Raw genomic sequence first — 59,714 nt, forward strand, 5'->3', positions numbered from 1 at the left:
ATTATTAATTTAAATTATAAATTTATAATTTAAAAATACTATTATAAATATCGACAGAACAATATTACATGATGTTAATTTCACTTCTTGTTAATCAAATCCACAAATAAAATTATCTTTATAATATTTATTAAATTTTATAAGTAAAAGTATAAATATCTTATAGAAATATTAACCTAATTGTTTTGAGTTTGGACTATCTTTAATTTTAAATATTAATATTCTATTATATTTTTTAATTAATTTTTATTGGCCCATAGACCGGCCTTACTGATATTTCTCAAGCCCCACAAATCAGCAGACTTATTCAAACCGGGCTAAAAATCTCTTTGTTAAAATGGGCTCCAAAAATTTTAGAACAACTCTATTAAATCTCGGGTTAGGTAGGTCGGCCTAACGGGCCTAGCCCATATTGACGATTCTAGCGCTGACACCAAATTTGGTATAAAATTTGATGTATGGGTTGGAGATGCCCTAAGGAATTTGATTGACATCGAGAAAGGTACTTTCACCATTAGCGTATGGATGAGTTCAAGTTGAGTTCAAATCATAACTCTTCCCAAACAATGTCTTGTATGAATCAAGGCACAAACTTAGGGGATTGAAGCAGATAGATAGTATACATAACTATGTCAAGAAATTCACCATATTATGCTTCAAATTCCCAACTTTGCCAGCAATAATTTATTGTTTCACTTCATGGATGGGTTACAATGATGGAAAGTCGTGGATATAGACCAAGCCATAATAAAGATTGAGTCTTTAATAGACTTCATGTATGAAAATCACGACAAAGGCAAATGCATATGTCAAACGGTAGCAATGTCAAAGGCAAGGAGACCATCAAACAGGCAAAGGGACCTACCAACAATACTCCAAGACCCAAGATGAGATGATAATAAGTCCGACAACAAGAAATTAAATGATTGTCATGACTATGTCGAATATAAGGCACGTGTCAAGAAACAAATGGGGCCACATATGTTGAGGGTTGCACGACTTCAAAAAAATTCCTTATTTGAAGAACCTCAATGAAATGGTTCATGAAAGAAAGGAACTGACGCATTGAGAGTTTGGAAATCTAATTGAATATTTTAAATAAGGCAACATGATGGTGTTACATTGGACTTCCCAAATTGTTTCGGTATGTTTGTTTCCTTATACCATATAAGGAAGAGTGCATGGATAGGTTTTTGTAAAACCTAAACACATGTTTGCGTAAGCCTGTCATCACACATCAATGACAAAGACAATAACCAGGTTGACAGTATGTCTAGATAGGTGGATACTTTTGATAAGTTTTTCAGAATGTCTAGGAACTTAAGAAAGAAGGCTCATACTTCAAGAATATTTTGGTGGTTCTTTAAGTTGTGAAAAAAATATGTCTAGCAAGTGGCTTCCTTCGGTAATGTTTATAAGGTAGCTATCACAATAGTGGACTACTTGTAATAATCGTTGGAGGTGTTATCTTGACAAGTGCATCGATAAAATGTATGTTACCTTTGGGAAATTCTTGGGCACATCCAAAGATATTATCGAGGATTTCAATAAGGACACATTGGCACACCAGCACAACAAGGATTTGTAACAGTGATATTTAACTTTAAAATTTGACACTGTTATCTTTATAGTAAGTCATTTGAAATTTAAATAAACCATAAAGCATCTAGTTACATCATTACGAAATAACTAAATCTGATAAAACACAAATGACATAAATTGATAAAAGGTTATGATTTCACTATCTTATATCACTCGAGAAAATTGGTAGTTGAGCTAACTTGGGAGTATAAAAAAGACTGATATAATGACTAAATAGGCTCGGGAGTTAGTGATCCAAGGATTTCAACTTGAGGGAGCAAATGGTAGATAGGTACTTACTTACACGATCGAAGATCATCATTAGCAAAATAAGTTAAGGATAAACAATATGATGACATATACTTGGGAAAACTTAAAGGTGTTCAAAATGGTGAAATAACTTTATTCACTCAAGTTATGATAGTATGTAAAGAATGAATGGTTGATTATCCATTTCCAATGTAGAAGAGTTCTTATCATGGGAGCAACACACTATTACCACGATAAGAAAGTACTCTATTGGTGGAAGAATACGAAAAAGAATGTGGCAAAGTTTATTGTTAAGTGCTTAAATTTCCAAGAAGTTAGAGCTTAGCACCAAAAATCGTGAGGACTTGCACATAACACAAAAATGGAAGTTAGAATGCATCAACATTGTCTTTGTATGTGGATCCTACACATATACAAAAGCATAACTTTGTTTAGGTAGTTGTGGATAGGCTCAATAAGTTAGCATATTTTCCACCAATCAAGACGATATATATCGCAATTCAATCAAATATACATAAAATGATTGTCTAATTACATGGGGTGCTAGTATCTGTCATCTCTATCTAGGAGACTTATTTACTTCTAACTTATGGAAGGTATATCAAAAGGCACTTGAGATAAAAGTCAACTTGAGTACAACATTTATCTGTAAAATTAAATTGATGCTCAATTCGAAAGACCTATTCAAATTCTTGAGGACATGTTGAGGACACGTGTCTAAAAGTTAGGAGGTAATTAGTATAATCATTTGTCACTATTTGACCTTTCTCATAAATAACTACCGTCCAAGAGTCAAGATGGACCCATTCAAACTCCTATACATAAAAAGGAGTATATTATCAATATATGGTTTGAGGCGGACAAAATGGAGCTCTTGGGTCCATACTTGGTTCAAGAAGACATAGAGAAAGTAAAATAATCAAAGAGAGCTCAAGAATGCCCAAAGTCATTGAAAGTCTTATTCCAACAACAGAATGTGAGGATTTGATTTTATGATAAATGATCAGGTTTTCCTAGAAGTATCTTCCATGAAATGCATGATGAGATTTAGGAAGAACAGAAACTTAATTCAAGGTTCATATGATCATATGGAATCGCAAACTGAATGAATATGACGGCCTACCATCTCACTTTGTTACCAGAGTTATCTTTTGTACGTAAGGTATCTCATGTTTTGATATTGCATAAATGTGTGCGTAATTCAACCCATGTCATTCCTACCCAGTCCATTCAAGTAGACGAAAATCTAAATTGTAAAAATGGTCTTGTTTAATTTATGTTATGGATTACCAAGTAATAAATCTAAAGTCCAAAGAATTCCCCTAGTGAAGATGTTATTATTTATAAAAATACCACCCAATCGAGGAAGCAACATGCAATGGGGATTGTAGGGGCGGAGCTACAGCCGACGAATGGTGGTAAGTTGAACACCATTCACCGATTGTAGCTCCGCCACTACAATGTCCTATGCATGTTGCTTCGTCATTGGGTGGCAGGCAAATGGTGGTCAGTTGAACACCATTCGTCAAAAAATTAGATCGTGTTATATAAAAATATTTTTTATATATTGATATATGAATAAATGAACACTCTTAATCAAAATAAAGGTTTGTGGTCGAACGGTAAGTGTGCTCATTTAAGAGCCTAAGGTTCCTCGTTTGATTCATGCTTGTTGCATTTTAGAAAAAAAATTAAAGAGAAAGAAAAAAGTAAAGATACAAAAATAGTTGTCGAGTATCTTTATATTTCTAGCCTTAACATGAATTACACTTCATTCGATGAATTTATTAACCTAAAAAATACATTTTTTTTGTTTCTTTACTTTTTCGATCTATATAAGTATATTGTTAGATTAACATCATCCTATGAATAATTATTTCTAAATTATTCTTTTAGAAAATGTAAAATATTTAAAAATCTCATTTTAAGAAAAGGCAAATATGGTGGAAACGTTTCAACAATGCTCTTGACATAATAAAAAAAAATCACTTAATGTAAATTATGAAAAGAGTCCCAACAATTCACTTAATATGAATTAGAGAAAGTGTATTTAACTAATAGCTAAAATATTTTTCTTGACTATTCTCTGTTAATTTTGATTTATATCATTGATAATTTTAGAATTTAAAAGTTTTTATATGATTTACTTGGATAGTATATAATTTAATTTTCAATTTGGATACATCCATTCATCAATAAAAATAATAATTTTGTGCACCCACTTCACTAAAAAAAATCACTCTTTGAAAGTTTTAACACCCATGACGAAATTCTTGGATCCCTCAGGGAGAATAAGGTGGACATGAGATCCAAATATCCATATCTCTTTTAATTATTTATTTATTTTTGAAAATAGTAAGATTGTATTCTTCAACATTAAGGGTATGCTAGCCAGCACCCAAAAAGCTAATTGTAAGCTTCTTAATTGGTAAGATTATATATATATCTTCAGCATTAAATGTATGCTAGCTATCACTCAAAAAGTCATATGTGTGTGTGTGTGTATATATATATATATATATATATATATATATATATATATATATATATATATATCAGGTTAATTAAAGAAGAAGGAAAATGATTCTAGAAACAAAAACGATTGTATTGCAAGTAATTTTATTTCTTTCTATTCAATCCTAATCAACTCAAAATCTCTTTTAAACAATCTCAAATTTTAGATATGAAATCATCTCAATATTTTGAGTCTTTGATATATACTCTGCTTGAAACGATTCATATTGATAATACATCAAATTTTTAAATCAAACCTTAAAACTTTAGCAATTGATTGATCATGGAAGAAGAAGGAAGAGAGACTGAAAGAAAGAAAGAAAAAAGAAAGGAGAGGTAAAAGGAAGGACTGAAGGAAGAATAAGTCACTAATGGCTAAAGTAGAATGAACAAGAAGAAAGAAGTGATATGTTTGAATGGCCAATTCGAATAATTTTGATAAAGTTAACCCATTTTTCTTGTAAATAAGATGACCGAGTGATCATTTTACAGAACTATCCCTACACTTGACTGTTAATTTGAATGGACTTTTTTTAAGGACTTACAAGCTAAAAACTATGAATTGGAAAAACCCAACTTTTATTGTTGTTTTGATACTTTTTACCCTAAAAAAGTACTTGAAATATCTTTTTTGTATTATTCAAACACTTCTAAAACTTAAAAAAAAAAAAAAGCCAAAAACTATTTAAAATAAATCAATCCAAACACAACTAATAGGGGTTATTTGGTTGACTTAAAAGTTGATCAAAGCTACTTTTAAATCAATTTTTGACTTCTAGAAATGTTTGTCAAGGTTAAAAATAACTTAAAGTAAATTTAAAATGACTTAAAATTTATATTTATTTATATCTATCTATTTATTTATCTATCTATTTATCTATCTATCTATCTATCTATCTTCTATGCTACCTTAAAATCATGAACTCTCAAATTGGAATGTTGAATTACTATAATACCCCCAATTAAAATACTCAATTTATTTTTATTATATATTTAAATTAATTATGTTATATTAAAAGTATATACCTTTTCACATTATATGGTTGAGACTTTTCCGATGAGTTGTGACTTTCTTGACAGGCTGCGAGTTTTTCGATGAGTTGTGACTTTTTCAAACTATTATATTTTTTCAAAGGATTTTGATTTTGTCAAATGGTTGTGCCTTTTTTTATAAATTATGACTTTTTTGATAGTAATACCTTTTAATTACTTACATATTTTATTTATTTTTACAAAAGAACTAATTTCCTATGAATAGTCACAACAATTTGAACCTTCATGTTTCTTTGGTCATAAATCATTGTCATTCACTTCTTATAACTTCTCGAGGATCTCTTCTGTAACAATTTGAGATCATTTAAACTTTTCATAAATGATTTATCACCAGCCCATTGATATGCTTCATCGAAGTTCTTATCATTGAAATTTTGGTATAAATTTTCTCTTAAAGAAGAAAAGAAGAGAATAGAGAAATGTCCAAATAGCTAGGAACTTTGCTTCACACAAATAACTTCTATATATAGTGCACATAGATTTTTATTTTTTCTTATTTTATTTTTAATTAATTAATTTTGTGTTTTAATTTGAGAGACAATTTAATAATTAGCGTTCACATAATAAGCGAACAGTGTTGAATACACACATTATAGATTGTTTTTCTAATAAAATTCATAGATCAAGTTATGAGAGAGACAATAATAATAAACAAATACCAAAAAGGCACATAATTGGGATAAGATATTTCTTATTCTTTTTTTTCACTTTTTATTCTTATATCCTCAAATGAAGTAGTTTCTTCCTGATTTTGCTAAAATGAAAAAGGCACATTATATGAGTTTCTTCGTAATTATTAGCTTTGATGTTAAGTCCACTATTTCAAATATATTTTCACGTTAACTTATAATATGATAATATATTCATGATAATAATTATTTTTAATAAATATGTAAGTAAAAATGAACGGAGAAGACTAAGTGTGGTGTCAAGAGATATCAATCAAATGGAGCACTAGAGCGAATATAGTATGAAAATTTTCGCCCTCCTTCTTAATTGGCTATGAACTGTTATATATATTATTATTTTTAATATTTATATGGAGTATGAAAAAAAAACTCAAGTATGAATTTTCTGTTACTTTGTGTTTATTTAATATGAGAAAATGTTAATCACAAGATACACTTCTGTGATAGCTATATAAAAATATATAAGAAAATAGTGATTGATAATAAGATGATCTTAAATCAAATTAAATATTTTATACAAAAAAAGCTTTAAATTTTATTCATCTATTAGTTTTTTTAATTTAAAAATCATAACATGTTATATCACGATACAACTTCAATATGATACTAGATACTTTCATTAGATGTCAACTATATGATATGCATGCAACAGAAAAAAAGAAGATACTACAATTCCACAAAGCTAAGGTAGAAACATAAAGAAATGGTTTTTTTAAATCATAGGTGATGCTCATATATTAACACTAAAGCTAAATATTTGGCATACACTTAAACCTCTTTTTAACCATCATTTGTTATAAAAATATTTCATTGTAACAGTCTAATTTTCTTTAGAACTCATTTTTGATGCTTTATTTTTTGTCTTTATAACATTCTTTCTACTAATACATTCACTATAGAAGTATTTTGACACCCAATTTTGGTCCTCCCCAACATAGATTAATCATCGAGCTACTTAAATTACCAATTATTCGAAATAATTGACTTTATCAAATTCAAAATATTTTTAAGTTAGTTTTAAATAGTTTTGTCACTTTTTTATAACTTTTAGATAATATACATGTTGACACTCAATTTTGTCCCTTCCCAATATAGATGAATTATCGAGCTTCTTAAATTAACAACGATTTGAAATAATTGACTTTATGAAATTCAAAGTATTTCAAAGTTAGTTTTAATTAGTTTTGTCACTTTTTTACAACTTTTAGATAATATACATGTTTTATATAATTATTTATATAATTAATATGTTTTATAAATACTTGAAAATTATATCAAAAATATTTTATTTCTTTTAGGCTACGTATTTTAGTAGTTTAGTTAGTTTAAATCATATTTATGATTTTAAATTAATTAGTTAGTATTTAAGTTAATTATTTTTGCAATCGACTCGATTATTTTATTTTGTTAAATTTAAGAAGTTTATAATTAACCTTGTTCAAATTCCTCTTATTTAGATCTTAATTGATTTTGCTAATTAAATTCAATTGGGTCATTGTTCACAATTCACTTGGACCTATTCCAAATTCTCCAGCCCACAATTTTAGCTTCTATTTGATTCCATCAGACCCTTTTATTCCATTTCAAGCCAAAATCAACCAACCCAATCTCACGTGCAGTCCACCGGTTAATCCATAATCTAACCCATTTTTCATTCCTAATTCCCAGAAACCATTCCAAACAATACATAGATACAATACACCACCATACCCGACCCATCAGTACATGTAGTACTGCTCCAGCAGGCGTAGTAGTTGTGCATTTTGTCTTTCGCTGCCAGATGGAGCAATCTCAGCGTCTTATTCGTCCTTTGCTCAGAAATTGGATGGATCTCCTTCGAATTCCATTAGGAACTACTACTATAGACAACTTTCAACCTTATCTCTTAGGAGCTTTTGAATTTCGAATTCATTCCATTCTTCCTTTTCGAGTACCCTCTCCCTAAATTGAACCCTAGATTTCCCATCTATATATACCTTTCTTCATTTTCTATGCTAGGGGTTGGAAAAGGAAAAACGGAAAAGAGAAAGTTACAGTAAAATAGTTATAGTATATACACGAAATACATTAGGAAAAGAGAAAGAAAAGTTAGTTTACGACCGAGTCTCATTCCTCTAGCTTGGTCACCATCGTTGGTCCAAGTTAGTTCGAGTTTTGTTGCTGTTTAGGTTGCTCTCTTGCTGTCCATATCGTGTCTGTGTGGTAGAATCCGACTATCTACTCGTCTCGTCCCCGTTTGCTGCCTGGAAAATGGTAATGTTTCCTCCATAGTAACTTCTTCATCTCTCATGTTTTGAATGGATGTTTGCAAGATTATAAGATCTTTGTTTTTGTTTGGATGATGTTGGTCGGGATCGAGTTTTGATGACTTCACTTGTTATTTATCTATTCTTAAAGGATATCTCGATCTAGTTTCAACATATGGTTATCGGTCTGAGTTTGTCATCTGCTTGTTTCCATGTTCAAGTTTGCTAGTTCGTTATGATTTGTCTTGAATAGTTTGTGAGTGTCATGAACATGTTCCTTTTGAATTTAATATAGTCGAATTCTGTCTGAACTTTGATTATGAGGTAAGTTCTTATTCTAATTTGTTTAGCTTGTATTCAATATCTAGTTTTTGTTTGGCTCATGTCGTCTTAATTTCATACCCAGTTCTCTTTTTGAGTTTAGTTGTTTAGATTTTTGAATGGTTTAATGTATGCGGGATAGTAGTCGATTGATCTAGTAATTGATAACGAGGGTTTTTGAATTAACTCGATTTTGGTCTAAAGTTTCAAACCTGCAATTTGGTTGAAGCTTTATCGTGTAAAGTTAGTGTGATAGCTAGTTATGATATGAGGGCTCATATACTTAATTAAGTTGTGGTTATTTGAGTGTTATCTTTAACGAATGCTTCAGTTCGTTAAATCATATCTAGATCAGTGAGTCTCATATCATTTTGAGGTATATGCTTCTTGAATGACTTATATATATTTTTTTGGTTTGTTCTAGAAATTTGTGTTTTAATCGAATTTCATTCCTTTAGTTATTAAGTAAGACTTCTTCGACGTGTTTCTTCTTAGTTTTCATTAACTTAATTAATTATATAGCCTAATTATGTGAAGTTTCTGTTTATTCATTTATGATGGTGTCACTGACTATTTAAAATGTGATTAGTTCTCCATATTAAATTTGCTTAGTTCAATACTTGTTGCTTTGTCTTGTCTAAGACTCTGCCTTTTTATCGTTAGTCTTTCTTTTGCTTGCCATTGTTAGTGTCATTACTGGGAGTACTAATCCTTATCTTTTTATTTTATTGCATGTGGAAATCCACCCGAGTTCACAATGAAATCCTATTTCCCTTCCTCGCATTTTGAGAGAGTCACAAATGTTCAAATTCTACCTTTATCAAGTCAGCCAACCATGGATCGAAGATTAGATCCCTGAAACTTAACGTACATGTGTCCATAGGTGATACATGATTGTATACACTAGTATACATCTAGTGTATACGAGAAAGGGTATTGGGCCTAGAGGCCCCTAAATTTAGTTTTGTAATTTGTTGTTGGGCCTAAGCCCATTTTACTTGAATTTTTATCTTGTTAGTTAAGAACATGAACAAGTGGTTGAAGTGGGATAAGAAGCCCGAATCATGACTAGGCTTGACAACTGCTCAGGTGGACAGAAAATCAAACGTGGGCCCAAAACACACACACACTCTCTCTTTATTCTTATTGTTTTGTATTTACGCAATTGTTTATTTTCTAGTCAATTTTAAAATTTTCCTAATTCAATTTCCCCAAAAGATAGTCATTTAGAGATTTTCTTAAAGACTAAATGAAATAAGTCCTTATTTTTCTACTTAAACTACTTTGAAATAATTTTCTTTAAATGATCCCTTATATTATCCCCATTTCCTCTAAAAAATATCTTAATTTTTTTTATTTTCTCAACTTAATTAATCATACTTATCTATAAAAAAATGATTAGCCAAATAGTTAACTATTGGATGACCGCATGTTAGCGGATATTCTAGGTGCTTTAAAAACCTTTCTAGAACATTAATATGAACCTCAAACCCCTTTTTTTATAGTTTCACTAGATTTGTGTTTTAATCTTTTTGAAAAAAAAAATAGTTTTCTTGATCTTCTTAAAACTCTCTAAAATCTATAAAATTTATATTATAATTTTTTTAAATAAAACAAAGTACACTTTTTTTTTTTTTGTAAATTTATATCTCTATGATAGCCTTACTCAAATAATAATTGAGTAATAATATTTTGTAAAAGATATATTGCGTATAAAGATAAAATATTAAAATATTTATGATAATCTTTATTAGTGTCATGTATATACTAAATCTTAAGTATGAATATTTAAGTCCATCATTTATGGTCATAAAGGCATCTCCAATCCAAACATAAAATTTTTCATCGGTGTAATCAACTCCAGTCCATTACACCAAATTTTACACCAAAAAATAATCTATTTCTCTCTCTTCATTATTATATTATTATTTCTTTTTTTATTTATATTTTCTTATTTCATAACAAATTCTTTCTAAAACATTTACCATACATGATTCATATTATTTTCTTTTATAATTATTTAATATAAAATTATTTTGTGCCATAATTTTTTAAATAATATAAATTGTTAGCAAATCTTATACATTAGGCATAATAATGGATTATAAATAAAAATTAAATCATTAATGATATTTAATTAAATAAACATACATAAATGAAAAAAATTACTTTAAATCATATATAAATATTCAACTTTATAAATAAATATTCACTACTGTGCTCCCATAAATGTTCTATTAATACATTACATAGTTCAAAATGAGCATTTTGTCCTTTACTTTTAATATCGAGCTGAAATTATTGAAATTGATAATTTTCGTCTATTGTCATTCTACGGTCGGAATTGGACCTTCCGACGCATCTTGAATTGGTGCATTAAAAATCAAAGCTCATCCTCAATTGAATTATTTTTTTAAATATTTATATGTTTACATTTTTTATTTTTGTGAAGGTTAATTGTAATTTATAGTAGAATTAACATACATTTATTTTTAAAAAAAAGTCATATATAGAAAAATTAATTTATAAAAAAGCTAAATTTTATATAAAAAATTAATATTATAAAAATATTAAATAAAAACTAATTAAACATACAAGAGATTTAATTAAAACATTTAATTTATATAATGTTTAATTAAAAATTTGTATAATGAAATAATATTGTAATATTTAAAAAGTTATTTGATGTGATGAATAGTGTCACACCAAATTTGGTGTAAACCTATTCACATACCAAACTTGGTGTGAAAATTGGTTTAGATTGGAGTCCAAAACATTAAATTCTATACCAAATATCGGGTTTGGTGTAAAATTTGGTGTTGCGTTGGAGATGGTCTAACCTCAAGAGGAAAGACTATTGGTGACCTTTTTATATTTATATATTTTTCTATTTTGTTGTGTAAATTTGTTTACAACATTGAGGAAAGTAAAAAATAATGCTACTAAAGAAACATCACTTTTCCATATTTAAGTTTTGATTGTTTTTGAATATTTCAACGAAATCTGGTCATTTTGGTCTCTAAAATCAAGTAACTCTATAACAATCTGTATGTATTATTTGAAAACACTTGCTCAATGTTATTTCAATTATAATTATTTACTAAAAAAATTTTAATTTAGTAATATTTCTGTTTTACAACATCGTATTTCGTATAGTATATGATATGATGTTGCACGTGCTGTGAAACTAGTAAGTTAAAGAATCAAAAGTAGATATTCCTTACTTTTTAATTTTTAAACTTATAATTTATTTAAATTTGACTTTTTATTTTGACTAAAAAAATTACTTTTTTAAAAAATCAATCCAAACGGACATTTATTTTCATAAATTTTAAAAAATCAATCCAAAGTAGATATGCCACATTTATTTTCATAAATTTTTTTCTTCTCTTTACCAAAAAAACACAATGAAATGAATGTTCTCGGACACAACCCGGTTAAACTGACCCGACTGACTTGTTTTCTTCAAAACCCAAGAAAAGCCCTCGTAGCGAAGAAGCAGGAAAACACGAAGAAGAAAGAGTTAAATCACTCTCCGAAATCGAATCATGTACGGTGGTGGTGAGTATCTGTTACTCAGTCTCTCTTTCAGTGTCAAAGTTTAGGGCTTTCACGTTGAATTCAGCGTTTTTTTTGTTTGTTTATGTACAGATGAAGTGTCAGCAATTGTGATAGATTTGGGTAGCCATACTTGCAAAGCTGGTTACGCTGGGGAAGATGCTCCCAAAGCCGTTTTCCCATCTGTAAGTTAAACCCTTTTTAGCCTTGTTAGCTTGCAAATTTACTAACATTTTCATGTTCCAAACCTAACCTTTTTGGAGTAACTGTTTTAAGCGTCTAACTTCCCAAGCACCAGCATTTTAATAGCTAATTCGAGTCGAGTGACCTCGAAAGAAAGTGTAAGTAGCTTGTTATAACTGCAGTGATAATGTGAAAAACGAAATATGACTGGATGTTATTACCATGAAACCACAATTGTTAAAGATTGTTCTGCAAGGTCTTGTAGCTCTAACATCCAAGAAAGCTAAAGGAGCAGTCGAATGAGTACAGAAATATACTTGCTCTTCCGTACTTATAAAACAGAGAAGGGAAAAAGAATTACTTCTCTTACCTATCTCAGAACCAGAAAATTTAAATGATGCTCCCATATATTTGTGCAACCATTTCAATGTTTCACTTTCAGAAAATAGATAAAAATATAGTTGGTGTATTTATTATATTGCTTGTACCTGGTGCTGTAGAATGTTGGTTCAACGAGGGAAGTCCTTGATTGCACTGGAGGATGTGGTCTGCGGTTAATGAAGTTAGAATGGACCATGGGAGACCAGGGTTCAAATCCCAGTAGAGGCAAAAAAGGTGGATGATACCATCAAACCTTGGTGATAGAATAATCACGTATATGTGTTGGTGGAAGGTATTAAGTAACCGTTAGATTAATTTTGAAGATGGTAAGGACACCACCATTACCCCCGAAAAAAAAGAAGAAAGAAGATAGAAGTCCCCAATTTCCTACTTAGTCTTGAACAATAAAATTTATAGCTGATGCAGTGAAAAGTTTCCCTGGAATTATGTAGATAAGATAGCTGCCGAGTTTATCATAAAAGAAGAAGAAGAAGAAAGATAGCTGCTGAGATAATTAGCAAGATCTCTCTGGTTATTCTCCTTCTTAGATTAATTCAATATCTAGTATCTTTTGTCTTCTCAGGATTAGTTCAAATCTTTTTCTCATTATGGTTGACACGTGAAATCTTAAAATATCATTAGCAAGTCAGCCGCTTACAAACAAACCTGCCATGATTGTGAATTTCTATATCACTATGCTATTCCTTCATGTATACTTATATTTTGCTTCTTTTTAACTAGTCACATACATGTATGTTTTTGTGTAAGTTGTCTTTGATTTTATGATTTTTTAAAAGGCTGTTGGATCGGTTGATGAAATGGAAGTTGATAATCCTGATAATCCAGAGGATAATTCTGGATCTGCTCCTGACCTTAAATCAAAGGGTAAGCGGAAATTGTATGTTGGATCTCAAGCCTTGGGATTTCGCCGTGATCACATGGAGGTCAGTTTTACAAATTTATCTAGTACCATCTCGAGATGCCATTTCCTTATCTTTGTTATCTCAGATGTTGGATTGTCATGTCAGGTGATATCACCCATCAGGGATGGGATGGTTGTGGACTGGGATATTGTAGAAAACATATGGGACCATGCTTTTAGGTAATTGGTCCTTTTCTTTTGTTCATATGTTGAAACAATTCCCTTCTTCCATTAATTTTTTGTTGCGTCAATGGGAAGTATGTTACTCTTCATATTTTTCAGCTCAGGTAAGTGGGGATATGCTTTGCTCTGCCTATGTTGCATAGTCGTTCTATACGTGTCTTGTCCTCCTCTTTTAGTGTGGAAGTACCTTAGAAACCCTCACTGTGGATCTTAACATCCTAAGGTGGTGATATGTTTCTGGTCTTGTCCTGGCAGTCTGGCAGACATGCTCGCTGATTGCCGTGTCCTGTGAAACATATTTTAGAATATTGTGCGAGGCAGACAAAATCTCAATGATTTTCTTTTTAATCTCATTTGTTTTAGTTGAGATTGGTGAGTTGTTCTATTTCACAATTTCCCCGATAGCTGAAAGGTGGTTTTAAGCAATTCACAGAATCAAAGACATGGTAGAGTTTGTTGCAGGGTTGTGTTGATCAAGTATTTCTAATGCCCCCCAGACCACCATTAGCCAATACTGGGCATTCTTCGTTTTGGTTTTACTACATTGATTACTGCAGTGCCCTCTTGCGTAAAATGTTGTTCGAACCCTTCGATTACTGCTGTGGGTTGGTGATTCGAACATGACACTGCTACAGGTGTGAGGTTCGTTCTGTATCTCATCAACATTCGGTGGATAATTTGACCAAGTAAAGGTGAACAGAGAACCGAAGAAGACAGAGATGAAGCACAAAGGAGAAGAGGAAGAAGACAAGAAGGAACAGTAATTTGATTAGTGTCACCATGTGTGTGTGTAAATTTTATTCTTCTTCGAAGTAGGACAAAAAGATCCGAAATTTTAGGCATTTAAACCACCATTCAACTAAAACAGGGGACTGACACACTAGGATTATCTTCTGGGAAGCCACCACTGATCTCCAAGGTGGCAATGCCTTAGGGTAATATTTGCCTATTATTTGGTGGGCTTGGTTTTAAGAGAAGTGCCCGGGCAAAAATATTGTGTTTTAATTGGACCACAAAGATAGTTCATTATAGATTTAGTGACAAGATCTATAAGAACAAGATTAATTGAGAATTCTCAAAAAAAAATAAATAAACTGAGCAAGAATAATTGACTAACTTGGAGATGGGTAGAGGGGCAGGCTATTATTCATTGAGTTTTGAACTGTGTTTCTGCTGGTCCTTGGGTATTTCTCAGTTATAAAATAAATAAATTGTGTTAAATTTGGATCATTTGACACAACAAAATATTTAACATAACTTATTAATTAACCAAAAATGGCTTTTAGCGAAAATTTATCTTAAGAGTGAGTTATTTTTCTATGTTAGAATTATTGATTGTTTTATATATTATGCTTTAATATAGATCCATATAGGTGATATCTACTTGTTGGGAATAAGCTTGAGTCTTGTTGAAACCTACACTCTAGAACCTCTTTTACCTGTGTCAGACACTTGCATATGTACCCTTTGCATCTAGATTGCCATGCAGTCTTTGCGTGATTGCTCTTATATTAATGTAAATAATGTCACATTAGTGATTCATCCTAAAAAGGAAAGACAATTATGTAGATACTGCTTGCAATCTATTTTTGAAGATCAGACTACAATTTTTTTCCCGGAGAATTGTAACAAGTTGTTATATAAAGGTAGACCACACAAGCTGTGAAGTCACCCAAAACAGTGTGAATTATAGTTAAGAGTTCCTAGATCTAAGCCTCCCTACATGTAATCTAGAACATTAAAAATTGACTGCGATTCCTCTATGTATTCTTTTTTACACTAAATTGTGAAAGTCTAAACGGTTGATCTTCAACTTCTGGATAGTGCTTCGTTTGTGTTCAAAACATCTCTGATTCCTTTTATTCACCAAATGCATGATGGGACAATCCTCCATTTCTCTTTTTGACTTCTTTGATCACTTGAATTCCTGCTTTATGTGAAGAAATGTGGTATTACTGATTCATTTGAAGATTAAGAGAAAAAAGTCTTCCTTATATGCTTTTCTTGTGTTACTTTTTTGTTCTTTTGTCCCGTCATTTGGTTAAGTTGATGCTTGCCTATTGAAGATTGGGAGAAAAAAGAACCTTTTTCTTCTGCTACTTACATTCCTTTACAGGGAATGCTTACTGATCGATCCAAAGGAGCATCCAATGTTACTTGCAGAGCCTTGTTCAAACACTCAGCAGCAGAGGGAAAAGTGAGCAATGCGATCTGTATTTTAGCAGTCTTATTACTTCACATTAAATCATGTCATTTATCTTTTGGGCATTGTGTAATAATAATGTACATGATTTCAAGCTTTATTATTCCTGAATGTGTTGCCTTTTTCTGCCTATTTTTGCGTTTTATGTTAATTTATTGGAGAACACACTTTTATTAGGAGGACGAGAAAAATATAAGATGAAAGCACATCCTCAAGTTAAGTTAACATATTTATCAATCCTGTAGGCCCACATGTCTTTTCTATTTCAAAGGGGAAAGGTATGAGAATTCTAACAGCTTCCTTTTATTTAAAAGTCATTAACAAACCAACAAGGTTGGTGGTGAAGATGTAAGTACTCCTTCATCCTTAACCAAGAGGTCTCGGGTTTGGGTCTCCTTTGTTAGGGAGCGCTCCCCCCCACCCCCACCCCCACCCCCACCCCCAAACCCAAACCCAATGTGGGACTTCCCGGAGTGAATCCGGATTTAGTCGGGCTCCAATGTGGGTATCGGAGAGGTGGAGACAGGGTGGGAAGCCATAAAAAGAAGAAGTCATTAACATCAGAAGTTTGTTAGTTTGATGTGAATACAATATATATCCAATTAAACGAAGTATAAGGTGATGGGTACTTTTATAATTGATGAATGCTAAAAGTGCAGCTATTTGTGATGAATAAGGACCTAGAGCACCGATACAGTGATGTAGCAATATGGAGTAGGGTGAAAGAGAAGGGGGGAATATGAGAAAAGAGAGGAGAGAAGAGCAGTGAGAGTAGAATAAAACAGAAATAGAGTGAGAGAAGAATCCACAAAAGTGAGATTTTAGAAGCAGTTCATCTGTAAATCTCTTTTGACTAGAGCGATTCTTGTGCCATGCTTGAGTAATTTGGACCTATCAAAATACTTCTCTAAGCTATCTTCCCTATTAAAGAACAAATCTAGGTCAAGTTCCCATCAAATTTATGTCTGTCCACCTTGACTTTTTTTATAAGGTCATTGTGGTCCTCACAGGTGGTGGATTTCTCTCAAACATAAGATCACTTATTAGGGCCTTGCCTGGAATTCCTATTCGTGGTGGTCTGCTAAGTTAGGACTGTCAACTACTGACTGGTGTACTGATCAACTGTTTGTTTGCCAAGAATGGATCCAAAGTGTCAATATAAAAGCCTTATCTTGTTTAATTTGTAATACCTTCTAGAATCAGTCGAGTCCAAGGAATTACTTTCCTTAACAAGAACTGTCTACTGTGAAAGAAATTGTCCATCATGAACCCAAAAAAGAGGAAAGGCAGCCTGGTGTTTGCATTATTATGTCATCTGTATGCAAAATGGAAATTACAGTGGACTGATGATCATCTATTTAACAGGGCTGCAGAGATAATGTTTGAAAAATACCAAGTTCCAGCATTGTTTTTGGCCAAAAATGCTGTAAGTGCCTTAACCCACTTCTAATCTTTAATTTGTAGCGTCTTAAACATAACCTTCTTTGTGCTATTTAGTAGTGGAACTTCCACTTTTGATTCAAGAACAAAGAAAAAATAATAAAGAAAGCTGTAGCTTCATAACATTACAAGATCATTCCACTCTAGTTGTTAATTTTCTCATGGTACTGTTAATGCTAGGTTCTCACATCTTTCGCATCAGGACGTGCAACTTCTTTGGTTGTTGACAGGTAGGATGTTATGTTCTACTTACTGGCTACCCTTTTGAATTACTTATTTGACTATTCTTGTCAATAATAGAGTTCTTTTACTGAGATATCTAGTCTCTTAGCCGTAAGATCATTTATAATATTTGCATTATCTCTTTGTACCTTCTCCTTGAAGTGGGATATGAAAAAATTGTAGACTTCATGACTTCTGGTGCATGATGGCATCTTAATTTTAGTATCTTTTCACCTTGAATAGTTAAATTTCCATACATTTACATCTGTAGCAGTCTAAATTTTATTCATAACTGTATGATGATCGATGAGCGAATGGTGAAAATGAGAGAATCTCAAGTAGGCTAGCATCTTATTCGTTAAGAATTATGTTTGAGAATATGGAGATATGATGTCTATCTTTGCAATCAGTATTAAGAATATGTGATAATGTGAATTATAGAAATGCTATAATGCTCTAGTTTAGATTAGGTGGATACTATTCTGTATTGTTGCTCTAGTTTATATTAGGTGGATACTATTCTGTATTGTTATTCTCTTTCAATCTCCACTATTGCTTAGTATACCTGTAATACCCTTCCATTTCAATCATCTTTTTAATAATTCTAGTATGCGATGTCTTCTGTTTCTTGAGCAAGTACCAGTTTTGTATATTTAAGCAAAAAAACTCAATAGGTTGTGCTGAAACCATATTTTCAATGGGGAAAAAAGAACAGAAATCTAGGATATTAATGATTGAAGCAGTGTCTTCTATGTAGTTCTGTTTACACCAAAACCAAAAAAAGTTTATCGCAGGTCTACTTGGTCCTCTGTACTGAGTTGCAACTATCTTCAAAACATCTGGAATTCCTCTTTCCAAATTGTCCATCATATACAAGTTGGGATAATCCTCGATCTCTCTCTCTCTCTCTCTCTGAAGTTCCTTTCTTTTGCCTCTTCCCAGCCAAACAAGACTCCAATTATTTTTCTTGGCATTGTCCGGGCAGTGTTTTGGGAAGCGAGAAGCGGAAAAAAGCGACGAGGGCTTGCTTCACAGAAGCGAGAAGCGTGAAGCGAAGCGCGTGCGCTTTTTTAAAAAAAAGCGACATTTAGTATAAAAATAAAAAAAATATTAAATAACTAAATAGAGGTAATATAGTCTTAGATTGAATGAAATTACATAGGCAAAAATACTCATAAGTCATAACATGTAAAGCAAAAAATCAAAAACATAATTTAATCACAAAGATTCAAACTCCTATTCTTCAACAAGGCTGCTAAACTAATCACAAAATTAAAAAAAAAGAAGCAAAAGAATTGAAAAAAAAATAGAGGAGGCAACAGTCAGTAATTAGAAACAGAGCAGGCAACAGAGATTAAGAAAAAGAAGAGAAGAAGAAGAAAAAACTAGAGTAGTGGAAACTCAGAGAGACGAAGAGATGAAGCACAGGCGAAGATTGTATATTTCAGGAGAAAAGAAACTCATAGAGATGAACTAATAAACATTAGCTAAAAAAGAGATGAACAAAAAGTTACCTGCAGTTGCGGTCGAGGTTGAAGAGAGAGGCAGCCTCAGTCGAGATCGTCAGGAGAGAGAAGTATTGTGAAAGAAGAGTCGCGAGGAGAGAAAGAAGGGAAAGAGTCGTCAAAGAAGAGTCGTGAGGAGAGAGGAGGTTATATTTCAGATTATTTTTTTTAAAAAAACCAATTTTTTTAAAAAAAACCCTATTTGTCGCTTTTTTTTTATTTATAAAAAGCGCGCTTTATTGCGCTTTTGCCTTAGGTTCGCTTCTCGCTTCTTCATCTGAAGCGAGAGCTTTTTCAGATCGCCTCGCCTCAAGATTAAAAAACGCACAAGGGTCGCCTTGCTTTGAAGCGCGCTTCAAGCGCGCTTTTCTGCGCTTTTCATAACATTGTGTCCGGGCAATGCTCTGAGACTTGTGGAAATCTTCCATAGCATGTTTGCTGCTTGTCCTGCATTTTAGGGATACATGCTGACTGGCTCAGCCTCTTTGGAGAAATCTCTCTCCTACTAAGGTTGTCTTTAGTCGTAACTGCTTTCTTAGCTAATAACAAGGTAAAATATGCTACCTTAAAAGGTATACCACCCTAAAGAGTCTTGTTGCCACCATAATGTGTTTCCATTTGTACTCATCTAACTGCTTGTAAAGTTCTACTAATGTAGCCACTTCCCGATCATTTGGATTCCTTCTGAACTATTTATTCCATGTATATTCCATCCTTGAGGAGACCGTGCTTCTTTTACTGTCTGCTATTGTTTTAGTCATGAATGCCAGGAAAATGTTCTTTGAGGCAAGTATTACCTAACCACTTAATCCCAAAAAGACGTTTTGCACCCATTTTATATCCTGATAATAGAGTGATCCCTCACTAGTGGCCTAAATGTTCTTATAGATCTCCGCAAGCTCTATCCATAAGATGAGTGCACTTTCTTTGAGATCCACCTGTTATCTTCACCATATTCACTTTGATAATACTTCCTAATAAACTTGGGGTTCATGGGAACATCCCCATAGCCATTTAGTTTTGAGTCCCTTGCTGTATAACTTTAGTTTCCTAGTGCCTAAAAAGCCCTGCCTCCTCCAAAGTAGAACATTGCTCCACTTGACTCTGTAAAAACTAAAAAATCTTTTTATCCTTATTACCTTGTCATATAATAAGGCTATTCTTCCTTAATTACAATGATTACATTGATTTTGTTGTACAAGAACAAGGGTGACATTCACAATTGCAACAAATATAGGGGTATTAAGCTGCTAAGCCACATTATGAAGGTTTGAGAAGGGGTGGTGGAGATAAGGGTGAGGAGGGATGCGATTCTTTTCTAGAATAAGTTTGATTTAATGTTGGGACTCCTAGCTACATAAGCCATTCATCTTGTAAGAAGACTAGTAGAGTAGAATAGAGAGAGGAAGGTTCTATTGAGATGCTTGGAGGCTAGGGGTGAACTTGTGATGTACTCTAGGACAATCAAGGACATGTATGATGGAGCTAAGATTCTTGTAAAGACAATAGGAAGAGACTCAGAGCACTTACCTATTTTGATAGGGTTGCACCACAAATCAACCCTTAACTCATTTTTATTTGTGTTGATCTTGGATGAATCGATGTGGAAAATCCAAAGTGAAGTTCCATGTGGCAAATCCAAAGTGAAGTGCCATGGTGTATGTTATTTGGGGATGCCGTAGTTTTGATTAATGACTCTTGTCAATAGTAAGCTAGAGGTTTGGAGACAGATTTAGGAGTCTAAAGGGTTCAGACTGAGCAGGCTCAAGACATAATACTTGGAGTGCAAGTTTAGTGTCATAACATATAAGTCTGGCGTGGAAGTGAGGCTTGACATATAAATCATCCAAAAGAGAGGAAGTTTCAAGTATCTTGGGTCTGTTATTGAAGGAAATGGGGAGATTGACGAGGATGTCACTCACCGTATTGGTGCAGGGTTAGTAAAATGGAGGCTTGAGTCAGAGTTTTGTGTGATATGAAGGTACCACAAAACTTAAAAGGCAAGTTCTACAGAGTGGTGGTTAGACCTATTATGTTGCATGGGGCATAGTGTTGGCTAGTAGTGATCTTTAAGTTCAAAAGATAGAAGTTGTACAAATGAGGATCTTGCGATGGATGCGTGGGCATACTAGGAGAGATTAGATTAGAAATGAGGATATATGAGACAAGCTGGGAGCGACTTTGGTGAGGACAAGAAGCAGGAAGTGAAATTGAGATAATTCGGGCATGTTAAGAGGAGATGCATGGATGTCCAAGTGCGGAGGTGTGAGAGGTTGGCTATGAATTGTTTCAGGAGAGGTAGGGATAGATTGAAGTAGTGGGGAGAGGTGATAGACATGACACTTTTTTGGCTTATCAAGGACTAGAGGTAGGGGGTTGTGGAGGGCACATATTAGGGTAGGAGGTTATTAGGTGTGCATTGTCTTGCTATTTGTCCATATCAGTGTTGCGAAAGGCGCTCTCCATAGCGCCTTTGGCGAATGGCGAGGCGAGGCTGTGTCGCCATTATCCACTGAGGCGAGGCGACCTCAAATAGGCGACTCGAGGCGACCCAATGGCGACGTAAATGGCGTCGCCATTTTGATTTTTTTTAAAAAACTTTTAACTTAATAATATCAGGTTTTTTTTTTCTATTTTCAAACTTTCATCAGACTTCTGTGTATTCCTCTTCTTCTCTTCCTCGTGTCACTGCTGCTTCTTCTATTCCTCAGTCGCTGCTCTCTTCTTCTCTTCCTCAGTCGCTGCTCTCTTCTTTGTCTCTTTCCCTCGAGTTGCTGCTCCATTCGTCTCTTTCTCTTTCACTCTTCACTGCTCCCTGCCTTCACTATTCTTTTTTTTCCTTTATTTTTTTCACTCTCTGTTTTGTCCCGGATTACTGTAGAATGTTTTCTGCTTTCACTGTGTTGTGACTGTTGTCAATTATTTTTTTGAAAAAAATTAATTATACTATAGTAATTATTATAGTATTTGTAATATATGTAATTGCTATTGAAATTTTGAATATTATATGTGCAAAAATGTTTTTAATCTTTGGTATTAATTGGCGCCTCGATTCAAAAAGGCAAGCGCCTCGCCGCTCACCTCGCCGCGTGGCAAGGCAGGCCCTTGTCGCCTTTTGTCGCCTCTCGCCGTCCAAAACACTGGTCCATATTAGTAGTCGTAGTATTGCTTTTGTAGTTTCTTGTCTTCCAATTTTTGTTACTACATGTTTTTTATACTTCAATTATCGTATTATTTTGTTGTAGCTATAGTTCAGAATGCTTTGGTATGCTTTCACTCCTTTGTTTATTCTTTTTCTGGACTGCTTTGAATTGTTTTTTCTTGAGCCGTAGGTCTATCGTAAACAACCTGTGTACCTACCACATTACCTGTCTACCTCTGTGGTAGGCGTAAGGTCTGCATACACCATACCCTTTCCAAAACCATACTAGGTGGGACTAGACTGAGTATGTTACTGTTATCAATTGTTCACTCGAACCAAGATAATAACATTTTGGAGATCCATACATTGGTGCATGGTAGAAACTTCAATTATATTCGTATGCTTGGGCTGACATAGGTAAATGATGCCTTGGAAAAGTATGAGGATTAGAAAGACTTGTACCCGTGGGGATCTGGAAGTGCTTGGAGAGGCTGGTGTAGAATGATCTGGTACCTTTGTTCCAACTTATAATATCTAGATATATTCAAAGGTATAGCTATCTTGACATTAAAATCATAATTCATACATACTCTAGAAAGAATGATAGAGCACAGACACAGGAATCATCCATTCAATCAACTACGCATCATATGTGCAATCATGGACACAAAATTAAAGCGCATGTTATCAAATAACATTTAAGGGTATGACCTAGGGTCAATGAAGTGGGTACAAACCTTCAAAACCAGGGTTCAAATTCCAGCAGAGACAAAAACAATATGTGATTTCTTCCCATCTACCTTAAACTTGGTGGGCAAAGTCATCTGGTTGGAGATAGCAGATACCCGATGAAATACTCTAGAAGAAAAACGGTATTTGGTTTAGAATACAGTGTTGTACACTTTTATTACCCAATGAAATAGTCTAGAGGAAAAAAGTTATCTGGTATACAGTGTTCTACACTTCTATTAAATTGGTTAAAGAATGTTTTGCATTTTTCTATGGCTTTGGATCCAGGCAAATTTGCATCTTTTTCTATTTAGGAAACGGAATGCATTGTTTTTCTTGCATTTTTTATTTGTTGTTTATTGAGCATTACTAAAGAGATGTCTGAACTAATTGGTTCAGTGGTGGAGGATTGACTACTGTTGCTCCGGTTCATGATGGATACGTTCTTCAAAAGGTATCTCTCAACAAAGAACAACTGCTTAAATGTGTTATTGCCCCTTTTTTTTACTTTTGCTTTTCTGACTGTAAGAACTTGACTGGTCAAAAGAGATCAACATAAGAGCGGGGGTTTTACCCTGTGCGCACTCAAAGGATAGCAGCTGCAGGTTTCCCTTGTCATAAAAATTAAATAAAAAAGATATCAACGGATGATCATTTTTACCTATTTTGTTGAGCTATTGTAAGATAGCTACTTCCAGTTTGCAGTATTATGACCTCTTTCAGTTTCTTCCTTTTACAAATTAAATATTTTATTTCCTAGCATTAGCAGACTTCCACTTAACACTGTAGAGATCTCCCATTAATGTTTGTATATCTGACATGCTTCGGTAAACTGTTTAATTGCTCTGACGCAAATTACTTTGTTTCCGAATCTGCTAATCGTTCTCCCTCACTGTCAAAACTTAAAAAAAAAAGAGAAGAAAAAATAGGAAGGAAAGAAGCAAATGCCTATGATATCTTTTGTACTTCCCCATGGTATGCACTGAGGGCCTCAAGTTATAGCTCGCGAGAATTTCTTTGAGAGAACTGACATTTTCCCCTCGAATAGAAGCTTTAAGTAGCTATTCATTCATAGAATTTTCCTACTTTTCCCTATATTGTAATCTAGAGTGAAGAAGAAATCAAGTCCAGGACATGCATTCTAAGGTGGAAAATCGACTTTTTATGAGGATTGATCAAATCTATTTTAGGTGTTGAAGGGGGTAGGTCTCTCTAGATGAAAATTTAAGATGTAATTTTTTGTCTATGGGAGGTAGAAGGAGAAAAAGGGTTTCATGTTCAGGTTCATTAGCCCTTCTCTTTGCTTGGGAGGCAGGGTCTAAGCTGCTCATGAACTTGTAAAATCTGTTTTATTTCGGGAAGTAAGGGAAAAGTGAAGTGGTTATGGATGTTAAGTCTTCACCAGATGTTCTGTGCATTGTTTCCAACTTCTCGAAGTTCTGTTTTGGTTGTAGTCTCTGGTGCAACAATACTACTCCATGTTTTAGAGCTAGAGGCTGTATTTTACTTTCTTAGTTCTTTCCTTACATTGTAAAGTTCTCTTTTGATGTACTTTTTCCCCAGCATTTTCTTAATGCTGGTTGTGTAACGTCAATAATCTTACTTTATTACTCATAATAAAAAGTTCTGTTTTGGTTTCATTGAATAGGTATGTTATAATACTTTAATTTGATAACAGGCGGTTTGTACATCTCCTATTGGGGGTGGAATTCTTACCGATTGCTTGATAAAAAGTTTGGAACAGAAAGGCATTACGGTTAGATATTTATCGTCAGTTATCATTAAGACTTATTTGAATACAATGATCTGTTTTTTCTTGAAACAAATTTTTTTCTTTCCTTTTTCCTGTTTATTTCTAGATAAAACCTAGGTATTCATTCAAGCGGAAGGAGATCCGTCCAGGAGAATTTCAGGTAGAACATCCTTGCTTCAGTGCTATAACCAGTCTAATTGTTTAATCCTTCACATAAATTGTACGTTTGTAACTTTCAAGTATTCAGGCTTATGTATCTTCGTAACTTTTCTTTTTCAATACAAGAAAAAAAGAGAACCAGATTACAACAATATAGCCAGTGAGAACCTGATTGTGACTTAAAATGAATTTGTGCTCAACTTTTGTCTTACATCAAAGATGTTGTACTTGGGTGTCATAGCTTTCTCCTGCATCAAGTTTTTCTTGCTCAAAACTTTCATGCTTTGTTTCTGAAGAGTTCATTCTGTTTGCATTAAATACTGGTTCTTCTTTAGCCAGTCGCATCAAATGGAGGCATCATAGAAAGCCTAATTTTGTCATTGGCAAATAGGCATCTGATTTGCATGGTCTGCTAGCACTGTAGTGCTTAATGCCTTTTAATTTGTAATATATTGATAGATTTGTTGCTAATATTCATGATTTGTTTCACAGACAGTGGACCTTGATTTCCCTGATACAACCGAGAGTTACAAGCTATATTGTCAGGTTAATTATTCTTAGCATTCCTTTCTTCAGTTGTTTCTCTCAGCTGCTCAGTATTTTTCTATTTCGCAGAGAGCGATTGCAAGTGACATAAAAGAATGCGTCTCCCGAGCCCCAGATACTCCATATGATGGTTTCTTTCTCCTCTCAGCTATTATATTCTTATACTCATCTTGATTTCATTGATTCTGTTAATCATGTAAGTTCCTTTGAAGATACAAATGTATCCAAATGTGAGTGGGCAGTTCACTAAATAGTTTACTTCCATTCTGAATCAAATGCCTTCATGCCCTTTTAGGGTCAAATTTGGAAATAGTTACATTGTCCTTGCGGAATGTAATTGAGATATTCAAAAGCTACATGTCATTTACGATGACATTCTATTAGTCAAAGAAAATCTGTTGACTCGCAAAAAGAATTTTTTTTTACTAATGAACGAAGGTAGCGTCTGATCCTCATCTAGCATAGGTATTAAATACTATGTTGTTTCCTCTTCCTCATCCAACTCTGCCGCAACAGTTTTTATTTTATTTTATTCATCCTCCCCCCCCCCCCCCCCCCCCCCAAATGTAGGAGAAATTTACAGGCAATGAAATGTTGATCTAAGTGTAGTGAAAAGCGATGATTCCTGAAGATATTGCTAACACTCTATAATGTGTTGTCGACTGAAATGAAAGACTTATCTCTTCTGTAATCCCTGGATCAGCTATTAATCCCTTATCTAAAAGGAAATAGAAAAAGAAAGATTGAAAAAAGTAACTTCCTCATCGAATAAGATGTCACTCATATCTTTTGTCCAGTCTTTAAGACCTTTTGAGTATATATTCTTGCTCATGAGGACAATTAAGATTGCTTCAAGTCCTAATGACACTTAATTTGTTTTTTTTGAATTTATTCTATATGAAGTATGTTTGTTTTGAAGTTTGAAAATATTATGCTGCTTCTCTGTTTCGTGCAGACAGTTCATATTCGAACATTCCAACGACATCTTATGAGCTACCTGATGGGCAGTAAGTGTTGTACTCTTGCTCTGTTTCTATTGGTGAATGAGTGATTCAGTTTCCTTGAAATATTTGGTTGAAGATCTAAATGCAAAAACTGAGAACAGTTTCACTTAGTACTTCGTAAATTACTCTTTTTTGGTATAAACTCGAAGCCTTGTGATAGTAATTTTTCTGTCCAAGATTATTCGGCTTCATCTGTTCAGACTTCAGAGTTACTGCTGTGTTCTTATTTTGATTAACCTATGCCTTGTCAAAAACATACAGACCACCTTCCTTAATTGGCAAAGTCCATCATTTGAATACTAACTGAAGATTGAATTACTTTACAAGTTTATATATTTTTCGACGCGACAATACCTTCTCATATTACTTAAATATCTAACAACCTCATATATAGGAACTCATTACTGTTCTCTTACCCATTGCATTAGGTCAATGAGATTTGTTTGGGTGGGGTGGGTGGGGGTGGGGGCGTAGGGTGGCATTCCTTACTAGGGTTAACATTTTGTTGCTTTATGACACAGGATAATAGAAGTCGGAGCAGATAGATTCAAGATTCCTGATATTATATTCAATCCATCATTGGTTCAGGTTGGTGTTGCTTTAGTCTTCCACATTCAGGTTTCTTGTTCAGCTTGCTTATCTTATGTGAGTAGGATGGATGTGTACTGTTTTTTGCACACACTTTCATCTTGTTTTTTCCAGGATTCTGTATTTTTAGGTTTATCCTAAGATGTTGTATCTGTAGTGCTTCTTGCTTTGCTCCCTTCTGTTGTTGTATTTGTTGCTTTTTATTTATTGATCCTTCGGAAGTAGGGTGTACTTGTAGCTGAAGCACTGATTGGTATGATCTGTAAACTGGGTTTTTTCCATTGCATTGAATGAGAACTATATTTTAAGGACTATTTTGATAGTAAATGAGGTTTATGGACTTTGCTGTGCTGATTTGCATACCTTTAGTATTGTTCGCACAATTTGGTTTGACATTACCTTTTTACGGTGGCATCTCATTTCCTTGTATCTCAAATGTTCACTGAAAGGTTTATAATATTTGGATCACACAATAGTGGGATGTTTCTAGGGTGACACTTCCATGACCCCTCTACCTTGAGATTCAGATTATTTTTTCCATTGCCAAAGATAGAGATATCCATCTGTAATGACTTCTGATAAAATATTTCTTGTGTTTTTTTTTTCTGTATATTGTCATATGATTTCAAATGCAGTAGTGTTCTGTCTGCCTAAAAATACCTGGTATTTGGAGAATCTGTCCTCTGCCATGTTAAGCGAGCTCCTTCAGATCCTTCATATATATAGTCTTACTTGGTATTTTTCTTGACTGATGTCACAGACTATTCCCGGTATGGAAAGTTTTGCTGAAACTGCCGCTTCCCTTCGTGGTCTTCCACAAATGGTTGGTCCTTTCTCTCTCAAATTTGGCCGTATAGATAATATATCGGTTAAGGACATGAGTCCTTCAAATGTTCTTCTTTCACCTTCTCTTTGTTTTTTCAACTAATAATTATACTTGAAACTTTTCAGGTTATAGATAGCATAAACAAGTGTGATGTGGATATTCGAAGAGAACTTTTTAGCAGTATATTGGTAAAGCCATCAGCATTTCTTGCAATCTATTTAAAGATGAGGCATCGGTTCCTTTTCTTTTGTGTGCCTCCTTTCTTTCCTATCGTTGTTTACATTGAAATACTTGTCAAGTCACCCGACAAAGTATTCATTTAAATCCCCATTATCACATTGTATGCACTGAAACTGAGAGGATGCTTCCTTCAGGAGAAGAGGATGGAAACTGCATGACTAAGTAACTTTAATTTTAAAACTGGAGTGATGCTCCTTATGACATAATAAATAAAAATTACTATTTGTGTTGAAAAACAATATGAAAAACTCAATAGGAGATTAAAACCAATATCCAAATTTATCACTGGATTAATTATCTTCAGTCATTTTTACCCACTGCGAGCATATGAATTTCCCCAAACTTATTTTATTTCGTCTATTTGAGTATGAATCTTTTGATGAGATGCTAGTTTGACTTCACTGCCCACTACAGCTTGCTGGGGGAACAGCATCGATGCAACAACTCAAAGAACGTCTGGAGAAGGACTTGCTAGAGGTGCCGTTTCCCTTTTGACTCTTAACTATGCCCTCTCCTTCATTCATGCATGTAATCGTGTTCAAGGATAGCATTCTCATCTTATCTCCTTAGCTTGAATAGCCTAATTCTGTATCTTGTTTACGCTTCTTTCAGGAGTCTCCTCAGGCAGCGAGAGTCAAAGTCCTGGCTAGTGGAAATGCTACAGAAAGGAGATTCAGGTTAAACTATTACTCTGTAGTCCTCTTTACTGTTTCACAGTTTCTCTTCATAGTAGTAGTTCCTTTTGATATTGAGTGTATAAAGTAAACTTAGATGCTTTCAACTGTATAAAGTGTGTTTTTCTACTTAATTTTCTCATCTGGATGTAACAACTTTCACGGACTGTGTTGGACTTCTCCCCATATTTGTCACTTCTAAGTTTAAGCTGACAACATTTTGTGAGAGTACAATTTCAAGTATCTTGTTTTTTGGTCTCCCTTGTCCTGACCCCGTCTAATTGCAGTGTTGAGAAAGCAGTAAACGTACTTCCATTTATTTTAATGCTATTACTACATACAATCTTGAAATGGTAATTTGAAGAAGATTTACAACAGTGTTCCATAATGGGGAGCTTTCTTCACACGAGTGAACTAACAAGTTATTGTGCAGTGTTTGGATAGGGGGCAGCATTCTGGCATCTCTTGGCTCCTTTCAACAAATGTGGTTTTCAAAGTCCGAGTAAGTTTTACTTCTGTCGCTTAGTCTTGAATACAATACTACACTTGGCAAGCAAGCGTTTTGTTTCCTTTGAAGTAGCACTGTGAATCTGTTATAACTATAGTTCTCTTAGTGATTACACCTTTTGGTTTTTGCCAATGACAGGTACGAAGAGCATGGGGCATCTTACGTTCAAAGAAAATGCCCTTAAGAAAGACGATTTTGCTGTTATATTCTACGGGTAGCGCTCTATTTATGGGACTAGCGTCAAACAATGACTGTTATCCCAAACTTACCAGCTTAGTTCATGTCTTGTATTATTAGGAATCTGTATCAGTGGATTGTTATTATTCTGCAATGCACTATGTACATCCATATCGAACTAGAATTGATGCGACTTGCTATTTTAGCTTTTTAGCGAAAATGCTAGATTAAACACCCTTGACCCTGTCATTGTAAGTAATATGTGCTAATTGATTGATAAGTACCTCTTTTGACAATTAAGTGGACAAAACTCTCTTTGTTTTTTGATGATGGATTAATCACGTAGCAATGTGTTTGTTGTGGTTGGGATGAATTTTTTTCTTTGATGTTTTCATATTGGGTTTGGTCAATATTTTGAGAAACAATATTTTCAAGAAAATAAATTCCTTGAAAATAAAAATAATTGAGTTCTATGGCTATTTATAAAAAATTCCTCTTTTTATCAGAAGAGTTGTGCTTAAGACAAGAGACATGTTTGGATTAATTTCTATGTTACAATTTTAGATTGTTTAGATCGTGTACCTCTATAAACGCAATATTAGTTGTACTACCAAAGACTTAAATTTGAGCTTAATTTAATTAAAAGCCCAAATTCATATTAAAAAGGAACAAAATCTTCTATGTATATTTTTTATTATTTAGAATTCATTACATCTATATATTTTTTCCAGATATCAACAGAAAGAGATATTAGAAAAAGTTATTATTACCACAGCTGGTAGTATTAGAGAAGTTATCATTACCACAGCTGGTAGAGTTATCTTCCCTTAATAAGAGTTCTCGAGTTTGTATCTTAATTATAGATTTTTTTTTGGTAGGGAGCATTTCCTCCTAAATGGAGCTCTATACTAAGGGTGTCCATGACGGGGTTGGTTTAAATTTTTAAAATATTAAACCAAATAATTTGTGTCAAAATTGATCTAAACTAATAATTTTTGGTTTTTTCCCCAGTTTTTTCAACCTCAGATTTTTTGGGTTTGGTTTGGGTTTTCAAATACCAAATCTATTTTGTCAATTTTTTAAATATTTAAATCAAACAAAACTAATAAATTTTGAATTTTGGGGGTTCTTGGATTATTCTGATAAAATATAATACAAACATATAATTTACTTGTGCATCAAATATTTATTTAATCCAACTTTACTACAATTGTTTAAGGCGTTTCTTAAGAAAATAACATAAAATATGAGATGAATGATAACACTAACACGTTCAATAAAAAATAATAACGAAATGTATAAAATAAATATTGCAAATTGATAAGTCATAGTGAAAATAATCATATTTTAAGAGTATTAAATCATGCGAAATCAAGTCTAATAAGTATTTAATTACATGATTAAACATTGAAGAAAAATTAAAATTATGTTATGTATTTTAGATGTCTAAACAAATGTAAAACTAAAGAACATATTCAACATTATTGTCATTTTTAGTGTTGATTTTTTTTTTTAATCATTAGTAGTCTCAAAAAACTTGAAAAAATATGTTAAAGAGATATAAATTATGAAAGTGGATAAGCAATATTTAGAAACTACATCAAAGTAAATACTTTATATATAAAGTAAATTCTAAAAATTATATATACAATGTCCGATTGATTTGGTCTCATGTTGACTTTTTTTTTGTTAGTTAAAACCAAATCAACCCAAATATATTTTTTTTCAATATCAAATCATCAGTAGAGTATTTTTTCTTCCGATTTAACTTGATTTACGATTTGATTTAATTATGACTCTAACTTAATACAATATCCTATCGCACTTCCCCAACCATAACTCAAATATTAATATTCAAACAAATTTAGTTCTTCTTTACAACAAAACTTGCTTCACCCAAATCAGCATCAATAGTCAATGTTATGATTAGGGGTATACATAGGTCGGTTCGGTTTTATTTTTAATTAAAAAAATTTAAACCAATTATGTCGATTTATCAAATCTAAAAATTAAATCAAACCATATAAACTTGATTTTAGTCCGTTCTTTCGGGTTTTTTTTCGATTTTTCGATTTTTTGGGTTTTTACTATTATACCGTATTTGAAAAAGTGATCAAATATTTTTTAACTTTATGTGTGTGATAAACTGAACTTAAAAAAATGTTAAGTAAATATAAATTTTCGAAAAAACTGTAAAATTGACATGAGTACACTATTTTTTTTTGAAATATCAACTTTGATTATGCTAAACTGATAAGATTAAAGGCTAAATGCAAATTGAATACAAAAAATATTTACAAAGTAAATTATTAACTTTGAATTTGAAAAAGTATAACAATATAATTATAATTGGTGTGTTCTAATAAAATTCATTGAATTATCTTAAAAGAAGAAGTCCACATGATAACAAATTGGAAAATAAAGCTTGTGAACCTTCCATCTGCTATACTGGTGACACTTATATTCTACTCCTTTATAGTAGTTTGTTTGTTAGTTTTAGTAATTAAGGTTTCTATTGTCTCATTTTCTTCCGTCATATATGTAACTAGATGGGGGAGGCCCGTGGTTAGTCAAAATATCAGTATTAATGAATCATTGATGATAGTTGTTGTAGAAGATGGATAATGTGATATGTTATATACTATTAGAGATATTCAAAATATATGTACAACTAATATTGGACATCAAAATTTTTTTTTGACATATGAGATCAACATGTAATTGTTTATCATATCATATGTAGAGGATGTTGCTGTTCATTTTTAGTTGCTGATCTTCTTTATCTAATTTTCACATGAGTTTCTTCTCCTCTGCCCTTTTTTGTTTGATTTGCTAAGAATTTTTAGTTGCTGATCTTCTTTATCTAATTTGCACATAAGTTTCTTCTCCTATGCCCTTTTTTGTTTGATTTGCTAAGAATTTGGTTTCCATCATGTGCTTTCGTCTATTTTTTATATGATTATATATGAATATTTGTGTATATTGTTGCTAAATGAATGGTTTGTCAATTTTTTTTCCTTTAATTTTTTTTATGTAACCAAAATATTTTTACAGTGCATCGGTTTCAATCCTATTTCAACATGGGCTTTCGATTCTCTCTTTCCACATTAGTCAGCAATCCACAGATTTAAGGACTAAATTTTGAATTACATCAAATTCAAATGCTAAAAGAAAAAATCGCCTTGGTTCAATGGTAAAGTTTTCTCATTATGATTTATAAGTAGTCTACATCAAACCTCTTGAGGTGCGGACCTTCCCCGAATTTGCTTATAACATGAAATGCTTTGTGTATCGAAAAGTATTTTTATCACCTCATTAGCATAATAACCTTATTATAGGCTAAAGCTATCACTGAAGAGGAAATGATGAAAACCTAAGTTGGATCTGGAATATTGAACATGCTTAAACAATTTACATGTAGCTAGTTCGTCACAATAGACCACAAATACATAAAACAGAGTTATTAGTTACCACTCCAACGCAGGCTAAGAATTACAGTTGGAATGAAATTAGTAAGTGAAAATAGAATGCAGAGGAGTAATAAAAATGATCAGTCTAGAAATAACTAATACTCAGTATTGAATTACACGAGCTACTGCAAGGCTTAAACTTAATTTGGGCACTACAAATGCAAATTAATGAATAGGACATCAGTTTGACATTGAACCACCTGGGAATGGAACCATTCTGCGAATGTAGTGGATACCTATGATACAGATAAAATAGAAACCTACTTCTGAAGGAAAATAAAATATAATGATAGACCAATATGATTCTCCATCCATATGATTGCCATTTTAGAAGCAGAGCACATACCATCGTGCAGTCCTACTGATATGATCTACTACAAAAGAATGCCACAGAAAGATCCAACACATATCAACATGATAGATTAACTTATGCACTATATGGTCCCAGTAGTGCAAATAGAGTCTGAAGAGTAACCTGAGTTCCATTAAAAGTGCATACTTTAACCTATGAGCAGACCGTTGGATGTGCCTACTTAAAAGGTTAGTAATGAGAAGGTCGTCAATTCTTTTGTGTTGTGGATATTTGGTAAAAGAAATGCCCTCATCTCTTTTCCTCTGACTTGATCCTACACCAAGGTACTAACCCATTATAAAGTACTCTTTCAATTTGATATGTTGAGTTTATATAATTTGTGCGAATTATGCTTTGTGTTAGGTTGTTGAACATTTCCCCACCTCATTCATGCTTTGTATGATCTCATTTGAGTATTCAAAATCAAATTTTATCCACAATTGTAGAGTCACCTATTGTATTAGTTGTACCACCAACATGAGTAACCTAGCAATTTTTCTTTTTTTGCAAGCTCAACAATGTCATGATGCAATTTTAATTCATTCCACAAATCAATGTACATAGTATGAACTATGAAGTACAATACATTATTTTGTTTTTCACTCTTATAAATTAAGAATTGAAAATAAATTGCCTTCATGAAAGGCAAACCTCTTTTGTACAACAACTTGGTGAAAATGCTCGTGCAACTTTGAGTGTACTAATACTGCACTTGCTCTAAAGTCACCTGAAAATGCATTATGTGCATCAAAGATCAAAAGTCACATACATATTTATTTATATTTTCAAACATGCATGAGCAAATTAGATAGACTTGATGATAGTCAGACCTAAGAACCCAAAGAAATATGAAACTAACTGCCATTATAGATTTTTTTCAAAAACTAATCACATTATTAGGAGAATAATCAGGGGATAAGGGAAAGTATACTTCCCGTAACCAAAGAAATTAAACCGATTATAAGGATCTAACGAACAAGAGCGAGTGACTAAATAGAGCTGGAGCATATGGAAGAATCTGCACTCTATCGTACACACATTTTCATATTATTTTGTAAAGGGGAATACAATATTCAAGCAAGAAACATGGATTTAAGGAGTTGAATAGATGCTGCACTCTCTGCAGCTACAAAATGTTGTACTCTCTGCAGCATTGCAAGTAAAGTTAGTTGCAAACTCAAAGAACAAATTATATGAAAAGGCACTAAATAGTATGTTGTGCAACTCAGGTATAATGACATGCATTTATATCAGAAATCCACAATTTCTTCAATTCAAACCATTAACATCTCAGATATTCTCTGATAACAAATGGAAACAAACTCTCAAAATCTCAATATAACATGCTCTGCATGGAAATTTAGAATCATGATAACATGCAAGCAAAAAATATTCACAAAAAACAAATTAAATCAAAAAATCGCCAAAGATTTGGATTCAAAATTTCATTTCGAAATTCCGTTATCAAAGACAAAAATTACAAAAACAAAGATGAGAAAGACCACTGAAATCATTGAAAGAGGAAATAATTTTTTTTACCATTACTAAAAATATTAATCATAAAATTGATCTTACATTTAGATGTAGAAAGAGAGTTAGTTGGAAGAGATAGATAGACTTTGAAAGTTGTAATTGTAAAGGTAAAAAACAGAGATGTGGATCTTTTAGATTCACATGTGGAGACTAAGGCTTTCCACGTGTTTTATGGGCAATCAAAGTGGGACTGTACACATTTGAGTGGTTTTAGTTCATCTATTTGGTAGGCCTCAATATACCATTTGTATAGCTATTAGTATAACTCTTTTATGCCGTGTTCGTCCTAAAAACTGTCATATCTAAATAAGGGTATATATTCACACGTGGAGACTAAGGCTTTCCACGTGTTTTATGGGCAATCAAAGTGGGACTGTACACATTTGACTGGTTTTAGTTCATCTATTTGGTGGGCCTCAATATACCATTTGTATAGCTTTTAGTACAACTCTTTTATGCCGTGTTTGTCCTAAAAACTGTCATATCTAAATAAGGGTATATATGTATCACTCAAAGTGGATAAGTATATACAGTTTCTGAAAGTCATTTTATTATGCCTTTGGTCTTTTATTTGCATGGGTATTTAATTCCTTTTTCAATCAAAGCACTGAATGAATGGCAAAGGGGCTCTTGGGACCCAACACATAGTTTTGACGACAGAGTTAGGGCCCTTGGTGGGCACGTTCCAGGCACAATTACCTAGGTTAGGTCGTGACATAGTTGTGAAGGCATAAGGTAGAATTCAACATCACATTTTTGTTATCTTAACCTGAAGTGCTGGACGAGATAGCTGAGTAGCACAGATACAACATGCAATGCTTGAAACTCTTTCCCTTGCAAAAGAGTTGTCAAGAACAGAATCTCCTCCCACTGCACAAACTGCTGCTTCCATTTTCCTTCCTCCTTTTCAAGAAGAGTTTTCTTGGTCTGAGCAAACCATTAAAAGAATTAACATTCAACGAGAAAATTAAGAATAAAGAAAGAGGTGTATCTAGAATTTAAAGGTACAAGAGTGTAGACAATATTCACATCTCTATAGGCAGACGACCATTTGACACTCATGAACCAGTCAAGCAAGATAAAAATAGAACTGAAATACTTAACACATTAATGACATCAACAACGGTACAAAAGTAAATTGCAAATTACAGATTCAAATCGTGAGCAAAGCAGAAATCACCAAAATTTTCAAGATTAAGGTTCAAATAGTACATTAATCTAACAACACCATATTGTTTTTAAGTGTGAACCAGCCTTAACGTGATTTGTTATTTGCCGGTGTTCTCTTCCTTGTCTCTTTTCTTCTTCTCAGAAATTTCGAGTTACCATCTCCACAATGCAATTTTAGACTTATCCATCTTAAAATATGCTTGCTCACACGACTCCTTGTCCTCAAACTCGATCAAAGCATTACAGTGACTATCCCCAATCTTGTGATCTCTGATTATTTTAGCAGATGTCACGGTTCCAAAGCGTGAGAAGATTAGAACAATGCTTCCTCTTCTGTTAACAAATTTAATTTACAAACAAAAAGCACATTGTCAGGGGGTTTCATCTAAGCATCAGGAGTGTCTCCTACAATTTCAAGTATTACTGGGAGTGTGATTCCTTCTCTTCACCAACACCTAATTCCTCATCTTTTGGCATCCAATCATCCTCTAGTAGTAAATCATCATCAATCTCATCTTTTGGCTTTCTTTTAGGTGAAGCATCTGGAATCAAGCCGGCTAACTGGAAAGGATCATACAATATGTAAGTGTGTTTAATTCGGATATTTTGGTAATGCTTTCCCTTGTCATCCACATAAGCTTCATTTATCATATTCATTGTGTCAAACCCTTCTGCAATCTCTCCAAAAATAGTATGCTACCCCATCAAGGGAATCAAGATCATCACGTAACGTGATATAGAACTGAGAAGCATATAGATTCTTCTCACCAGTACCAGTATCAACGCTAGCCGTTGAAACTGTTCCCCTTTTTGAATGCTTCAAGTCAATTGAATCCCATTACCAAAAAAACAAGCATGATCACCGTATAGAAATTTGTATATTGAATCCCCTCCGAATCCTGTTCCGGTTGGATCTCCCATCTGCATTGTAAAAAACTTTCAAACAGTGTGAAAGAGACAATTACTACAATACTTTATCTTGCATAACTTCAGAAAGTTTTTGCATGTTAAAGGGCATCGAGTGGTGTCCGGTGAACAAATCCACTATGATGTCCCCCAAACTTGTCATAATCATCACTGACATAGCGGAGGACGATTTTTTCGAAGGAAATAAGAAAGGACTAGCTTTAATTTATGGTTTTATTGAATATGGAGTATAATAACATATGACAAACAATAAGGTAGGACTATGAAATAGTATAATCAGAAAGAAGAGTGTGTATAGAGTAGAAATGGATTTTTCTAGTTTGTTTTATGGAAACTTAAGGCGAAAATAATGTAAAGTTTCCTATTTTATTTATTTCTCCTACTTTCTTTAGGAAGAGGATTTTAGGATTTAATTTCCTTGTTATAGAAGGATTGGAAAATAATATTCGACCAAATTTCAAAATAATTACAAAACAAAGCAAAAAAAAGAGGAGACAAAGAAAAGTCTACTTTTAAATAGTAACTGCAAACTCAACGACATTCAACTTATTACAATGATAAATTATTCACTCGAGCTTTGCAAAAGGTGTAATTAAGGGACTGAACAGGTTGAGTTAATTATATGACAATGTCTCTTCAATTTTGCCCGCCATTCAAGTTTATGGGGTAGCTTCATGTACAAAGCATCTTGTATTAACAAGGTCGGAGGAAGGGTCACACCCTAAGGGGGATAGGTGTGATATAGAAAGTCTACTCTAATGCAAGCATTAGTGATTGAGGGTAAGCTGGTAAGCATGTTAAATCTCGCAATATATTTTTTCAACTAGACCCGTGATAGAATATATACCTTCACTTATCAGTCAATGCACCAGGTCCCTTGACACACTAACAAGTATGAACAGAAAGTAAATGCAGTTTAAACAACACAACAATTTTACGTGGAAACCTCCTTGCTTAAGGGAGTAAAATCACGACCTGTCTCAAAGGATTTTCACAACTGTTTCACTAATCTTTGCAAGCAAAAGTAAAACCAGTTACACAAATGTGAGAAAAAGTTTTTAATCTCACGTACATGCAATAATCTCGAGGAACCAGGTACCATACCTTGCTTCTGTCAAACTGGTGAAGTTCTTCTTGCATTGAGTTGATCTAGTCTGCATCACCTAATGCCTCTTTCACATTCTTAGGCTCAATAGATGATATGAATGCTGAGAATGCAACTAGATTTCTTGTTTTTGATCTAGTGTGAATTCCAAAGTTCAAAGGATAGATAAGATTATCAAGAGGATGTGATGAACTATGTTTCCATCCTGGTCTCAAAGCAGACTGGTTGAGCTGATCAACATGTTCTTCTTCTTCAATGATGGCATCATTTTCTGGAGATTTTGAGGTGCTTTGACTGACTGGAATTCAGAGTGGTACCAGGTACCTCATCACACTTTTCAACTTCATTAGTCTTTTAGATAGACTATGATTGTTATTATCGTAGTCATTTCTCAACTGATGGTCTGCACGGGCTTCACTTCCCTCAATTTTTTGTGAATTGAACAGCTTAATCACCTCATCTTCATCATTTGATCCATTGCTTTTCAAATTTTCATCTTCGTCAAACACAACATGAATGCTTTCTTCAATACATTGAGTTATCTTGTTGAAGATTCTGTATGCTTTGCTTGATGAAGAATATCCAACAAACACTCCTTCATCACTTCTAAGATCAGATTTTCCTAGATCATCCTTTCCATTGTTCAACACAAACATCTGCAGCCAAACACCCTAAGATAGCTCAACATACGTTTTCTGTTATTGAGCAACTCATAGGGAGTTTTATTCAAAGCAGCCCTTATTAGACACCTGTTAGTAACATGACATGTTGTGCTGACAGCTTTAGCCCAGAAACTTTGAGGAAGATTTGACTCAATGATCATGGTCCTGGTAATGTTCACTAAGGTTCTGTTTTTCTTTCCACCACTCCATTTTGTTGAGGAGTTCTTGGAGCAGAAAAATTGTGACTAGTACCATTCTCCATGCAAAATTGATCCAGTTTTGAGTTTTCAAACTCAGTTCCATGATCAGATTTGATCCCAACAATCACTTGATTCAATTTAGTTTGAATCATTTTGAAGAACACTACCAATTCTTCAGGTGTCTATGATTTTGATCTTAGGAATCTTGTCCATGTGTACCTTGAGTGATTCATCAACTGTCACCAGAATGTATTTCTTACCATTTCTGCTTTGAACCTTCAAAGGTTCACATAAGTCCATGTGTAACAGCTCCAGTACTCTTGATGAAGTTACTTGCTTCTTTGACTTGAAAGATTATCTGATTTGTTTCCTTTTAACACAAGCTTCACATATTTTGTTTTCACAAAACTTTAACTTTGGCAAACCTCGGACCAGGTCCTTAGAAATCAGTTTATTCAATAAAAATGAGCTCACATGCCCTAGCCTACGATGCCAAAGATCAACATTTTCATTTTGAGCACTAGGACATGTCAGTCATCTCTATGGATGTTTCTAAGTTAGCCACATACATGTTTTTACTTCTAAAGGCAGTGAGAATCACTTTTTTTGTTGTTAGACTAACCACAGTGCACTTCTCAGAAGTAAACTTGACTTCATTTCCATTGTCACAAATTTGAGATACACTCAAAAGACTTTACTTCAACCCATCAACATGATACACATTGTCAATTGATTCTTCAAGATACTTTCCCACTTTAACAACTCCCAAAATGTACCCCTTCTTTCCATCACTAAAAGAGACACCTCCTCCCTGAAGTGTCTTGAGTGAGAGGAAATTTTTGATGTCACCTGTCATATGTTTAGAGCATCCACTGTCCATATACCAACATTGACTGCTGCTCCTCTCACTCACCTGCAACAACAATCACTTGTTAATCTTGGCAAGCCATTTCAATTTGAGTTCCCAGAAGGCAGACAAGGGAGTGATCAAATTGTATCTAGTTCAATAGGGCAATTTTTGAATCTTTCTAACAAAAGACTTTGGAGCAGAAACATATTTTTTCTTTGAAAATCTATCAGTTGAAACATGTTTTGGAGGAACAGGTCTCTCTTTTGATACTCTTTGCCTTTCAGTATAATTAGAGAGTCTTTCATGAGATTTTCTCCAGCCAGTACACTCTCCCTTTAAATGCCCATTTTACCACAGTGAAGACAAAGTAGATTGTCAGACATAAACACATACTTACTGTGAGGATTAAAGGGAGTAGTGATATTCAAACTTCCTAGACCTTTCTTATTGAAATTACTCTGATTTGTTGCACGTGACAGCAACTTAGAAGATTTTGTCCACTTAAGAGATTTTTCAAGTTCTTCCTTAAGTTTGACAATATCCTTTTCTAAGTTGTTGCTCTTCTCCAAAGCCAATCCCAGATTTTTCTCAGTGATTTTCAGTTTTTATTCAGTTTCAACTTGTAAACCATTTGTCCTTCCATTTAGCTTTTCAGCTTCTTCATTTATCTGAGTCAACTGTTTTTTAAGTTCAATGTTGTCAGACTCTAGAGACACCATTTTATCTTTCATTTTTGACATTTTCTCCTCATATTTAATCTTGTTTTTAGTAAAACTGTCAAGTTCAACATTTATAATGTCTCTTTCAAAGGTTAACTCAATTACTGAATCAATCATAACATTTTCTTGTTCTCAATTTTTTAAGAGAATAATTATTCAGATCATGTTTCATATCAAGAAGAGTTACCTTGTCATCCTCTTCTTCATTTTCTGTATGAGCCATGAAAGCATACATTTCATTGAATATGGTTCCTCTTCATGAACCACCATCATAGACATGTCATTTGGTTCATCAGGATCTTCTGAGTCACTTGAAGAGTCTCCCCATGTAGCAAGATCCTTTTTGACCACATAGTCAGCAACAACTTTGCAATCATTTTACTGAGTACCAGGTCCCTTCTCTTCTCTTTGTCACGTCTTGGTTTTTGATGTTCCTTATTTTCAGTTTTGAGTAAAGAAAACTCTCTAATAAAGTGCCCAGCTTTTCCACACTTGTAACATGTATCATTTTGAGTTGCAGTTCGAGGACCATTTGTTCCCCTTCTAAAGCCTTTGTTCTTTCTCACAATTTTTTTTAAATCTATTGATGAGATAAGCCATATCATCATCACTGGAGTCATCATCATATTTGTATTTCATTATCAAGGACTTATCATTTTTGACTTCCTTCTTCAACAGATCATGATTTCGATTCATCTCATGAGTCTTAAGATTTCCAATGAGAGCATCCATTGTCAGCACTTTCAAATCTTTTGCTTCAGTAATGGCATCAACCTTTCTTTCCCAAGACTTTGGAATAATTCGAAGCACTTTCCTGACTTGCGTGCTCATGCTGATTGGTTCTCCAAGGCTTCTCAACTCGTTGGTAACGGAGGACAATTTTGTGAACATCTCATGAATGGCTTCTCCTTCTTTCATCTTTAAAATTTTCATACAATGAAGTTACCATATCAATCTTTGACTCTTTGATTTGTTCAGTTCCCTCATGAGCTATTTTTAAGCAGTCCCAGATTTCTTTTGCAGACTCACAGGCTGAGACACAATTGAACTTATCTGGCCCTATCCCATAGACAAGAAGAGTTTTTGCCTTGTAACCCTTTTCGATCTTCTTCCTATCAGCTTCATCATATTTTTGTCTAGGTTTTGGAACAAGCCTGGTTTTCTCTCTATCCTTTTCTTCTATCACCGAAATAAATGGTCCATCTAGGAAGATATTCCATAGCTCACTATCTTCAGCCATGAGAAAATCATGCATTCTAACCTTCCACCAACTGTAGAAGTGTCCATTGAAACGAGGAGGTCTTGTTGAAGATTGACCCTCTTCTAGATTAAGTGGAGCAACTATTCTAGAACATATATCACTTCCTTGGTGTTAACCAAATAGAAAGTGCCTGCTCTGATACCACTTGATAGAATATATGCCTTCACTTATCAGTCAATGGACCAGGCACCTTGACACACTAACAAGTATGAACAGAAAGTAAATGCAGTTTAAACAACACAACGATTTTACGTGGAAACCTCATTTCTTAAGGGAGTAAAACCACGACCTGTCTCACAGGATTTTCACAACTGTTTCACTAATCTTTGTAAGCAAAAGTAAAACCAGTTACACAAATGTGAGAAAAAGTTTTTAATCTCACGTTCAAGCAATAATCTCTATTGCTTGACAAGCCTAAGTAGATTTTAATCTACCCACTAAGCTATCCCTCCTAGACAACTTAGAATTTCAACACCACCCACTGATTCCTTTATAGATTCAGGAATAGTTTACAATGTAAGACCAAGAGAATATATTCTTAAACAACTACACTAAATGCTCCAGAGATTTCAGTTGTTGTTTGAATAATTCTGCTGTTTGATTTTCTATAGCCTTTGCAAGTGTTCTTGAAAATACTTTATTAAGTTACAAAAACTAGGAATAATGTTTAGGAAAGAGACTTTTATATGGAAAATTCCCTTTCCTTAAACTCTTGCCATTGGTTGGAGAAGTCTGACTTTACTGGTGCCCTTGGGAACTGTGCACCCACTTTCTGTACCTTCTCCAGATGGCAGTAAACAGACTAGTCACCTTGGGGAACCTGGTACCTTTACAAGGTCCCTGAGTTTGTTACATCTTCAAAACTCATGTTGAGAACTTGGTACCTTTACAAGGTCCCTAAGTTTTTCATATCATCAAAACTATAAATAACAACCCGTAAAAGAGTAAGTCTTTGATAAACATTTATATTATGTCTTCCAATACTAAAAATTTTTGAAAAAACGACGAACTAAAAAGCAACGGATTGCGTTATTCAAAATATCAACGGTTTTTGAGACGCTGTCCCTCACTTTTTGATAAAAAATAATTATTTTTGAATTATTTGACGAAAAGTGACAAACAACATTGGTTAGCCAAACAACATTGGTTAGTCCATATATATATATATATATATATATATATAAATTAATTATTATTTATTTAATATAAATAGCGATGTCATCTGTCACTTTTATTAAAAATAATTATATATAAGTTAAAATATCATACAAGTTCTCCATCGCTTCTAATATATTTTAGAATATTAATTTTTTTTTAGAATAGCGACTGGCAACGTCTTTATGTCCGTTACTTAATAATCAAAAAACTTGATCAATATTTTTAAAAGGCGACGGATTGGGAAATAATATTCGATTAAATTTAAAAGTAATTACAAAAAAAGAGAAAACAAAGAAATGACAATGACAAGGATAAATTATTCACTTGAGCCTTGCATAAGGTGTAATTATATAATCAGGTTGAGTTAATTATATGACAATGACTTCTTAATTTTGCACGCTATTCATGGTTACAGGGTAGCTTTCTGTACAAAGTATCCTGTATTAGCAGGGACGGAAGAAGGGGCGCACACTAAGCAGGGAGGGGTGTGATATAGACAATCTATTGTAATACAAGTAGTAGTGATTGAGGGTAAGCATGTCAAATTCGACAATATATTTTCACAGTTAGATCCGTAAAAGAGTAAGTCTATAATAAACATTTATAGTTATGTCTACTTTAATTCTTTTACTATCATATATCTTTTTAAATAACATGTTGTTACTTTTTTCTCTTTATATGTAATCTCAAATGATTAGAATATTCATATATTTAACTATTATGAGGTACAAAAATTAGTGCAAAAGTAAAATATAAAATAAAAAATAATGTAAAGTGAAGATTAATGCAGATTTTACATAGAATATTATTGTATTAGAATTCATATTTATTTTTGAGAAAAGGGTCAAAAATGACCTTAAACTATGTTAAAGGAATAAAAATGTCCTCACTTTATAGTTTGATTCAAAAATGTCCTTATCGTCAATACTTTGGCTCAAAAATGCCCTTAAACTATACGAAAGGAACAAAATTCCCTGGTCTGTTGTTTGGTCCAAAAATATCTTTATCGTCAATACTTTAATCCAAAAATATTATTATTGTTATATAATGGGTCAAAAATGTTCATTTTTCAAATAAATATATTATTTTTTTAACACAGTTTTTTTCTAATACTCTTTTTTTTGAAAAAAAAATTAATAAATGCTAATCCTACTTCAATTTAGAAAAAAATAAAAAAAATTAAATATATCTTATTTTATTATCATTATTTTTTTATCATTATATAAATATAAATTAATGATGGATATACTACATATATATTAATCATAAAAGAGCATTTTGATCCATTTTATAGCTATAGGGGCATTTCTGAACCAAAATATTGACTGTAAGGACATTTTTGAGCCAAACTATTGATGGTAAGAACATTTTTGAGCTAAATATAAATGTAGGACATTTTTTGTTCCTTTCACATAGTTAAAGGGAATTTCTGGCCCTTTCCCTTTATTTTTTTTATGTTCAAATCCTCTCTTGATGCTGATGGCTCTACTAGTTTCTAGAGTAAATTGAGGAGGAGGTGACAAAAAAATGTTGAAATCAAAATTGGTGACAAAAAAGGATTGACCAAGTCAATTATTTTTTAATTAGTGATTATGATACTTAGGATCTGAAATATAATATTTAAAACTTTTAAACTTTTAAAATATTCAAAATAAATCCAATTTCTAATTTCAAAATAGTTGAAAAGTTTTTCATCTCATCTAAAATTTCCAAATATAAAATCTCTTTCAAGATTTCTTTCTCCCGCTTATTCCTTCTTTATTTCTCTTTCCAGATTTCTTCTTCCATCTTCTTCTTCTTCATTTCTTTTTCTCTTCTTGCATTTACTTGTTTTAATTTGTTGTTGCTATCATCATAGTTGTCATTCATTATTTTTTATCACGTTATTTCTTTTTCTCTTGTTGGTCTTATTTCATAAACTAATTTGCTTTAATTTTAAAATTTTTGAAGTTGAAGTCATTGAATTTTATTTTTTTTGTAAAAATCAAGCAATAGCTGAAGTTGTCGCAATAACTGCTGACGTTATTGTAGCATCTGTTGAAGTTTTTTCAGCAACTGCTAAAATTTGCTCAACAATTGTTGAAGTTATTGTAGCAATTGTTGAAGTTATTGTAGCAACTGTTGAAATTGTTTCAACAGCTGCTCAAGTTTGCTCAACAATTGCTCAAGTTGCTGCAATAATTACAATAATTATTGTGGAAGGTGAGGTAAAAGAGAGGGTGGTAGTGTTAGGTTGTACTATTTATTCTCTATAACCTAAAATACTCTGAATAATATATTTATATACCCCACCGCCGTGGAAGTTTACTGACGGAGTGTTACCATGAAATATTAATTCCTCTTTCTCTCTCTAGATCTCTCATCTCTTTCTCTCTAAAGTTCTTGTGTTCTTCATTCATCAAGTGTGTGTGTGTGGATTCGATCCTAACAGGTACAGTGGCAAATGAGATTTTGGTCATAACAACGAAGGTGGAGGTGATGGTTGTTGTGGAGGCAGAGTAAAGAAGGAGGAGGTGACAACAATGATGGTAAAAGAGGAAGAATAAGAGAGTCGTGACAATAGGAGGATGAACAGATGGTTGTGGTAGAGGAGGAAGTTGTGACGTTTACAGTTACACTGGCAGAAGGGGGAGGGGATGGAGGCGGGCAGAAGGGTCGAGAGAAGAGAGGGTATGGAATAGGGAAATAGGGATTTTATGTAAATAATAGTATTTGAGGGTTTTAAAATTAGTGTCATTAGCACTAATTAAGGCAAGAAAACGAATTGAATTGTATCGGTACTAGTTTGGTACCAACCAGTACTGTTTCGGTATCATTTCGATCCGGTAGCCTAGGGTTGGAACAGAACACCGTGAGCCGATACACGGGATGGAACAATATCACGATTTGATACCAATGTACCGATATCAAATTATCTCGATTTATTCCAATTCCAGTTAATTATTTCTTATTAATTAATTTATATTTTATGTCATAGTTTAGATTAAAATAAAAAAAATAAATGCCATCTTTCCCACTGCCCCAGGGGCATCTTTTTAAATAAATTGGATTGATATTTTTTAATTTCCTTCATTGTTTTATCCTTATTTTTATTTAATTTTTTTACAATTATAAATTTAAGTTATTTAAATCAAAGGTTATATTTATATCTTATAAGTTATAACATATTAATAAGTAATAACTAATAATCTTCAAAAAAAGAAAATCTTAAAACCTAAGCTAAAAAACATTTGAAAAAAACTATATTACACTTAACTTGCAAATATAATTGGTAAAACTTTTTAAGTAAATATTTTTAAAATAAATTTAAGTAAAATACATTATAAATTTCAAAACTATTAATTTAAACTTAGAAAAATAAAAAAAAACATTCATATTTTTGTAATTCAAAAAATATAAATATGTAAATTTTTAAAAATAATTTTTTAAATAGCTAGATGTATCGTCCCTTTTATTCCATTCCGCTCCATTCAGTACGTTCCGATTCCATCCTCATATATAATGGAATGGGAAGGAAATGAGTATCCACCAGGGTATTTCCGGTCAAGTTCATCCCGGTACTGATCAGCAAAGCGATCAAACCATCCCATTTTGGTTTGTTTCGGTGATTCCGTTTCTGTACATTCCCCAATCTTAGCACTAATCTTAAAGTTGTCACCTCTACTTAATAATTAAAACTAGCGTCCCTTTTTCTTCATTTTGAAACTCTTTTGTCACCCTTAATTCATTAGCCCTAGTTTCTACTGCATTATCGCATTATCTGCATTCATATGCATTATCTATCAGAAGTATAATTGGTTGTTGTTTGCACCACCGTTCTTATGGGAGTCGGTTATATTATGTTTATTGTTCATACCTTCCAAAGGTTATGTGGGTACGATTAGGTTATTGTTTGAATATAATTATTTGTATAGTAATGGGTTGATTGCTACTTGCTTAGATAGTTGGTTATGCCCTTATCTTGGTGCTCTTTGATTCGATTGTGGTTATGTGGAGTGGTGGTGTTACCGTTGGTCTTGCCTTGGTTAGATGAATTTCGTGGTAGGATCTTATCATTATTGTTAGGATTGAAATAAGAAGGTACAACAAATAAGTTAGCAAAACAAACATAAAAAAATCACAAGTAAAAAGACAAACGAAAAATATACTATGAGGACACAAAGATTTAACGTTGTTCGGTCAATCGACCTACGTCTATAAAAAAAATGAGCAATCCACTATAAATATGAGAGTACAATTCTACCACTAACCAAAACTCTCAAAACACCTAGGACTACATTGTGAATTCCCAACAAATCTTCCCCTTAGATTGAATTTCTCACAAAAATAAATTTATCCACCTTTTTAACATAATCTTCAATAGCTTGCATCTGTTATTCATAAACTTTTTTGCAAAATCTATGTCTCAATATCGAGAATCTCTCTGAAATAATTTCTCGAACAAAAATCTTCATTATTGTCAAAAGGTTGCGGACACCCAATTTTTACCCTAGTTCAATCATCGATTATCAAACCACTAAAACTGACTCCATATGAAATCATTGGACCTAGCTACGCCTAGCTCTGATATGACTTGTTAAGATCGGAAAAGTAGGTTTAATGCGGAAGCTAGCAAAGAAAACCTCAAAAAGACATGAGTAAGAAGACAAATGGGAATTATTCTATACAACACAAAGATTTAACGTGTTCGATCAATTGACCTACGTCTATAAAGGAGATGAGCAATCCACTATAAATATGAGAGTACAAAATATAGCGAGAAATAAAATCAACCAATTCAATACATCAGAAGTTTACACAAGTAATAACATATCACTTATGACCCACAAATTCTCCCCTAATAAAAACTCTCAAATCCCTAGGACTACATTGTGATTGCTAATTAAGTTAGAAAGAACAAACCTCTATTTATCGAATCCTAAATCTTTTCCTACCATGAAAGAAATAGTCACTCCTAAATTTTTTCTAAAAGGAAAATCTATTTATGGTAAAAAAATCAGGGCAAATAATACCCAAAAGTTATTAGGTTATTGAGCTTTCTCATCTAGGTATGTTCCATTGACTCGGTCTTTTACTTAATGTGTTATGTCCATTCTTACTAGTGTTATCATGTTATATCTCGTTGTTAGACACTTGTGCTGTGCTTTTATTATTTACATGTTATTTTTACTTTCTTTGTCTTTGGAGCTCGTAGGACGATACCTATTGAGTATCGCTTATTATGCAAATTATAATAAGATTTCACACTGTTGATTTTGATCTTGTGAGGAGCAGGTTTTGGAATTCAGAGACTGGATTGAGCATCTTACATTCAGAGTTTCCGATCTCCCTCTATTTTGTCTGAGTAGTCTTTGTTTTACATTCCGTGGAAATTTCTTATATATTTATATTTGTAATGCCTTGTACTTCTATTTTTATTACAAGCCTGACTACGGAAGGTCTTGGAGATTGTTGCATGGATATATCTTTCTACATTTCCCTTCTTCTATCTTGATAATGTTCCCCTTATGTTTTATTCCACGTGATAACCCGTTACTCCTGGTTCTGAGCTGTGAGGTTAGGCTTACCTAATTGCTAGGTGTAGTAGTTTTCATCATGAGCTCATAAATCAGATTATGAAATAACACTTATACTATTTTTGGAGTCTCATTGGACTATGTGAGACTCACACTTTTGTATATCAGGTATCTCCAAAAGACGGTTGAAAGTTGAACACGCTATTCCACCTCTACTTTATCTTACTGTATTTGTAAAAAAGGTTGGATTCCCCACAATATATTCATGGTAGGATTATCATGATGCTAATTTTTTTTGTCATGACCTTATTACCATTTATCGTTCAATATTTTACCATAGTAAATGTCATACTAAGATATTAGTTTTCTAATCATTGCATGTTCCCCCTTTGACTAAACCACCCAGTCTAAGCTAATCTTTTGTCTGACACTTAATCAAGTTAGAATTTGTTCTTTCTTAAAATAAAATTAAGCTTACTAATAGGGTGCTAGTTCAATGTAAATAATAACTATTTTAACTAAAATGCATTTCCATTTTATTAACTCATAGGTTTGAACAATTTACATTTTAAAGGGTATTGATTGTGACTCAAAAATGAGATTGTTTAATAATGAAAAGAATTCACCACATATTAACATATTTTGTGGGTAATAGACATGTTTTATTTTAATCTATCTATCTATACTACCTTAAAAGCAAAAACTTCCTAACTCGAATGTTAAATTATTATAATGCCCTCCGACTTAAAACACAAAATTAGTAACTCTTTTGTATTATATTATATTATATTATATTATATTATATTATATTATATTATATTATATTATATTATATTATATTATACTATATAATATTATATTATATTATATCATATCATATTATATTGTATTGTATTATACTATATTGTATTGTATTGTATTGTATTGTATTGTATTGTATTGTATTGTATTGTATTGTATTGTAATGTATTGTATTGTATTATATTATATTATAGGGAAAATGCACAAGTATCCCCTCAATCTATGCCCGAAATCCCACAGACACACTTATACTATACTAAGGTCCTATCAACCCATTGAACGTATGGTACTAGCTTAAAAAAAGTCAACAACGTATGGCCCACAAGATAGTTTCAAGTAGGCCGAAAAGGGTAGAAAGTTATTAATAAAATAAGTTCAGGGTGGTAATAGGACCTTAATATAGTATAAGTCTGTCTCTGAGATTTCGGACATATGTTGAGGAGGTACTTGTGCATTATCCCTATATTATATTATACATATTAACTTATATTATATTATCCTATATTATATCATATCATATCATATCATGTCATATCATATTATATCACATCACATCACATCACATCACATCACAACATATTCATTTATACTATATAATATTATATTAAAAGAAAACACCTTTTCATATTGAAGGGTCGTGACTTTTCCAATGATTTATGATTTTTGGATGATTTATGACATTTTCAAAAGGTTGTGGCTTTTCTAAAGGTGTCATGACTTGAGCCTACACGCTGAACGTGACCGACACTCGAGAACCATTGTTATTCCCCAAGAGAACCCTCATCCAGATTGACTACAAGTGGAAAACTAACTCAAGAATACATAAGCATCAAATCAAAAGAAATGTTTTTTTTAAAAAATAGTTTACTGGATCTCAAGAAGTAGCTGAATATACTGAGTATGAAAATTGAAAGACTCTCCAAAATTGTTTATCTATAAAGCCTCTACTGTATAAACATGAGTGTTGGGAAAATACCTACGACTCCTCAAAAACTGTTACTAATAACTCACAAAACCGGAGATCTCTGAAAGCAAGAAGGTCTTACACAAAAGTTGACGAGCGGATGAAGTGATCTCAACAGGCTCTTGTTGAGGATCCTAAAAACCTGTAACTATATCATTAAAAGATGTAGGTTGAATGACATTAGTAAATTGAACGTAAGAGTATGTAATATAGTTAAATAACAAATGAATTAAAATACTGCAATAGATATAGATATATACTCAACTAAATGTAAAGAAATAAAGAAATTAAATTATTTAAAGCTTTAAAAAATACTTTCTCATCTCTGAACTCAACATAATAACTGATATATAAAAATACACTTTTTCTCTATTGGGAGATTCTCTAACCGACAAACTACCACTATGAGTTGCATGATGATACAATTTCTCGTCCACGCTGCCAGAACTATCCTATGCCTTCCGAGGGTATAAAACACCTCAACTGAGTAAATCCACTAAGCTTTGCCCTAAGGCACTATAGATTCATCTAAAAAGAATGATCCTGTACCCATGTTGGTATACATAATTTATGAGAAATGAGATTTGTCTGAGCTCATCACTATATCGGTGCTCAATACTACTCTGAATAATATATATTCATGCTCAATGTTAAAAAAAAATACTCTTCCTATGGTTTGAGATAATTTCTTAAACTATCCTCTTAATAGAGGTATCTTCTCTTGAAGTATCTTTGTCAAGACTCAGACCATTGTGAGTGACACCCACTAACCCTGCAGTGGGAGAACCAAAACAACAATCCAACTAATCGACTTAATCAAAGTAATACACATTTAATGCTATCGAAGTAGGTTTAAATAACAAAAATGGAGTCCCTATAAACTCTAAAGGTTTAAACAAATAAAACCAAACTAATGCAAAAATTCTACTCCTAGAACCTGAAAGTCATTGTATTGCAAAACTCTAATAACGACAAGTCTAAGTACAAAGGGTACAACTCCAAAACTAAACAACACCTTAATAAATAGTCTGAGTCCAAAAAGAGTGGACTTAAACAAGGAAGATTCATGGAAGTGTAAAAGAACTTTCTAATTCTTGAATCTGGTCATGCTCAATAGTTACCTAGTTGAGGTCTATCAATAGACGCCTGGAGATGCCTTATACTCAACAATGAAAAGCAAATTCAATATCAGTACAAGACCACAGTGTATTGGTAGAATCACACGATTATCCTAATAAGTGAAACACATGCAAGTAACCACATTATTATAAAAAAGACATATACCAAACATATATGATATTAGTCACCTTTTCCAGATTAATATAGCATCCCACATTCTTAATAATACGTGTCGGTTATCAATTTAGAGCAACATAAAGTCTTCCAATATAAATCATTATTAGATATGAACGTAATCATCACAAGTAGATACATAACACGATTCAATGGTGCTCTCACGAAACCCAATACAATGGTCCTCTCATGGAACCGACACCCAAACTATTAGCATACCAGAATATGGTACCCAATCCCAATGCTTATGTTAGAACATCAAAACCGATTCTAGTTAGTTTATCAGACCGCGATACTCACCCATTTGACAAACCACAATCACAATTTCAATGTATATTCTCACAATCATACAACAAGAGGTGATTCATGACATATAATTATTTAATTATCCTCATTTATGATTATTGAGATCAATAATACAACATTCACATACATATATGCATTATAATGAAGCAATTACAAATATATATGATACCAACATTAATTCATAACCATCACCTACCTCAAATTCAAGGTTGAATCCCCTAAGACACTTGAATCTTTCTTTCTGGATGCTTCTCGCTTGTTCATAGTCTAAAAATATACAATTAATGCAAGGATCCATAATAAATGGTCAAATTATCCAAATTATAAACGAATTCAATAACCCTAGATCAAACCCTTGATCCTCATACCCAGATTAGTGATTTTCCATTATAAATTTTAGATCAAAACCCTCCCCCATCGATAATTACCCAAGAAGCTAAGTTATACTGTTCAAAAAATATATTCGGAGAGTGAAAAACCTTACCTTTATTCTCAAGAATGGTTAAAAACGATTAAGAGCTCATATAGGGTCGTCTCCTAGTTATGAAAGTCAAAAATTTCTAGATAGTTCTTTAGATTTTATTTCCGACTTAATTCGTGTCCTTCCTACTATGGCGGGACCCATCCCGCTATAGTGGCCCTTCATGACGGCAGAAATCCTGCCCCAGTAACTTTCATGGAACCAGTGAGATATTTTAATAATTCCAAGACCCCCTTTTTACTAACCTCTAGCCAACTCAGAAAATATCACTCACTCTAAGATCGATGCCGTGAGTTCTATTCACTCGAATTCAATTTCTAAAAGTCATTGTTACACCCTAATGAAACAGGACAAGATAGAGCTTCACATGAGTTTCTTGAGTTAATAACTTGTTAAAATAATGGAGAATAGCTTTTGAAGTCAGTTTAAAGAGTTTGGAAGTCAAACGTCAAACGACGACCAAAACGTCTGAAATTAGACTTTTGTGTGCTAGTGTGTTCTAGTATGTTGTATGTGTTTTATTGTGTTGTTTAGAGTCTAAAATCAATATAATTGACCCTAGTGTATTTATAATCTAGTTTATGGTCAAAGCGTCCGGGCACGACTCCCCAAGGACCAATCAAAGGGTCCTTGAAGAGGACCCAAACTTTGGCAAAGGGGGCTTCCAAGGCAGCGTGCAGGAAACTTGCTTTTCAGGCCCATGGCGCGTCGCACCTTTAGCAGTTAAAAAGGCAAAAATTTACCTTGCAACGCGGGTGTTACTCCCCAATATGCATGCAAATGTACATTTTCGCAGAAGTAATACAGATTCTTTTTAGAACGAGTTATCGTTCCTAAGGGACTTATGATAAACTTATATTCAAACTTAATTCCATAACTGAAAATAAAAATAATTCTTTCAAGAATTGATGATTGATTGTTAACTATAACTACCTTAACACTGAATAAAAGTAAGAAAGATTTTAACGACTTAAAGATGATGTTTCAAACAAGAAAAAAGACAAATTCCAAGGCTGAAACTTACGTTGAATCTCATGTATCATAGTATTGGATTAGAACTAATTCTGGTTATCAACTTACTGGTTTATAGGGTTAATTATATTAGTCGGGTAACACACCTCTCATCGCCTACTCCAATTAGATACCTAACTACATCGTTGAGCGGGGAGAAGTAGCTAACTGGCGAGCATTTATATTTCATCCTATTTCATAACCAAGCAAGTTGTTCATCCGAGCGTCACTCCGGAACATAAATCACCTCAATCTAATGAGTCCATCGAGCTCTCTATATTCTTTGGTCTATCTAATCCCTCCTCTCTCGATTTTAAGATTAAACACTAAATTTATCTTATGGTGATCAAGCATTAAATAGTAAAGCAAGAATATAGAAGTAACTTGTTCGGAAAACCAAGAATTAATTCAAAAAGAAAATAATGTTCAAATTCAATTCATAACTGCAGCCCCAGAACTAGGGCAATTAGCTACTCATAATATTAAAAAAAGCACAAAAGATAATTATTCATGCGATTTTTGCAAAATAAAGGAGTTTGATGATGAAAAACTATTACAAAACTTGGATTCTTGCTTTTGGACAATAATAAAAAAGTCAAACCCCCTAAACAATTAGGGCTTAAGGGTCTATTTATAGTAAATAGGAAAATAAAGTCGAACTCTACTTCAATTAGGAATCCTTTAAAAAACAGCTTTCTTTACAAACTCCATACAAAGTTGGGCGCGCCACGCCAAAAATGCGCGTGGAAGTCTGGCGCGCCGTGCTGCCAGTGTGCCTGAAATATGCTGCAGTCAAAATGGTCTGGCTCGTCGCTCCCTTGATGCGCCAAGGTTCCTGGTACGCCGTGCCAAAATCTCGTTTAGCTGCGACTTGTCGACTTTTACTTCTTTTCTTTTCAACACTTGATCATTCTCCTTAGTAACCTGTAAAATCACTAATCATGTGTATTAATGTACAATCATCGCAATCTTAGCGAAACAAGCTAGTTAAGTTATATCATGTCCTAAACTAAAATTTGGAATGGGTAATATGTCATAATTGGTCATATAAATATTCCCAATATCAGCAGGCTTTCACGAACCTCTCTACCTGAAATTAAATTCTAGAACAAAGATTTGGAAGTGCCTCCGCGATGCGCAACCATGTCCCTGATTTGGTTGCATCATTTTAAGTATAGTTAGACTTAATAAAAAAGGCTCAACTAATGTAGGGATATTTTGGGTATTATAGGGGCGTATTATATATTGATTTAAAGTCATTTTATACCTATTTTGCCAATCTAATTCCCTAACCCTTAATTAGAATAAAAAACTATATATAAAAGCTGTCTTGTCTAAATTCTCTCTATTCAAATCATCCATTGGAGAACGTTGAAGCTCCAAAGAAGAAGGTCTAATCTCAAAATTTCAATCCAAATTTTGTGGGCTTCTTAAATAGTAAGGTACGGTTATCTTTATCTATATTTATATTTCATTCTAGAGTCATTCCAAATGTTATTCAAAGATTTAAAAGTTTATGAAAAGTCCAATTTCTACTCTAATTCAAGGGTTCTTGCATGAAAAAATTTCAAATGATTAAATACGATATTAGTGATATTAAATTGATGGTTTAAAATTAAAATCCCCATGAACCCTTGATTTCACAAAATTCCTAAATTTGCCTCATGAAGTAGGTCATTGCTTATGATCTAATGTTGATGGAATTGTGATTATAATAAGTTGTATAGTTGATTTCTCTAATTTATCATTCTATTATATTGTGAATTGTTGGAGATATTAAGGAATGGTGATTATGGATGTTGGAAGAGGGAAAATTGACCTAAATTGTTCCATTTCCTATTGAATTGCTCTTGTGTGGTATAATTCACTTATGGTAGCGGTGTTTAGCTAATGTATGTGAATATTTATGTATATTGTGCTTGTGGCCTTGAAGGAATTGATGTGAAGTAAAGTGATGTTATGATGTATATGCATAGAGATGTGTAATAAAGTTATGAATGTGAGTCTTGAAGATAGTATGACTAATTGAAGTATGATGTTAATATGAAATATGATTGTGTCTGTATTATGATGAATGCAACATGAGCTTGTTTAGAAAATGATGTAATGAATGAGAGTTTATTGAAAGGTTTTCTCAATAGAATTATAATGAATGAATGAAGCTAATGAAAATGTAATGAATGAGAGTCTAGTGAATGGTTTTCTTAATAAAACTCTAATGAATGAACGGGGAATTTATGGGTGGACACTCCTCGTGAGTAGAGATGTAGTGTCTAGTAACAACCTCAATATTCCTAAGACCTTTCCAATAAATGAATGAAAGATTGGGATGAGTACTCTTCGTGGGTTGAGATGTAGTACTTAGTAGCAATCCTCTAACCTATAGCTAATGAATGTAATGAAAGTCTAAAACTCCCTGGGGATTAATGCTTAGAACCGAGAGGATTGAAAAAGGGGTGGATGATCTTCGTGATTAAAGATGTAGTATCCAAAAACAACCTCTTGAGATGGGTACTCTTTGTAAGTTGAGATGTAGTACTTATAAGTAATCTCCCTATCCTTAACTATATTCCCACATAGGACTAGCTAGTGGTGTTCCACGTAAAGGCTAAAAGAATGACCCTACCTTAGGCAAGTAGGAATCCCTCATTCTGTAGGGTTAATACCGAAATTCCATGTTAAGCTCCCATGGTCTATGTTGGTTAAAGCTATCCCCCACAAAAGAATGTAATGAAATAGGTTTTCCTAAGGATGTACTACTCAGTGTAGGTGAAGGAATGGGACACCATATATGCATTGCAGAAGTAGGCATTTGGAGGTAGTCTTGGTGTGTCCTTGTAATGTTAATGAATGAAGGAGTTTATATTTGATGCTAATGAAGTAAGTTGAATGTATGTCTAATGTTAATGAAGCATATGGTCTTATGTCTAATGTTGAAGAAGGTTATATAAATGGTTGAATGTGATGTGCCTACTGTAGGGTGGTTCCAAAGGAGCACTAAGTGGGAGTAGTAGAATGAGATGCTACTTACATATTACACTACTGTAACTTAGGGTTATCCTAGGGGATGGTCTTTATATGAAGTTCTTAAATGCATGAATGTTTCCTCTAGTATCTCTAGTAATGAATGTTGACTTGTCGAGTTGTGATGACAAGGAAGTAGCCTTATCTTTGGTAGTCTTAAGGATCACTTATGTGTGTATTGAAGAGGTTATATGGTCAGTCTCTTCATGTATTACCTAGGTGGGTCTTAGGATAACATTGGATAAGAAAGTCTAAATAGCTAATGAGTTACTTAATGAGTATGGTCATATGTTGAGAATTATGGGAATATTAACTTGTATGTTAATGATTGATTTGTATGATGTCTTTTACACTTGATTAATGAGGTTTTATCAAAATAGCATGAAAAAGATATTTCAACTAAAATATTCTCTTTAAAGCATGTTTTTGCACGATTGCCGTACTTAGTGCTTAATTGTACTAAGTCTATATTGTTCTCTATTTCTACAAGTATAGGTGGAAGAAAGTGAGGATGTTAGAGTTGAAGCTTGAGAAGTACATTGTTCTCTCAAGACTCTTGGTAAGTCCTCATATGTTCGAGGATATGGATGTTATTTCTAGTTTTCTTTCATTAAAGACTTTGTATAAGACTAATATCTTTATTTAAATGTAAAAGCTATGACCCTATGATAATGAGGCGTGTCTAATATGTTTTGTGATGATAAGACTTAGTTCCTCTTATGTTTTATAAAAGAGTTCCCTTCTACATTACGGTTTTGGACACCTTTCTGCAAAACAAAGGTAAAAATATATTAAAATTACTACGAAAAGGCTCTAGACACACACCAATCTTAAAAAAAAAAGCATTGAAAGTACCGTGAACCAAGATACATCAGCAAACCCAATTTAAGTTCGTTGTTTGAGCTCAAGCGACGACACTATGACTCAATACAACACTTGGTACACAAGTATCCTCTTTTAAGCTTTCGCAATCAGATGAATCAATTCCAACTTTTTTTTCGTTGCTTTAGTTCATGTTTCTACTCTTAGGATTGATAGGCTTACTCACATGGATCAGACCATGACGTAAACTCACCATGCACCGACACCTCTACTCTTTTGCCTCTCACAAGGTACCAACTTTCAAATATTGTAACTAGTGCCCTCACTTCAAAAGATATCCTCCTTTTCACACAGTAATTTTCGATTTTGAGTATAAGGATCATTATTAAACACTCACACTCAAAACAAATTCACACATAGCTAGTACTTGTCTCCATAGGATTGCCCTTATTTTCACAGCTTAAGTTCACCACAATAGACTCTTAGGATCACGATAGGACTTTCTTAGCTTGTAAAATAGGCTCAGGGTCAGGTATGGTACATATGGCTACATTTAAGTGAATTTTTGATCTCCTTGACATTACGACTAAGTTTCCTACCTCTTTCATTATCTCTTATAACCTTCTTTTCTCTTCTTTTCATCTTTTCCTCGCTTTCCCTTTTGTTCTTTGTGGAAGTGACTCTTATTTCTTTTTGTTCAAATCTTTTTCTTTCTTTTCCTTTTTTTTACATTCAATTGATAATTTTGACTGAGTCACCTCTCTTTATCACTTTTTCTTTTTCCATATTACTCTTTTCATACCCACTTTTCGGGTCATCCTCGTAGTATCCACCCTCAACGTATGGCTTTGCCATGATTCAAGGTTCACATTTCCCAAGATTGGGTCAGGATCAAGACGAGGTTTGTTTCTATATTATCCACCCTCAACTTAGGCTTTTGACCTAAGTCGAGGTGAACATGTCCAAGGAGGGACCAAGGCCAACACATTATACCCCGGGAGGGTGAGTAGGTGAAGAAAGAAAGGTCTATTATAAGCTTAACATATTTGGATAAAAAAGGGATAACACTTTCATTTGGTTCAGTTTACTTTAGGCTGGATGTTTGCTAATTTGAACAAGGGCCTATGATCCTTTCCTAGTTGTCTAACACAGATTCCTTTTGCAGGACTTATGGATAAGTTCTATCTAGGTACCAATAGTGGAACCATCGAATTTCCTCACACTCTCATTCCACCTTGTTACCCTATTAGATTGTCGGAAACCTAGTTTGAGTGTTAGATTGAGGGTCATGCAGTAGTGCATCTCTATGTCATGATTAGAGCCAACACATTCAACTTCTTTATACCTATTCATGGAAGAAATTTCTTAGAACAGGATATCATTTATGTTTATCCATCATGCTCCATATTTCACATTCATACTTTGTACAAGTTACGACACATGCTGGTTCAACAGGAAAGTAATCAGCCTTTTGGGACAAAAGAACACATGCAAGAAAACCCCTAAGAGAGGATTATGAGTTGGGATACTCAGACTTCACCCTAACAATCACTTTCCATTTACCACAACCTAACAAAAAAACATGCAATTTCCCCCAATGCATAAAAAAATATAAAGATAGGGTGGTAGGTGAAGCAAACCTAAGGCGCATAACGCCAACTATCAACAAGAACGCGGGTTCAATTTCCCGAAACCCACAATCTCTGTAGTAGGGACGCCCTCAGTTGTGGCCACATCGATCTCCGCACCCTTAGTGGTTTCCCTCTCAACAGTCTCAAGTATTGAACTAGATGCCCCAGTAACCAACTCCCGAGCCCTCATCTGATAGGTCTCCTCGTCAATCAACGAGGCTTTCCTCGCCGTTACAAGATCCGTCCGCTCCTTCTTCCTCGCACGGCCATCCTCTCCATCAGCGGTGCGACTGGAACGGTGCCGCTTGGCACACTCACGTGGCTCAGGCGGTGAAGTGGGGGACAGTGAAGAGGGCAGCAAGTACTGTATCCTCCGCTAGCTCAACGGGTGCAGTTTTGGGCTCAGGTCCTCTCATTCCAAGTATGCTGCCAACATCTACCTATAGACTCCCCACGGCTTCCTAAAGTCTAGCCAAATCAATGGAAGGGGCAGGGTGGGTTAGAACTCGCAACTCAAGTGCATCTAGGCGCTGGTGAACTGCCTGAATCTTTCTCTCTGTCTACTGAGCCACCCTCTTCTCAATCCGGTCCTTAGCCTCGGTAATGGATTTTTGCATCCAATGCTGGATATGATATAGCAATGTGGCCATCTAGACTCTAGCTTCTAGACCCTAGCAAGCGGGACCAGTGCTGCTGATGGTAGCGTAGATCAGGAGGAACTGTGTGCCCTACTAATGCCAGGGGAAGACTCAGCTGGGGTGGTATCATTGGGCTCTGAAGTGGAAGGATCAGCCCCTTGGGCTAAATCTACCGTATCTGCTAAGTTCTTACTGAGCGGTTG

At 33.4% G+C, this 59,714-nt stretch overlaps 2 protein-coding genes and 1 pseudogene across 2 annotated transcripts; 1 reads left to right on the forward strand and 2 right to left on the reverse strand.

The window, feature by feature from the left end:
• Positions 1 to 12,029: 12,029 nt before the first annotated feature.
• On the forward strand, positions 12,030 to 29,955 carry LOC101260909 (actin-related protein 4). The gene is made up of 20 exons (XM_004252193.4): positions 12,030 to 12,235; positions 12,326 to 12,417; positions 13,594 to 13,740; positions 13,825 to 13,898; positions 16,018 to 16,098; positions 17,470 to 17,530; positions 17,725 to 17,774; positions 23,542 to 23,596; positions 24,821 to 24,898; positions 25,002 to 25,055; positions 25,547 to 25,600; positions 25,670 to 25,730; positions 26,556 to 26,607; positions 27,126 to 27,192; positions 27,953 to 28,015; positions 28,144 to 28,206; positions 28,673 to 28,735; positions 28,871 to 28,935; positions 29,366 to 29,434; positions 29,579 to 29,955. The coding sequence occupies exons 1-20, from the start codon at positions 12,223 to 12,225 to the stop codon at positions 29,622 to 29,624; spliced, it is 1,308 nt and encodes a 435-aa protein (XP_004252241.1). The 5' UTR covers positions 12,030 to 12,222; the 3' UTR covers positions 29,625 to 29,955.
• A 2,802-nt stretch (positions 29,956 to 32,757) lies between these two features.
• Positions 32,758 to 37,226, reverse strand: LOC101263587 (peptidyl-prolyl cis-trans isomerase CYP59-like; annotated as a pseudogene).
• Positions 37,227 to 38,218: 992 nt separating this feature from the next.
• Positions 38,219 to 41,860, reverse strand: LOC138340406 (uncharacterized). Its single transcript, XM_069292129.1, has 7 exons — positions 41,552 to 41,860; positions 40,793 to 40,944; positions 40,507 to 40,660; positions 39,749 to 39,949; positions 39,256 to 39,312; positions 38,584 to 38,830; positions 38,219 to 38,472 (listed from the first exon to the last, which is right to left on the reverse strand). Exons 1-7 carry the CDS (start codon positions 41,858 to 41,860, stop codon positions 38,219 to 38,221), a joined length of 1,374 nt encoding a protein of 457 aa, XP_069148230.1.
• Positions 41,861 to 59,714: the final 17,854 nt, after the last annotated feature.

The sequence above is a fragment of the Solanum lycopersicum genome, chromosome 12, assembly GCF_036512215.1.
Source record: "Solanum lycopersicum chromosome 12, SLM_r2.1".
Taxonomy (NCBI): domain Eukaryota; kingdom Viridiplantae; phylum Streptophyta; class Magnoliopsida; order Solanales; family Solanaceae; genus Solanum; species Solanum lycopersicum.

Coding starts and splice junctions, on each gene's coding strand:
- LOC101260909 (XM_004252193.4), top strand. Junction 25,601..25,669: donor GTTACAAGCTATATTGTCAG/GTTAATTATTCT, acceptor TCTATTTCGCAG/AGAGCGATTGCAAGTGACAT. Junction 28,207..28,672: donor AACTTTTTAGCAGTATATTG/GTAAAGCCATCA, acceptor TGCCCACTACAG/CTTGCTGGGGGAACAGCATC.
- LOC138340406 (XM_069292129.1), bottom strand. CDS start 41,860: ATGCATGATTTTCTCATGGCTGAAGATAGTGAGCTATGGAATATCTTC. Junction 40,945..41,551: donor AAGAGTCAAAGATTGATATG/GTAACTTCATTG, acceptor GTGGTCAAAAAG/GATCTTGCTACATGGGGAGA. Junction 39,950..40,506: donor GAAGGACAAATGGTTTACAA/GTTGAAACTGAA, acceptor TTGTTGTTGCAG/GTGAGTGAGAGGAGCAGCAG.